The sequence below is a fragment of the Teleopsis dalmanni genome, chromosome 2 (assembly GCF_002237135.1).
Source record: "Teleopsis dalmanni isolate 2A chromosome 2, ASM223713v2, whole genome shotgun sequence".
Classification (NCBI taxonomy): domain Eukaryota; kingdom Metazoa; phylum Arthropoda; class Insecta; order Diptera; family Diopsidae; genus Teleopsis; species Teleopsis dalmanni.
Window position 1 is genome coordinate 216,194,057 of NC_051847.1, and position 72,089 is coordinate 216,266,145.

The following is a 72,089-nucleotide window of genomic DNA, read 5'->3' on the forward strand; positions in this document are numbered from 1 at the left end:
AAGTGGCTCAGTATTTTAGATAGTGGAGATTGCTGTGATATGTGCATTTCTGATCAAGATTTAATAGCAACAGTTTAAGCAATTAAATGTCTTTTAGACTTTCGTGAGATCTCTAATAACAGTTCTTTATAGTTTATTAGGGTTCTCTAAAAAGAATCTCTTTCAAAATTGTAGTTCAGCTCCTTGCTAAAGCTAAGAATAAGAAGGAGCTTGACCGTTAATTTTTCATTTCTTGGCATTGGTTGCACGGATCTTCAGTTATTTGATTAATTTTGAAATGCTACATAGTTCATAAAGCTACAAATACTTCATCTATAGTCCTAAACAAAGATATAGCGATTGATTGATTCCATTGTTTCTTTATCGCGGAGTTTTGGACAACTCCTTCGTCCAAAATATTGACACTTCATCTTTAGTCCTGAACAAAGACAAAAAAGAGCTTGACTGATTCCATTGATCCTTTATCATAGCAAGTTCTCCACAGTTTATTCGCTGGAGTCCACCACCGTTATAGTCTATGTGTAACATGTATATAAAAGAAATTGTGCTATATTAATAAACTTTATCGATTACAACGATTGGAAATGACATCATTAATATTCTTCATTTCAATTCACGTTTTAAAACTTTTATTACTATTGCAAAATTTAAAATAAATAAAAAAGCATCAATTAAAGCATCCTTAAAAATTTTTTAACTAATTTTTTTTAAAAATGTTTAACAAAAATAAAATATTTTTTATTCTCATTTGATTTTCTTATGTCTTCTGCTTCAACTCAAAATAAGCACAACTTCTACTCGTACAGGCTTACAGTTACATGAAAATCTGTTTGGTATACGATATAATCTGCTTAGTTGGCAACACTTGCATGTTGTAATTTAATATTTTACAACTAATCTGCATAACTGAGATACCCACTGCATGCATGTTAATATGCTCGTGTATCTGTATTTGATTACAACTACAAAATTCCATTAAAATTCTTATGAATTTCAACCATGCGTTGTGGCACAAAATTTACATATCCATGCAATTTTAAAATTTGTTACTTAACCTTTAAATTTTATAATTTAGGTTATTGCCATACACACCAAACGCTGGTCGAAATGGCAACATCTTTGCTTATAAATGGAGCATGAAGCTTCTATGCGATTTAGATAAGATACCAGGCTACGAAGCCAACAAGCCAAGCCAAGCCACCAATCCTATTGGTGAGTTTCTCTGTTTGTGTTAATCTGTTTCTGTGTTAGTTTCTGTGCCTGTGTTTGTGTTGGTGTTTATGTTTGTGTTTGTGTTTATGCGGTTTTGTTGGTAACTACACTTGATTTTGTTTTTTGTGGCTTGCCTTTAGTTTCCCTGTGTCTGCTGGTGAAATCCAACATTTTGTAAGGGAAACTATTGTGGATTTAACAAGGAAATCCTTTCATCATATTGTAGTGTACCATAACTTTAATAAAAAAAATCTCGTTTTTGTTATTTTCATGGGTATTATTCTTTCCGAACTGATAGCTGTATTGTAATCGCATTTAAATATTCCATCTATATTTTATGAAATCCATGTATTGCCATATTCCCAATAAACTGATTTTTGGATCAATTCAATTTTAAACTGCAAACTGAAATATTCATTTTTTTTGGAGATAAATGTAAGTAAACATTAACAATTCATGGGAATAGTGAACTTTTCTTTAGTGCACTACTTTCCCTATAGTTTCTATTGAGGTCAAAAAATTGTATGGGCAATTATTAGACAGACAACTATTTTGTAATAATTCATAAAAAAACTGTTGCTATTTTCATTTTCTTATTAGTTGATAACACAACAGACTCATAGATTTCTACGTGGAGTTTCGTCATAGTACCTCACCTATAAACTTCTCAACAAAGAAATCATAAACATATTGCCATTATGAGCAATATTTTCTATAAATTTTTGAACTTAAATTTAGACAAGGTATCCACAATCTGTAAACTCATGTATAGACTACAGAGATATTTGTTAGTAAAAATGTCAAATAGAAACAATGAAATTTTAATGACATAAATTGTTGTAAATTTATACTTTTTTCCGGGAACTTAGACCTACTTATATACACAATATTACTTGTACTAAAATATTAATATATAGAGAATATACTTTTTGATCATAATCCATAAAATATTTTTTCAGAGTTCAATAGCATACAATTATCATATAATACCACAATAATTTTGAGTATCTTGCACAATGTTAAATGTCAATGTAAATAATTCTCATTTGCTTTTAATTGATAGTAAGGTAAATAGTTGTAAATCTTTTACATTTAGTCGTTAACATGTGTTTTTAATATAAAATTCTAATGATTAAAATTTTCCTTCTGTTGCATAGCTATTTAGGTATGGTACTTTTAAAGAATTTCTAATTTGTTTCTTGTTAATTAGCTCTAAAGAATGTACAGTAGATATATGCATCGGGTTACAGAGTATCTCGGTCTGTTATCATAATGTTATCATAATTGTATAAATAATTAATATTAAAAAATTAAAAAAATAAAATTATTATTAAGAGACCAAAGGGGTTGTTGATTACTTCTTTATATTCAGTATTAATGGGTTCGGTTGGTTTATTCTGACTGTCAGTATGATGTCGTTAGCTGCTATGGATCAATTTTTGTAACACTACTTAATATAGCATGATAGCTGTTATTATTTAGTAAAGCGATGGATGTTTGATCTATAGTACTGTTGTTATTATTATTATTTGTTTTATTTTCTTTAGAAACTAAATACTTGTGCTAGTAATTTTCGTAAGAGAGGTAGGAGATTAATTGGCTAAGAAAGTCGCTCTACTTCTAGCTCGAAATGTACTGCAATAGTATTTAAGAGAATGTAGTCCACACTAGAAGCATGCGTGAGAAAAGTCAGTTCTTTTCCTATAAACTACGGTCATGAAGATATTGCCTTGGTTCCAGTCTGGACGTTAGACAAGAGCAGTCGTTTATTCAAAGTCTGTTGATTGTACGATAGAATTCTTCAACTTAGAACTGGCAATATTTGTTCCAATATAATTTTAGTGTATGTTCAGAAGCGGTCAAGTACCTTATCTGGCTAATACGTTGAGACTGTAGTTTCCCATATTTAATATACAAAGAAACCGGAATTTGTGATTTAAGAAACATCGTCTTTCAGTAGCAGATGCTTTTGGTTCTTTTTACATAATCAAGATTTTCCTGCGTATTACAAACGAGATATACGGAAATGGAACATAAGTTTATGTTATATACATTGCGTACAAAAAGTATCCGAAATTTATGATTTGAAAAACGCACTAAAGTATATCTACTCTGACTAATAGATTTATTGTTATTTTTGCATAAATATAGTTTTCCTGGCAATTATAAAAGATATATACAAAACGGGAACTCAACTTCATATGCAGTTTTTATAAAAAATATCTGAAATTAATGATTTATGAGGCGCTTAAAAAAAACCGCAATTTGCAAGATTAATTTTCAAAAAGAACTTAACCAGCGCAAGACTTACCTAGCCCCGTATTCACATGCACTGACATTTTTCAAAAATTAACAAATTTACTAAAGAATTTGAAGGACATATTTAAGTCATCTTTTGAGAAATGTATGGAGGATTGCTTCAAGTGCTGGTATAGTTAAGTGGCACTTAATGAGGCCTATTTAAGAGGCAGAAAAATAAATTTTAATTGATTGATACGTTTTTGTGCGTTTTATTTAATAATTCTGAATATTTTATATACCGCATATATTTCCAGCATTCTTCGTCTTTTCTATATTTTTTTAATCATTAATTATACTCTCAAATGCAAGAAAACTCATCAAATTTTATGAAAATCATTTCATTTACTCTAATTAAGCTTCATTTATTTCAAAAATATTATTTTTAAATGTACTTTGCAGTGTAAAAACACTTAATCTGTTATTTATGCCGTCTTGCATATTTTTGCTTAATCGTTCATAAATATTAAATATGATTCACTCCTCTGTTTTTGAAATTTGAATTTTTCTTTTGCACTCCTCAGTTTCTGTTTCTTATTAATCATAAATTTTTTGCATGCAATTTAATTCAATTTGCACTAAATTATAGAACTTAAGGAAACTTGTTAAGATAGAAAATTTTCTTTGAATTTGAAAATGTATATAATTGAAATATTCCCAGAATACAGAATGTACATTTAGATAAAAGTAAGTAGTTAGTTGGTTGTTGAAGTAGTGAAAGAAGCGCTTCGGTTTTAATTAAAATTATAATAAAGTATTTCCATTTCAAGCTAAAATCTAAATTATTTGTAAATTTTTTGTAGTTTGTGCACTTCATCAAAATCAGCAGTGAACTCAATTTCAATCAACTCCACATTGCACCAAATAATTCCCAACTTAGCAGACGCAGCAATTAAGGACGAACGATTGCTGCAAAGTATTTACTTTGCTATTCATACTAACGATTCACTTAAGTACAGAAATCCAAAATTTCGAATGAAAATTCTAAAATATATCACCACAAGAGATTAGCGCTTTGCAAAACGATTTCAATTTTATAACTGAAATTTTGCCACAATTGAGATTTTATTTCAATTTAAAATGTTTAAATAGTTCAGCTGCAATGCCACCAGATTCAGTTTTCAGTTTTTAAATGATTTCAGCTTTTGTTGCGAACTCAAATATTTGTTTAAGCGAACACTGAACACCGAGCAGAGCTGCATATGTTTATGGAAGGGAAGCGAACAAGCAGACAGCGATTTTATATTTTTTGCATAGCATAGTTTTGAGCGCATTTTAATTAAAAGTTTTTGTTTATCTGTGCGATGATGCGTTATATATCGCAAAAGTAAACATTAAAAACTTTTTTTTAATTTATTAATTTTCTTTTTTATTCATAAAAAATATATTTTGATTTTGAAATAATAAAATGTAGATATTAATGAGTATCAAGTGAATTTTGTAATACATTTCGTTTTTGTTTCTTTCTCTGAATAGAGATTTATAAAATAAGTGGAAAGGAAACTAAATTATTGATTTTGATTTATAATGATTGAGTAAATAATTTTAAACATTAGCACAGAAAAAATTAATTGTTTTCTCAATTTTGGATATTTATATATTACAGTACAATTTCATACGTTTACATTGTATTCAGATTTTACAAATCTTTAAAAAAAATACTTAGATTGTTGACAGTTGCTAGCTAGAAAACATATTTATATATTTTGTCTATACATTACTCTGTCAATAGGTATTGTTTCCCTAATACACTTCCACTACTCACCTCTGGATGCGCTACTAGTTCCTGATACTGTTTCACTTTCTTAGCAATATAGTAACATATCGTACCAGAAAATATATCCTTTGGTAAAGGCTTCGCAGTGTATTGTTTGTCTATATAATAACAAGACGAAACTGTCTCCGAATACCGTCCCCCCCCCTGTGTACACTACTTGGCCTTCATACTGTTTTACTTTATTAGCAGTATAGTTTTTAGAGAATTAGTATTTCTATAAATAAAGCAACAATTTTTTCCAAACTGTTGCAATGGTTATTCTCTTTTGTTAAAATCATTTACTACATCTTTGAACTATGTTAACTTGCTTCTAACACTCTCATCAGTCAGTGTTTGCATTCTTATTGGCTAAAGTGCATTTTCTCTACACTAGAGTGCATTTCATATACGATAGAGTGTCTTTAAACGTTAGTATTCAATGTGATTTATTTTATTCAGCTCATTAATTTTATGATCGAACATATGTTAGTACCGATTTCGATAAGACTAATCGATAAATCGTTCTGGGCCATATATTTTCGAAATTATTTTCCAGTTAAACTGATTCAGTAGTTCACATCTTATATTAATATACAAGAATGAAGTCCACCAGTGAATTATATATTTACTTATTGCAGCCAAGAGTTATATACAATAGTCTGTTTTCACTGCAACAGTCAGTGTTACTTAATGTCTTCCATACATACTGTACTTCACGGAAGTAGTTTTGTATACAGTCTGTTTTTACTTTAATAGCCAGTATTCCTTTTTAGAAAGGAGACTACATTTCACAGGATCTTTTTAGTAGTTAATCTTCTTCTACTTTCATGAGTACTATATCCTAATAAGAGAAAGACTACATATCACAGGCTCATTTCAGTAGAATGTTTTCTTCTATTTGAATAGCCGGTATCCGGAAAGACATCAATGTAAATATAGACTTTTTAGTATATAGTATTTTTATTTTTCATAACAAAATTTTTATTTTGGTTTTCAGTGTTTCTGTATAATACTACATACATATTTTATTTAGTTTGATGCGAGCTATATTTCAAGTTAAAAGATAGAAGTCAATTTTTTGCCTAATTATTCAATATAATTCATTCAAAAATTTGAAAGAAATATTAAATTAGTAGAACGCCTTATAATATCGAATAAACTTAAATAAAATCAAAAGTTGAAATATAAAAAAAACTTTCCCATTTAATATCTCAAATATGCAATACTCCTGTCATATACACAACTATAAATCTGACTTGCAAAATACGAGTATATGCAGTAGGAAATGCTTAAAGCATTTTCAGATATGTTTATTGTAATAAATTTCCATGTAGTGTTTAAAAACCGGAAGCGGATGTGTTTAGCATGTTGTTTGCAGACAGCAATATGTTTCAAAGGCAGACATAAGTAAGAAGGCATGAAGTTGCAACAAACAAAGCCTCTGCTTTAATTTAAATAAAATTTATTAAAACTTTTATTTTATTTATGTGCTCACACTCTGCTTACTTGAAAACCACTTAAAAGTTAAGAAAACTACGACAAAAATTGTTAACACAGATACGAACACATTCACAACTTCCAAATGAAATAAAAAGGACAACCATACGTTTTAATTAAGTTAAAATATTGTCAGCAAACAAGGAACATAAGGATATTTTCATAGACTTTTTAATTAAAAAAAGAATATACTCGTACACTTAATTAAATTTATTATTATTTTAGAAATATTATAAAAATATAAAATATTAATAAAATATCTATAAAATATTATTTCAAAATGATTAAGGATATCAAAAAGATGTCCTTATGCATATTAAAAAAGGATTATAATTGTTGCAATGGAATATTTGGTATTTAAATTATATGAGGGGAACTCTTATTCTTGAGACTAAAATCATTTGCTCTGCTTTATTGTCAGTAGTCGAAATTTAAGTCTGTTATCCTGAGGCCCATTTTTTGTTTATTAGTGGAAAGGTTGTTAAACGCTTCTTTCCTGTCACTGCTGTTGTTGTTGTTTTGTTTTATGTCGAAAAGTTTTTATTTATTTATTTTATTTTAGAGCTTTCTGTTATTTACTCTGTATTTGGTTTTGTTTTTTGTTATTGTATTTTTGTGCTCTTGTGCTTTGGTTTTTTATTGCCTAAAGCGAGGAAGGCTTTAGGGCTTACAAAACAAATTAACACTTCCTTTTATCTTATTTTACATATTATTTTCGTAATGGCACTTGTGTATTTTAATCCTTTTTTGTGTTTGTATTTTGTTTGCGAATGGTTTAACATACACGATTATCTCTTTTGTTTATTTTGTTTATTTTGTTTAGCTGGTTTTGTTTATAATTTTTTTAGGATTCATATTTGATGTTATTATTTCTATTGAGGTTTAAAGATTTTAATGCAGGGCCGACAGTGCGTATGAGTAACAAAAAGCAAACTGATTTTGTTTTTGTTTAATAATATGAAATTAAAATTAAATTAATTAATTATAATAAATAATTAATTTTTATTTAGTTACTTTAAATAAAAAATTTTAATAATTTAATATTTATGCGACTTATATATATTTCATACTATTATAATCCTTAATATTTATTATTACTCATATAGGAATTGTTTTATTTATATGATAAAATATTTGGTTTTGCAATATTTATTGGGTATGACAATTTGACATAAGATATTTTTAACAAACAAATCAATAAAAAATATCTTAAAACATTTCATAATAAAAATTTTTGGAAGCACAGTATATATTCTTCTATCCGGTAACAAATAATAAATATAAGATATTTTTAAATAGCAGTAAAAAAAAATATTTTGTGGTTCTTTTTACTTTGTAACTCCTTCGTGTTTCATTAGTTTTTTTTATTAAACTATCAAACTCCATGAGTCACAGCAGGAAGTAGATAATATAAGAAGCCACCCATTAAAATTACATTTATATTTTTATAGAGTAAAGAGTAGGATATGATGTACAAAATGAATGTAGGAAAACTTATTTATATTAGTTTTTATTTTCTAGCTTTAAAATTAAAACTACACTTTATAAATTTAATTTAAAGATGAAAATTTTTAACTCATATTAGACAAATGTTAGAACTTAAATATCTACGTCGAAATATTCGTGAACTAATTTCGTAATCGTTACCTACGAAACATTAAAAGTGCTTAAATATAGCATATTCTTGTCATTTATTCAAATTTTTTATTAATACAATTTAGAAAAAAAAAACGAACTAGTTTTGTATTCTAGGTATAGGTATGTAATGCTTATTTTTATTCCGAATATTATTTATTTGTTAAATAATACCAATACCAATCGATTTAAGTTTACTATAATATTACTTATATTGCTATTATGGTAACTTTCATTATGTTATTTTTGGGCTGTGATCATCTTCAATAAATTCACTTTCAAACCTTAGTCATATCAAGCCTTTCTCCACGCAGCAGTAAACACGGTATTTGAAGAATTCAAGGATAAAGTATGTGGAAACTTGAGAACTCATAGTAAATAATTACATATAACACCAAATATCTTCCCTTCAACAACTTATTATATAGTAAGCTATTGTAGAGTGGAGTATATATTTATAAAACTATATGTTTTTTAATTTCATTGAAGTATATGGACTATATAGGATTTAAGCCTGATTAGTTGATTTAAATGACAGCAGAGCTTCTTCGGTACAAGCGCAATTGAAAATTTCAAAAGTAGCTTAAACGTTTAATAAAATATACTAATTTTGGAAATTCTGTATTTGAGAAGTCCGTAAAGCTTACTAGATTATAGGTTTTCATAGTAGAAAGTCTTAAGATTTCAAAAAAGCTTACACGTTTGATAAAAAAGATTATTTTTAGAAATTTTGTATTTGGGAAGTCATAGTTTTCATAGAAGAAGATCTTTATCGACTCATCACTGGACATTCGGCATTTATTCAGTAAATTGTACTTCTTTACTTTTCAGATAATCATTCCATTCAAAACTTCGAGAACTCTATTACTTAATGAGTAACTTTAGTTTTCTTTCATCTGATAGTTTTCACATCTATTGATCAAAGTTTAACTTTAGTTTTATTTTTTATCTGACATTTTTCAAATCTATAGCTTTAAATAGTTTAATATATTTTCGATATTCCTAATCTGATATTCTTCTTCTAGTAGAGAGATGTTTGTTACTAGTGAAATGAACCGACAAAATTTTTGTGAGATTGGATTAATTAGGCATTTCCAGACTTGGTCTGTTGGGTTTGGCGATAAGATACTTAGATACATTAGATAGTGGAGCGTGTACTATAAGAGCTTGTATTAGTTAAGGTAATTGGGTGAAATATGTTAAGTAGTGAAAGAGCAGTAGTGAATATAAATTATTTTGAAAGCGTTATATATGAGGAGCAAACGCAGTATTTTTTACTATTACGAATAACTGTTATTTTAAAAGATCATATCAATTTCATGCATATGTTTTATTTCTATAATATAAGATAATAGTGGTATAAGAGATGAAGGAGTAGTTAAGCAGTTTCTAGTCATAATACGTTCATTTTGTTAATACCGAAATATATGTCTTTAAGTTAAGTGATCTGTGTGATCTATTCAGAGATTAACAAAATAAAACTTACCGGTAATTAAATATTGTTAGCACTTTAATTTTTAATTATAATCATTGTATAAGTAGAATTATTATCAAGTGATTATTTAAGCATTTCTCTATTTAAATTTAGTTAATTTAGTCGTAGTGCTTCTTGAAGTAAGGCGTTGAGCTTCCATAATCATCTTCTTTAAGTTTATTTATTTTTTTAGTTTTCTTAAACTCTTTGGTTTTTTAATTTGATTGATTATGTTTAAAATAGAAATTTTCAAAATTATTAAAATCATAGAACTCATACCAAAGAAAGTCTTTGTCCGTATCTTAAGACTTTCATATGAAAATTAAAAATAAATCTTTTTTATTTAATCATATTTTGTACTTAAGTGGCATTTAAATATTCACAAAAATAAATTAATTGGTATTTAAATATGTATTTCTAGATATATTGACATAATCCATCATATTTTTTGTTTTGCAAAACTTTGCTTCCTTATAAGATTTACTGAAATATTTTCTTTTGTATGGTTGCGGGGGAAGTGTATGAGTAGCATATTTCAGTGCGAAAAGTAAACAAAACTGTCACTATTTGTCAATAAAATATATTATGAGTTTATGACACATTAATCTATATGTGAAAAACTTTCAATAACTCAAACGGATACATTTTTCTTACTTAACAACGGCGTAGACATAAATTCTCCTTACATAAGAGTGGCATGTGTTGTTTTGCAGCTCATTAAAAGTGAATCTAATCTCTGAAATGTATACATTTTTATGGATAATTTATTTGTATTTAGTAGATAAATTGAGGTAATCAATAAGCGGACACATCGCTCAATAGGAATCCATAAAAGCAAATTGGCTCAATTTGCAGCTGGTACGTGTTCGTTGGCTATATCCGTGAAAGACAAATCCAATGCCACCTCACAAAAGCGGCCATGTGGCTTTGTGGCCCCTAACGATTATTGATTGCCAAAAGGCATTTAATTAAAAATATTACTTAAGTATTAAAATTTTGAAATATTTGAAATATTGCGTGCTTTGCGTGCTCCACTGCTGTTAAGTTGTAAATTGGCTGTTAATTGTCAAAATTAATAAAAAAAATTATAGGGAATTGTTAAGGAAAAATAAAGAATTTTAAGTTTGCAAATGTCAGGCATAGTATTTGTTATAGTAAAATTATATAAAATTATTTCAATATATAATTTGTAAAAAATTCAAGTGAAAGTACGTAAAATTTTTCCGCCAATTTAGAAAGGACTTCGTTAAGCGTGTAGCTTTCACTTCGGTACCTGACTTCATACTAAGCAAAAATTATTGCAAACAACCTTGTTTTGTACAAAGCAACTATCACACTTGAAATATCGTAAACGTGATTGCCGTTTTATATCGTTTTCGAACTCAAACAACCCCCAGCAGAGTTTCGCAGTAAATGTAGGGGAAACCCGTGAATTATTTATGTATTGCAACTTGGAGGCGCACGTGTTTAGCTTGTATCCTTTTAGACCCTTTCGGCTGGCATTATAAAACATTTTGTAGCAATGACGTTCATATTTGTTTAGCTGAAACGTTATCCTTCACTGACTTGTTATGCAGTTGCATTTGAATGACAATTTATTTTATTCCACCCGTGTTTGCCGAGGAAAATGTGCAAATCGCTTTAATGCTTTTAAGCAACAATTGTTGAAATCAATGGAAAATCAAATTTGTAAGGCTTAGGTAAAGAAAAAATTGGCAAAAATTGTTATAAATAACTTAAGTAGTTGGTACTGAGGCAAACTGCTGACTACAGTATTTTTCCATCTAAGCCATCCAACTATTACTACACACAAGTACATATATATTAACAAATATTTGATTTAAAAAATGCTAAGTATTTTCGTTTAACCATGGCAACAGACACATTGAAATTTCACACTTGAGAGCATAGCTTGAAGAAAGAAAAAATGGGAATTTTGGAATTTTTCTTAGAACTCAACTGCATTTCTACCATTAAATGAAGCATGCGAAAAGAGAACTTCAGTAAAATGCAATGAAACGGAGGATTGAGCTATCCAAAAATGTTCTGCGCCATTTGAAGTTTAATGATTTTAGTGCAATCAGCACAGTCAGAAAAAAAATTGAAAGGTGCAAAACCCAATGTTTACTAACACCTAATATACACGTATGCAAAGGATACTTTAAAATTGAAAGTAGAAAACAGAACGTTTCAAATAAGCAATGATTTTGAAGACATCTACATCTGTAACAACAAGTAGTTCAAGACAATAAAAAATAAATTCTTGAAAAGTTTTCTGCATATTGGAATAGTTTTTACAAACAATATAAACTCCAGTAGCTGAAGATGAAGTTTTGAAACGGATTTTGTTAATATACAGACAGTTACAGTGAAGCTTAAGTTTCACTAGGCACATAATTATATCATTCAGAGGATACTCTTCTTTAAATTAGAGAGCTCGAAGTAGGTAGATGATATATATATGCTAAGCAAGAGATGAACACTAACAGTATTCAGTGGATATCGTATCTGTTATTAGGGGGTTAATCAGATAAAGACACTATAGTATTCAGCAAACACTTAATAATCAACATAGTTCATCTTCACTGATATAATATTTATCATCTTGGTCATGTGATTGTCAAAGTAATTTCCGCCAGGTAACTTGATCAATGACTTGTTGTAGCAAATAGGTAGTTCCAAGTAACATCAGACTGTTCGTCTATCGATACTCTCATCGAGGTTACGGATATCTTTTACTGTCAGCGGTTGTTAGTCAACTCTGTAGTAGGAGCATTTTCATCCATTGCCATCATATGATTGTCATAGTAACTTTCGCCAGGTATCTTGATCAATGACTTGCTTAAGCAAATAGGTAGTTCCGAGTAACATCAGACTATTCGTCTATTCAGTACTGTATTGCTGTGCAATCTATGATGTTATCAATACTGTTAAATAAGAAAATCTGATATCAGTATTTTACAGAGTATATATTTTTATCTGAAACATATTTATTTTTATTATATTAAGCAATAAAAATTTTATTTTTTATGTTTCTTCTACAATTGTTTAAATTTCAAATGGAATATTTAAAGTTTAAATTTACTACTCGTATTTCTTAAATTTCTCTGTTTCATCTCAAAAGTTGCCTGTTGAATTCAATAATTCATTTTAATACTTTTTAAGAAATTCACAATCTCTCTTCTCTAAAATTCTACTATTTTTCGTATAAAAACTTCACAATGGTTTTTTGATGAAGTTGCAACCTAAGCACGTCTGTCAGCAATAAAATCTCCCTCTCAAAAATGCTGCAAAACTTCTATTAAACCCTCATAAAAAGAATATTTGTGTCATTTTGTTCTAGAGAAAAAAAAGGGGAAAGGATGTGCTCGTAATGTAGTTGTGTAGCTTCTATAAGAAAAATATCCAAAAAACAGAAATATGTGCTATGAATATTTTGGCACTTCTCAATCTATTTTTTATTAGAATTATTTATGCAATTAGTGTTCTCATGGTCGTACTCGTATATATACAAAATATTTATTTAAAAGTACTAGAATTTGTATTTGGTTTTGTTTACTTTATTTTGATTCTCATTTTAATTGCGGATATAATATTTTGAGAATATATCCTTAATTAGTATTCAAAAATGTCATATTTTCACTTCGCTATGCATAAGAATTTCAGATAGTTTTAATTAAAATTGTTTTTTAAAGTTAAATAAACTTTATTTACTAATTTTAATGAATCAATATGCCAATCACTGGTCAGTATCACAGCGTTTTATAACTGCAAAAGGCGTTATTTTCCAATTTTCTGACCAATTATATTCCGAAATATAACAAATAACTCCAGCTGTACGCCATTATATTTCTTTGAATCTTATTTTGGTATTACAGACCTCCAGTCACTGGTTGTGCTCAATTGAGCTCAATAGAGCTCTGTCAGTATTGAACGAGTGTTGTGCTTGGATTGTTCGCTCAACCTTTATATCGTTGTAACTTGAGGGTGTTTTGCAATAGACTTCTGAATCCAAATTGTCTCTTAGTTGACAATCCACTAGTTACCTATTCTTTCACATCTTCTTATACCCTTGCAATCAGAAGATGATTCGCAACGGTCTTCCCACACTCGTAGGTCTCTTACCTGACAAGACAGTAAGTTAGTTCCATTAAGCATTAATGGGAGGTACGAGTATAGAAATATGTTTAGGATGTGCTTGTTAAAAGCAGGACCTCATTCGTAGGCTGCCTTCTAAATTTTGAGCCTAACAATAACAATACTGTGGTTAATCAGTGAAAATCGTTTCATTGTTTTGCGTAGTATTTTCCATCATGATCATTTGTACATTCGATTGAACCAATTTTGGAAACGTATTGTCAGTATGAAGTTGGTATCTCAAAAATTAGGAATTTGATGGCTCAACGGCCTCTTCGGGTCTCGAAAAACCTTTGCCATGCATTATTTTCCTAACGGTTGGGAACAAAAAGAAGTCATTGGGTGCCAATTCAAGAACTTTTTTTTTTGATGAGAGTTGTGAGAGTTAACATTATCGTGATGGAGACCGACTTTTCTTCGATAATTGGTTTTGCTCAATTCAGCAAAGACTTCTCGTAAACAAATTGTCATGTACCACTAAGAATTGATCGTTCTACGTTGTTGTATAGTTCTTCTACGTTGTACAGTTGCAACTTGGCCGGTCTTTCTGAAGAAACACATGAAAATTTACTTAGATTTCCTTTGTCCACGGACAACTTTGTCAAAATTTATCTGGCAATACTTGGTGTTACCTAGATGCAAGACTTAAAAGGCAACTTATGTAGCAGAGATTTAAACTAATATTTTGACGAACATTAAGGATTATACTTAATGTATGCAATGGCATGTATACGCTACATAAGATAGATATGATACTAATTGCGACATATAAATGTTATGGCAATTATACTTTTTAAAATTTGATGCACAAAGGATACATCCATTTTTAAATACAAACCTTTAAAGTAAATGTGTTTAATATATTTATTTTGTTTATTATTGAAATTTCATTCTATACATTCATAATTAAAAAATCCATAATCCTCGGTTATTCCATAGTGACATCGCAAGATCTCTTAATGATGACTTAACATTTCGTTAATGAACTTAAGAAATCTAACATTGAATGAAGTTCAATTCACTACAGAATCTTGCCATGCAAACTTAATCTGAATGCATTGCGATATGTAAATTATTGAAATACAATGAAATAACAAATCATCTATTGTTCATGTTTTGTTTCGAATGTTGTGATTTTCCACAATGGCTCAAAGATACCAGTGTCTCAATATTTGATTTGTAAGGAAAAGCATTCTTGGTATTTACCCCATTCCATTTATGTGTTTTCCACTGATTGCACTTGCAAAAGTATCTGCAAATGTGTCGATGTTTTTCCCAGAGTTCCTTATGCAAATGTACTGAAGTACGATTGCGATTGTGTATTGAGCTTGCGATTAGATGAAGATGTTTATTTTAACGCACCAACAGAATGGAATGATAGTTGAAGTATTATTTATGATTTTCTCGCATTGTCACATCACTACTCGTATTCTTAAATATATTTGCAGGATTTACGCTGCTTGAAGGAAAAATAATCCTTTGGAATAAATCTTTAGACGTAAAATAGTATGTGTGGATTTGAATGAGAATGACAAATTCAAAAGAGTTTCTATGTATGTATTTTTATTTTAATTTGTTTGTATTAAAATTAAATATATCAGTATAAAAAATAAAAAATACTTTAAATTTATTTATATGAAAACTTTTATTTGCATGGATCACAGTATGAATGCCATTATTTAATACATTTAAAATGAAATAAACAAAATATGAATAGTGCCAGGATTCTAGTTATAATTTTATATAGATTTGTTTATGCATATTAAAGATATATAAAATACTTGTTTTATATTAGCACTTATGTTATCATTAGACCATTTATTTATAAGAAAATTGTGTTTAAAATTTAGTTTTTCCCTATAATCCAACATATCTATTATTTTATACCATAATGTCTAATAAGGAAGATGAACTTATTCCTTAAAGTAGAATAAATTATTCTACTACAAAATATTCTATTATAAATAAAGGAGTATTTTAAATGGTAGATTATTTTTATAGAATCATGCACAGAGCATATACTGACATCACCTTCAGTAATGATTATAGTAATAGCCAGTCAAATCTCTAGAAACAAATTTAGATAAAAATATAAGAAAATGTCAGATCAATTTACATAAATTTCTTAGTGAAATATTTTTAAGTTAAAAGCTAAATATATATATATATTATATAAATATATAAATATCTAACTAAAATACATTAGATTAATAATAGATTAATAATATAAACTAACTATAATAGATTAGAATACAAATAAACAGGGTACCAGCTCCGGACGAAGTGGATCACCGCATCATAGTTGTTTTTTTGTGCTGCTACAGACCCTAATCGAACAGAAGACATTCCGTTCTTGGAATGAAAACCAAAATGCTAGTCACGGAAAGTAATTTTCGACCTAGTGACCTCCTCCTGGCCCAGTTCAGGGCTGGATAGTTTAATTTAACTAAATATATTATAATTTAGACGATATTTTACAAAGTCCGATTTCATTCGTATTACTCGTATTAGGTTATCAACTAGTATTACTTCCAAAGATTTTCTATTTTAAGTACATCTACAACTATGATGGACAAATCATACGTAAGTATCTCAAAGTGGTTGGACTTATTATAGTGAGTTCAGCAATTAAAGCTGTGAATAAAGCTTCTTTCAAGTAGACCACATGCAAATCATTTAGATGTTTAAAACATTCCGATGGATTGATGAAATGTATTGATATGCTTAATTTAAAATAATATATTGTGTATTCTACAATATCACTACCTAATAGTAATGTGTCTAAAAGTGTTAAACGAGCATCCCTGATTTAAACCGCGTTTAAAAGCACTCATCGTAGATTTTTTTTAATTTTTAGAATTAAAATGTTCAGAGTAGCTGTAAACTTTCAGCTAGCAAACTTCATCTAGTGTGGCCTCAAAACGAATTCAGCCAAATGAGTACATTATATGCAAATAAAAAGTTGTTATTATTATCCAAGATTTGAAGCGAAGTCTTTAAGTTTCATTGATTTAAGAGAAATAATCAAAACATATAAATTTCCTATAATTAAAGAACAAACTGCCATTTATTGTTCCTATTTGTCTTATAACTTATGATGTTTTTCGCCAGGATATTAGTTGGAATCGATATGAAAGAAAAGTTTGTCTGCCTACTTTATTAGCAAATTATGTTATCCCATCTAATCCTTGCGGTGTTACATAATTGATTACAGTTAAGAATTAATTAAAATGATGATAAACAATATTTGTTAGCGAATACAATTAGCATTATGTAACACATTACGATTAAGCAGTTAAATATATTTCTTATAAAAATTAAATCCTTAAATAGGATTTCATATTTGGCTGAAATTGTTGGACAATGACTTCAGAAAAAACAGTCGTCAAACTTTTTTCGGAATTCGTATTATTTATAAATATTAGTGTCATATCTAGAGAAGCCTATTTTTGCTTAATCATTTCTACATAATGGAAAAATAATAGGTATTGATTTTAACGAGTTCAAAGAGAGAAAAAAGAAGAATAGTTATTTTATGTTATATGTTGATAGAATTATATAAAGTTATAATAGGAAATTTTAAACTTCTGTGAAGAGTGATTTTTTAGTAAAATAATAATGTAATTAAGCATATAATCCTTAATATGTACTTCCAAATTGCAGCACAATAAGTAATTGAGTTCCAACTCTGTGCCTTACCAAAGAAAACTGGAATGTGGGAGCTATGACAATTAACTTTGAAGTTACTGTGTACGCAGATGACTTGAAAGTGGAGAGTGGAACGGGAATGAGTATCTACTCGAGAGATATGCAGATAAGGCCATCAATCTGACTTCCCAACACTCAGGTCAAAATATACGCATATCGGAAAAGCAGCCACACTAATAGAAGTTTGTATACTTCATCATTTGGTTATTACTATTTTTGTAGCCAAGTAGCTATAAAAGCAATCAAATATAGAACAGTGATATCAATGATTACAGTAAAATATTGTACCTTACTGATGATAATTGAACATTACAACGTCTGGAATTAATAATATAGAAGACGAGGGAGATAGCAATTTTAAAGACCATGATCTTGAAAGCATATAAGTGGTGTCGAAACCTGAATACGAAAACCACAGTGTAAACTGTTTTGTGGATTGAAAAACTGAGAGCGAAGACTTTGATGTTGGCTTAGAGTAGACAGGACAAAAAAGACGAAAACTCTTTAACGGTTCAGTAAGTTGTGTACTCAGCAGATTGAACAGAAGTTGCCACGATTAACAAGAGATAAAATACTTTAGTTTTTATATCTTTGTTTAATAGAACGCGATTTAAATATTTTTGGAGATTGCTTCTTCACTACCCTGACAGCGATAATAAAAGTGGACTTGTTAGATCTTCTTAGCTTTACTTGGGAGATCTATTGGAATAATAAGGATGACAAATGAATGCAACAATAGTAACTCTAATTCTCCAGTACCTGACCCAACTTAATTCGAATTTACATAATTGAAAAAAATGCAAATCATGATGATGTGAATAAATTTAAAATTATGAATGCGAACGGGACCCTATACTCTACAAGGTTATGAAGGAATTAAGAAGAAGAGGAATGCGAACAGCTATTATCAACTAGCTATTGGTCGTGATGTCTGAAAAAAGGTAGTGGAAGAAATTTTGACATGAAATATTGTAACGTCATAAGTAATTAAAAATTGACGACATTACAAAAAGTGCTCATATAAACTACATTGCTGCTACTCTTTCTCACTTTTTTTCATAACTCCATGGAAAATGAGTATATATTGGTATTGCTTTTTATTGATTATTGGAAAGAAATGTTTGGTTCTATTTTAATATAGCTTTTACTGTGTTGTAAATTTGTATGATATTGATCTGTACTCCAATAAACAATTGTCTGTGAAAATATATTCAATATATATTAAATGCATATTAAATATATATTAAATATAAACAATTACCTTAACTAATGTTATTAAGAAAGTAAATATAATTTTTGCTAAATTTTATTGAAGAAATAATTTCTAACGTCATTTATTAAATACATTATCTCAGACATTGGGAACGACTTTAAGTACTAAAAAAAGTACGAAATTCCATTAAATATAGAATACATTAAAATTAAATAATTAATTAACACAATAATTTATAAATATTTATATGTAAAATTTTACTTACTTTTTTGTTGCCTTTTTCAAAAATGATTTATAAAATTATATAAAGTATATACGAATAAATATATTTACTTACTAATGAATTTGATAATACCTACTTCGTATTACAACATATATACATATAAATATATATACGCATACATACGGGTATGCGTATATCAATATAAATAATAAAAGCAGTAGCGGTATGCAAAAATGCAGAATATAATAAAATATTGTATACTTAAAATATATAAAAGTAAAGTTCTATACCTATGAATATTGGCGGCTGCTACTGTTACTACTATTAACTCTCCTGAACACCGCGAGGAGTTAATAGCTTCTAGAATCTTCCTACATAAGTTTAGCTCTATTGTCAGAACCTTGTCAGATTTGAGTTCTAGTATATGTTACTTGTTTCCGTTGTGTTAACTGATTGGTCACTTCCCGCTTGGGTAACTTAAGGTCTGGAAAGTCTGATTGTGACAAATATAAGAAATACTTTTTATTAAAACTATTCAGTAAAACATTTCTGATATTAAAAGTTTTTATTAAAACTATACAGTGAAAAGTCTGTAAACTATCGTTGATTGCCTTTTTTTGTTGAGATAAGATTAGCAGTTGGATTGTGAATGGCAGAACTTATAAGAGGGGAAACGGTAACTAAAATGAAAACAAGTTTTGTAGACTGAAAGGCATTTTGTGAGACCATCTCCACAAAGCATACCACTACTAAAAACGTTGTGAAAAGAGAGGAGTTGGGTGAAAAATTTATATAGCTCTTTTCAATTCTATCTTCTGCCACCAAAAAAAAGATTGGTTACGAAACTATCGATGATAAACTTAAGTTAATAAATATCATTTTCTATAGGCTGCAATTATGTCTATGTCGGAATTCGGAATATATCGGAAAGCTTGATGAGTTTGACCGTTTAAAAAAGTTTACTACATGCTTGAATTCATCAGTGCAAATAAAGTAATAGATATAATATTATTTCATTATATGTCTAAAACGTATATATCCAATTAAATATAAAAGTTTTTTCTTGATTAAGAAAATTATATCTTAATAAACTTTTAAAAATAGATTTGCTTAATGGCGTTTCATCTAAAAAATTGTATACCACCTTAAGTAAATAAAAGAAATAAATTCTTAGTTTAATTAAAATATATTTATTCGCAATTTTTCAAAAGTTGTCTTCTGTACATTTCTCCCTTAAGAAACACATTTGGCTGCATAAGTCAAGCAACGTTTAGTGCAGCATTCGTCAGCATATCTGCAACGTTCTCCGATTTCGCGACATTCTGCTCTATGTGCGTCATGACCCTCCTGAGGAATAACGGAACCAAATGAAATAGTAGAAATGAGATTTGATTTGCTCTAATCGCGTTTAACCAAAATTATGGCAAATAAAATAAATTATTCAATTTTACCTCCTCCCTTGAAATATGTCGTTCATTTACATCTTCATCATCATCATCGAGATCGTCATCCTCTTCTTCACGTCTACCCTCATCCAAATCATGCACGCTTCTTTCAATGTTATCAATTTCCGGTGACTCTTCGTCTGACTCTTCTGACGCAGTTGGCAAACTCATGCTCATCTATGAAATGAAATTGAATTCAAATTGGTTAGGCAATAAATAGTGAAAACATGGCAATTTGTTGTAGAGCAAAGGTTCTGTATGTGAGTATTTTACCTTAGATAAGCTGCATATTACCACCAAGAGTAGTAGAAAACGAGGCAAAAGTTTTTGCATTTTTCCGCTTACTTAATTTTGTTACAACTTCACACTTTTAACTTAATTGAAGCACAGCCGAATTGGCGCTTTTATAGTGCTAAACTTAATTGCAGCCGAGATAACCTCGAAAGATAGCCTATATATGTTGACACGATTTTTTGTAGATAAAACATTTTGTTTTACTTAAAAATATTTTGTTATTTTTTGTTTATTTTGAAAATGACAATATTGCAAAATTATTTGTTTATTTTTATTTTAAGAAAATTGTGTTACATATTCAAAGTGAATCAATCCGATTTTCTCAGAAGGGTTTCACAGCACATAGGTATGTGGAGAACAGACAAATATAATTAAATAATACGTTATCATTGTAACAATTTAATGAACAACTAATATAGTTTATAGTATAATAACAATTTAGTAATAAGTATGGTTCTTTAACATCAAAAGATACAGACTGTTAAATGAAGAACATATCGAACATATCGGTGCATGATAGAAGGAAAGTACGAAATACTGGGGTTGATATACGATGACAAAATAAAAATATTTCTAAGAAAGTTGCAAGAAAAAGAAAGTTTTACACAAGAAATAAACATTTTCAAAAAATTTAATTTTCAAAAAATCGTAATAATTCCTCAAGCTTTTAAAATGCAGTGTTCTCTATTTACGCTTTCTATTTACCCGATCTTTTTAGACAGATTAAACCAAAAAAAACGATATAATTAGCTTATTGTTCTATTTCAAACATACCATATTTTTTCTTCTTCTACTTATTTTTAATTTCATTTACTTTTAGGGCTGGGCACAACTATCAACTAATTGGAAACTATAGTTTTATTTTGCCCTCGATTTAAGTAAACATAATGAACTTAGAAATATATTATGATTGACTCAAAAGATATTTAATGGAATAAAAATTGGTATATTAATAGAGACTCCTCTAAAATGTTACGGGTTTTTAACTAAAGTTTGTTAATCGAGTTGCGATAATACTTTGTTCGTAGAAAATGAAAAGTTAAATTAAACTAAAAATTGGTTTAAATTATTGGACACGTTACCATTAAAAATCACAATGAAATATTACATGTAATTCGGGAGGAGTATATAATACCTTAAGCTCGATGTATGTATTAAATTATGTTTTCAATGTACGCTTTTCGCTCAGTAGGCTTTCATTTTCTGCACTATATCTCTGTAATTGTTTGACAATGATGACAGGTCTCTGACATATGGTATTATCCGTTTTTTTGAGAAAGGAATTTTTTAAGAAACAACCTGCGTATACAATGCGGTATATAATAGAGTATATATGTATGTTAAATATAGTTAAGATACCCTGGTTTTATTTTGTCACAAATGAAGCAAACATTAAATTCTAGCAGCTTTTTATATATGAAATTAAAAACTATTTAGTTACATAAAATATGGGTATATAGTATTAATAAAATTAACTATTTTGCTATAGAAATGGCTTGTTATTGTATTAGTACATGTTGGCCAGTAGCGGGTAATACCTACAGAGTGCTCAAGTTTTTAAACGGAATTATTTATTTTATGTTACATATTCTGGAGAGGTATATCGTAGCTTATAGCTAATTATACAAAAAGGTTGTAACTTCTATTAAATCACATTTTCCATAATTCATAAAACAATGAATCTGTATGCTCTATGTCATATGGGATTCGAGATCACCTCTGTTGCAGTATTAGTTCATTTCTTTATTTCAATAAATGTGGAATGACATAACACTTACATCACAATTTTTTTTTAATTATTTAAGAATCATTGAAAATTTTTTTTAGATCATTAAAATATTTCAAAGGGTTCTCAATAAGCATGTTACCCTAGAATCGAAATTATTATAAAAAATAAATATGATTTTAACATTTCAAAATAATTGTTTACTGAAAATTTGATAAAATGAAATTTAGTCATTAAATTCGGAGAAGAATTGTAAATATATATAAGAATATAAGACAACTTCAATATGTATTATGTTATCAATATATAAATATATATCGCTTTAAATTATTATAAACAATTTAACGTATTTTCCAGAACATTTGTTTTAAGTGAATTCTGTCAAGCACATCAAAATAATATTTTCATTTAATATTATTAATTGCTTTTTTAATGTCAAATTAACAATGCAATTAATTATTAACAACTTAATTAAGTCATTATGTTAATTATTTTAATTACAAAGTCAAGTCGGAAAAAATTACACGAGACAAGAACAAGAAGATTGTATTTCAAAATTAAGTGGTTGATGTAAATAAAATTAAATCGGTTTAAAAAAAAAAAGTTTAATCAGGCATTGGCCTAGTACCTAAAGGAATCCATCTCTGAACTAGATATATATTTTGTACTTACGACTGCTTTCAGTATACTGCTGAAGCTCTTTGAGTAGAATGATATCTTGAAGAAAACGGACAAAGATGATTTTGTTCTTGGATTAAGTGTTGGTCAGTGAATGTGGGGCCAACAAATTTTAAACATCTATTTATTTGAGAAAAGTGGAATCGATTTCAGATTAGTAAGAAAAGGTAATTTTTATATAAATTATATCACAATAGTATTAAAAAAAATAAAGCATTGCCTGGAAAAAAGTCGGATAGATATTTAACATAATAATACCAATTTTTTTAAAAGGTATATTGAAAGAAATTTTTGATTAAGTATTTGCAATGGGTTCAGGTAATTCAGAAGATGTTTAAGTTTCCTAAGAAACGGAAAGTTGTATTAATGTTTTCAGCAAATCTTAATATAAATCTATGGGTATAGAACTCATCTCTATCGCATATTTGGAAATAAACAATTTAGAATTGTTAATTCTTACACCTCCCAAATATGAGCAAATATAATCGTATACACTTTTTTCTTGTTCTGCAGACCCGCAGCTAAAAAAAGGGCCTTGTGGGATAGATCAAGTATTAGTGTATACCTCTATGATAAGCTGTAACACGGATTATGTAGTGGTTATATTCTTATGATACTTAATGCGTGAGATTATTTGTATTCTTTAATTTATGAAAGTTAAAATTTTTGACTGGATTTCAATGGTAATGTTCTGTGATTTATTTACCTTTGGCAATTCTTTCTTTTGTTTGGCATCATACTTTCGAGATATATTGTTGATTGAATAATTTTTGATTGAAGAATTTTATTCGGTCAGTATTTAATCAACTGGAAGTATTAGATACAACCCTATATCCTGGATTGCAATGGTAATGACTGGATTGCAATGGTAATCTTCCATGATTTATTTCCGTTAAATAGAGGTACCTTTGACAATTCTTTCTTTTGTTTGGCATCATACTTTCGAGATATATTGTTGATTGAATATTGAGATTGAGTATTTATTCAACTGGAAGTACTAGATACAACCCTCCGCTGCTTATGATATAACTTCTGCACATACTAAATTCTAGACCTGCTTTTAGAGAGTTTGCGTTCACTGCGTTTAGGCTGCTACAGAGACTGTGATAATAATAAAGTCTAAATTGGTTTAGTCTTTCAATAGAAAGAGGCAGTACAGGTATATCTAATAAGCTGGGCTTCAATTTGGAATAATCGATGACTAAATGTGTATTTTATTAGACTAACATGGTATGAAGTAGTATCTAAGTATCGACAGAGTAGACAGTTTAAAGAAAGCATTAAGAAAAACAAAGAAAAATTAGTATAGAACCTACTTTACAGAGTTTTATTGCCACTTCCATAAGAATGTACATTCCCAGGTACGTACTCCGTTTGTGCATTAGCACAGGGCATTCTAATAGGACATGTGTGGCCGACTCCTCATTCTCTTTACAGAATCTACAATTAATATCCGTAGGTATACTCAATCTCGTAAATACTATTACATATAACACTTTAAAATTAAATTGTTGCTAAATGAGTAAAAATTTATAAAACTTGCGTTACTTAATAAATGTCAGATGTTCTGCGAATTTTTGCATAATTTGATTACTTTCAATTCGTATCTGCTGAACTTGTAAATTAACGAACCACCATTGAAATGTAAGAGCACTTGGCCTGGGCTATTTAAATATATGCAATCTCATTTCCAACTGGTTTTGTTTACTTCAGTGATGAATCAAGAACCGCAGCGGCATCAACAGTGTGGGATGAATCTGCGCAATTATATTATGGATTTTATCGCATCAAAATAATTTATTTTACGTACTTCGATGAGGCGAATATATATCTGCGGAATGTTGGGTTTATTTTTGTTTTATTTTTCCAATATAAACACCAAATGATGCTATTGAAAGCAGCGTTAATTAGTATGCAGTGGATTCCATATGAATTAATCTGTAATTGTATTTGATGTGTACATATTTTATAGTCTTCGCAGCAATTATACAATAACATGGTATGTAGTCAATAATTTTTTTAATGGGTTTAAAATTTTAATATATGGAATCGTATAAATACTGAGAACAACAGTTTTATTAATTTTAAATGAAAACTTATTTTATTATAAAATCATCTCCTCCTTATTATAAATTGTGGTTTTCACGGCTAAACGACGATTGTATAACCAAAAAATACACAATATTTTATTGTCTTCTTAGTAATTAATTGCAGCAATTAATTGTGCAAATATAAATACAGATATAAATAAATATGTGCGATATTAATAAATAAATTAAAATCTGCCTTATGATATATAAGTGCTCATGCAAGTTCCAAAGTGATTATAGCATTTTTCTTGACCGGCTGCTCCTATGTGACGCACTTGTGCAAATAGTCATGGCAACGTTGAGTGCAGCACTCATCATTTCTGTAGCACTGAAATATATAATAAAATAAATGAGAAATTATATTAAATAAACAAAAATAATAAAAATGAAAAATATACATAAAAATAAATTTTATCTTACCTTTGAGCCAATTTCTTTGCAAGTAGGGCTATACTGTGGACCGATTGGATTTGATGTCATTGCACCTGGATAAGTATTTGATGTAGCCGTTGTGCCTTCATTGGACTTCACAATTCTATAAATAAATGGACTTGTTGTTGATATTGGTGCATATTCCTTTCGTTGATTAAACCGGTTGTCATATTGTAAACCACGACTGTTTTTTTCTTGTGCTTTTGCTTTACCAACTCTCACGTCAATTTGCTCAAAGACATTGTCATTGTCATTGTCAAAATTGGATGCTAGAATTTCATCAAGAGTTGCATATGATGTAGGATTTTGGCTGGGTACTTCGAAGTGTATATAATTATTTTGCTTTGTGTAATTTCTGGTGCAGCGATAAAGATAACTCATACAGCGATTGGAACAGCAATCCCAGTCCACTTGACACTGAACGAATAAACAATTTTATTTACAAAATAAATAAGAAATCGTAATTTATTTTATTATCGCTTAATTTGTTATATTATTTTTAATTACATATTCGGTCAGTTCCGCACAACGCTTCTGTGCATATTTTTGCCCCTGGACAACAACAAATATCAGCAACAACAAACTGAGTATCTGACGGTAGAAACTTGCTCGCAGTAAAAACATCTTTGCAGTTCAAAAATTCAAGATCAACTGTTGAATATAAAAACAACAGAATTTATTTGAGAAGCTACTACAATTGGCAGGGTTGCCTAGCGTCAAAGTGTATATACTATTTTTTGATTATTTTAGTGTTAAAAGGTATTGACTGATAACAAAGTTTGGATGTTGTATTTCTCAGTAGTTGCTTTACCTCCAATTTCTAACAGATAAGAAATATTCAAGAATATGTAATTAGGTTTCTAGAGCATAGATAACTTTAATACTAGTAAATGGCAGCCCAAACATTTAAAAGTAATTGAGTTAAAATAACAAAACTACACTACTTTGTGTCTTTGGTACATCAACATACCTTAACATCACAAAAGAACTTAATAGAGAGAAATGTAAGGAGTAACTATATCTTAGTCCTAGAAAATGACATTCTAAATATTTTTAAAAATAAATTGGGTAGGTTAAAAAAAGTTAGATACTATAAGAAGTACAAAAGGAGTCAAAATATTATACACTTAATCAAGAAACGCTGTGTTCGTTTCCTAACGTTTAGTATGGTTCTAAATCGGTCGATAAATCAGTCGCAACAAGGGTAATTAATTCTTAGTCCTAGAAAATGACACGATTCTAAATATTTTTAAAAAATGATTTTGATAGGTGGAAAAAATTAGACATTATAAAAAGTACAAAACTAGTCAAAATATTATATACTTAGTCAAGAAAAGAAGTAGTCGTTTCCTAACGTTTAGTATGGTTCTAAATCGGTCGATAAATCAGTCGCAAACCGGGCCAATGTGAGTTTGCGGAAGCTTCATTCAGTCATGAAGTAAGATTTTCTTGATCATATGAATATTATTGCATTGAATACTAATTTTCATAAGTAAAGTCTAAATTCGTTTCTTTTGTTTGTTTATGAATTGCTCAGTTGGGAAATCTGTTTCATCAGAGAAGACAACAATCGAGCATACGCAATAGTTCTTCTATATCACGTAGACTAGTTGTTATTTTTAATTTAGTAAATTATTTAAAATTTGTAAAAGGGTTCTTTAGAAGTTCATTTAAATATTCCATTCATAGTTAAGAGATAAATATCATTATGAAGTTATTTTTTGTAAGATTTAATTTAATTTGAAAGATTTTATTTCAGTTCTTTTTTGAGTATTCCTCCCATAGGTGGAAGATATATAATAGAGCAGAACCATTTTTTATTGGAGGATAAGTGTTGTTGTGGGGGTGTTTTTTTTGTAGGAGTTCTTTTCTGGTCATTTTTGAGTATTCACTTGAAGAAGAATACTCTTGCAAGTAAAGTTGGAAGATAAATGGTAATTATCTTTCATATCAGCTTAAATTTTATTTAATTCGCGAATAATACTTCTGCTGCAAAATCAGTTGCTTTTATAACTACTACCATATTATAGTATTTCTCAACACTGTTAGTTTTTTTGTAATGTACTAGGGGTCAAAACATGAATGATATATTCCCATAGACGCGTTCGATGGCACTGGCAAAAGCCTTTTGTGGCTTTTAACTTTTATACAGTGAAATCACACTATAACGTTTAAATTCTATTAAAATTAAAAATGTCACCACTGAACCTAGATGAAAATATTTCCGCTTCTGTAAACAATAAATCAGCTGCCATTATGCAAAATGTAGATGCAGCTTCCCCACCAGTTTGAAAGCTGTACCCGATTAAAATTAGTTACAGTTCAATTGGGACACCCTAAAATTTTATTTTCTTTTTATTTTTATCTAGTTTAAGTATTTTTGTTACTAGTTCTTAATATTGAAAATAATTTTCAAGTTTTTTATATACCTTTCAAATATATTACTGTTAATATTTATATCTGAAAACAAATATTTTTAGATTTTTATTTCCAAAAACAGTATAAACAAATTAAGAAAATTATTTCATTATAAATAAAAACAAAATTTTTTTCCCAATAAAAAATTCACTCAAAATGAAATACATATTAAAGACGTACCCATTAGTCGAACATAATGGGTTTTATTTGTTATTATGATATTCTTCAAATATTGCTGTTACAGGGGAATTTCAATTTAATGTTTCTAAAAACAAACAAATTATTTTTCTTTTGTAAATTCCATATTATTTATATTTAACAATTGATTACTGAAAACTGCACTGAAATTATTTTGGCGAATATTATTTATTATATATTATTTGAATTTGTATTTAATTGTGATCTTAAGTCGAAAGTAGAATAAAAAGATATATCATGCTGACCATTTAGTGCTTTCAACGAATAGTGCTATACTACAGGTCAGAAGAAGAAGAAGAAGAAAGTGTGAGTAATTGATCTCTTACATTAAGACCGAAAAGTTTTCGGAAATTCTCATTTAAAATTCGCGCGCTGTATATTTTTCGATATTTTAAGTTTATGTAGTTTGGCAGCACTGTCCTTAATTACTATGCCAAAAATGAGCGCGATCTGTCAGACAGTTCGTTTACGGCAGCTGTTGAAACCAGTTCACCTCAGTAGGGCGTTGCGAAAAAAACAATGGAAAAAAATATTGAACAAAGAGTTTGCATCAAATTTTGTGTTTCGAACGAAATTTCGTGTGCAGAATCGTTGCGAATGCTACAAAAGGCTTATGGGGAATCAGTTTTATCGAAAACTCAAGTTTATGAGTGGTACAAAGCCTTCCAGGACGGTCGTACGACCGTCGAAGACATTTCGCAACGCACTACTGAGGTGAACTGGTTTCAACAGCTGCCGTAAACGAACTGTCTGACAGATCGAGCTCATTTTTGGCATAGTAATTAAGGACAGTGCTGCCAAACTACATAAACTTAAAATATCGAAAAATATACAGCGCGCGAATTTTAAATGAGAATTTCCGAAAACTTTTCAGTCTTAATGTATTGCACAACATTCACCAACAAATGTTTATCACATCTAAGATCTGCCTCTCTCAAATATATGTTCAATATTATTAACATAGACATTAAAACTATTTACTTTAAAGCGACAAAGTGATTTCGTGGTAAATATTTCATATATATATTTCAATATAGGTTATAAAACGAATATTTTTACTTACGTTCTTTAAAAAAATTAATATATTTTTATAAACAGCTGCATCCAAATGGGCTTTCTTTCCATGCCCAAGAAAGCAGATATTTTTAGGAGGTAGGTTGCTATTGTATAGTCATCTATATAAGTCCTGTCCTACTCTTGAAGAGAATAGGTTAGATTGAAGTGGTAGTCCAAAATTTACTTAAACACAAACAATGTCGATATACCAGATCTAACGAATCACTTTAAAGATAGAAGACCCAAATATCTAGCACATGAATGTCTACTCTTAAGAGTTTGGAGAACACAATTCAAATAAAAGGAAACCAATTTGACAAATCTATAGCTTCAAAAGGTGATAATTTGAATAAATCTGTAATGAAAGGGAGACCAATAGTATTATTTACAAATAGTTCCCTGTTTTCTTTAGAGTTTCTCAATATTGATAAGAACTATGTAGAAATATATATGTAAATTTTAATTGTATTTATTTAATTTATTAGAGACTTGACATGAAATATAATTTTATATTTTTATTCATGGAAACTTTAAGAGATTTCTAATAATACCTGCTATAAAACACATATATAATCTACAACGAAAATCAATAAATTACAACTAATTAAATTTCAATGCGAAATTTTATTATATATTAAAATAATTTTATATATGGTATTAATTTTGTCAATAGTGATTTTATTGTCAATTAGTTTAGACAGATTATATTAAATAAAGAATATCTATTAATACATTTTGGCATTTTCTAATATATTTTTTTCAAATAATTTTATCTTTATTACCGAATATTTAACCAACGCTTGATTGTAGGGTGTTTTGATGTCTAAATTAACCAGTGCCGTTTTTTTTTTGCCTGTCATTTTATTTATTATTATTTATATTTTATCTATGCGTGATTTTATAATTTCATATTCTAAGTACATCATTAACTAATGAGTATCTATTGACTCATTAAAAAAGTGTTTATCATCTTTTATCAAATCAAGCGACGCAAGTGAATAATTCAACAATTTGCAGAAATATATGTATATATATATAGTATGTTTTTTGCTACTTCATTCTCGTAGTAAATAAAAATTAATTACGTATACAATATGTCATAGTTAATTTTTGTTTTTATTTATTTTTAATATTTTAGAAAGTATGTGTCACCGACCTATTATCACTCACTGGGTTTTTCAAAAAAATATATTTTTACAATAAAAATATGAAAATTGCAGAAAATTCAATATTTGCACGCACCCAAAGAAAAAAGTTCGTCTCTTTAATAAAACCAAATTTTGATAGAAAACCCCAATGCGGTTTTTAGATGTTATATATATTACAATTTATGTTGTTATTATCTTGAAATTTAAGAATGGGAAAAATTTCATTATTGTTCTTAAATACAATTATATACTTACATCTAGTGATATGTAATAACTAAGCAAATAAATATAAGATTTGTTCCTATTCATGAAACACAGTTTTGTAAGTAAGTAGTTTTTTGTTCTTAAAACGATTTCACAAAATATATATTTTCCTAAAGAGGAGAACGAGGTCTTAAAACTGATTCAAAGAAGAAATGTCTAGGTGGATATCAAATATGAGATTATATTTTCAGTTACACCTTGACTTAGATTAACACAATATTTTAACAATAAAATCAGACTTTTTGAAATACTCTGCTCCATAAAAGAGGTGCATGGGATCTTTTGATTATGTTGCAAAATTAACCGAATCAATTATGATAATATCTAGTTATATGTATAGTATAGTTATACGTAATGTCACTGAAGACGTAGAGATCTAGGCATTACTCTAAAACTCAGTCAGTTCAATCACACCAAACGCGTGAATGCATCTATTAGCATTCAATATATAAGTAAATCTAAAATTTAGCACAGAGACATATTTTCCCTTTTCCCTTTTATATGGTGCTCTTATGTTTTAAGATGTATACATTTCATCCCAAAATTTTAGACTCTCATTTTAAGTTCCTCTAAGATTAGAAAAAGTGTTATGTTTAAAAAAAAATTAAAATCATATTAATATACAGTATAGTTTGAACTTTATTTAATATTATTATAATCTTTATAAAAATTTTTTTTAAAAACAACAATGAAATATTGAAAGTGAAATGATAAATATATGTACAACAAAAAAGTTATTTATCTATTTAATATATGAGAGACTATAAATGTTTGGTGGTATATCATTCTTATTAAAATAATCTTCTTTTTTCGGTATTGCAATTTGATATGGTATTTAAAATAAAAAAGAGAAAGAAATATCAGAAGCATGCTACATATGCAATAATATATGCAGATATGGACTTAATAGGGTGAGGTTCAACAGAATCGATGTTGTTCAAGAACTCAGTAGTGAAAACAAAACTAAGAGAAAAAGAAAGAAGTTATTTAAAATTAAAATATAAGACATTCTTCAGATTGAACCAGATTCAAACTAGTTAGGACTAAGATGTTACGTAGTAACCCGCGGCTCTTTAGTAAATAATATAGTTAATGGAGTTATAGTCATATTAAAGATTATTTGTGCGTGAGTTCATTCAACACCGTGTTTCATTACCACTAAGTTAGTGTTTCATTACCACTCAATATTTACTTCTCTTACGCATTTAGGAATTGGGATACACTTCTGATTGATTAAGTCCATCAAATTATGACTTTGGATCATGGCAGAACAATTTATTTGTGTCTCTTATAAAGCCAGGCATTCATATAGCACAAGTTTATTTTGTTTCGGGCCTATTGCATTACTAGTAATTATTATCTAATATCAATAATTACAAATATAAATACTCAACAGTTGACTGAGTGAAATGCAAATACACTTATAGAAATTATTTTTAAAACGGAAGATTAAAATTTTTTAAGAAGTTCCCCACACTACAGTTCTGTTGTGGTTTATTTACACTTAGAATTTCAGAATGATATATTTGATACTAAATCATATTCGGAGTGCCTCACATCACTTAAGTTCTAAAAACGGAAAACAAACAATTTATGACGTTTGTTTTTTAAGAATTTAAGAATTAATCCATTTGTGTTCTCACATATTTGTTTTAAAAATATTTCTGTTAATACTCAAACTGTTTTTTTTCCTTTTTTTGGTCGTATTGCTTGCAAAACTCATATCAAAATGTATTTATATTCCAAGTAATCCGCAATGCTTGAGTTGTTGAAGACGGATCCTCTCTGCCTATTTTAAACTGAGAGAGAGTAGAAAATATACCTCTTATCTCCATAGTTTAAGTTTTTAAAAATATTTTTATACCCATTGAGCAGTTTTCAAGTAGCATTGAACCGGAGCGGAAACCTGATTACAAAGCGTGTTTAGAATAATGATTTTAATTAAAATAATTAATTACTTTTTTATAATAATTGCAATAACATTTACTTTTACTTCAACGATTAGTGCAAATACAACAGATGTTGCGATTACAACAGATATTCCGATTACGACAGATATTGCGATAGAGACTGAAGCGCCAGAAACTAGTGAGAATGAACCCGTACGTTCTTCTATTTTCATGATAGCTGAATGGGACGATGATGTCTTTCATTGGGAACGTGTTAAGTTGTCACACAAGGACCGCTCGTGGCGTCTACCAAATTCAACATTTCCACTTTCCTATCATTTGCATATATCAACTGAAATACATCGCCAGATCTTTGAGTACCAGGGCAATTGCACGATTGAAGTATTAGTTCAAAACGATACAGACGAAATTGTGCTGCATACGCAAAATTTAAATATTTTAAATATTTCCATAACAAATTTAGCAACAAATGAGCTTTACGCAAATACCACATTTATTGTTATTCCTGATTTACTGATAATTAGTCAGAATTCAAGTTCAGCGACATTTTTACGTCATCAGCGTTTGAGCATTGAGATACTTTACACTGGCCTTATCAGAAATGGCAATTCTGGCTTTCACAAATTAACATACACCGACGAGAACAACCAAACAATGTGAGTTTGTGTGGTTTCACTATCAGAATTATGTTCCTCATTTCAATAATATTGACCTCATGCAGTGTAGGTGCTTCCACACAACTGGAGCCGATATATGCGCGGACTGTGCTACCTTGTTACGATGAGCCAAGCTTTAAGAGCAACTTCAACATACGTATTACACACGGAAGTAATTATACGGCAATTTCCAATATGCCACAACAAGACTTGATTGTCGACAGGTGCGCAGTCACATTTTTAATGGAAATCCCAAAAATATTATAATAAAAATATTTCTTTTTGCTTTGCAGTTTCAACAATATGACTACCACTGTGTTTATGGAGACCCCACCAATGACCACCTATGTTTTAGCTTTTGTTATTTCAAATTATGTGCATATCTCAAGCACAGAAGGAGGTGTAAAGCAAAATATTTACTTCCCACCAAACTCGAAAGCTGGTGGTTACAAGGGCTTACAAAATGCGGCGAGAGCATTGAAGAGGTTTGGTGAATTTCTGGATATACCTTATGTGCTACCAAAACTCGATCACGCATTGGTGAAAGAGTCATATGGCAAGGCTATGGAAAACTGGGGCCTTATTACATATAGCACAGAAGCATTTATGAAAGATAATGAAACCGATATAGCAAAGAGGTTTACTGCCGATTATACCCAAAATCACGAATTAGTGCATCAATGGTTCGGAAATTTAGTTTCACCACAGTGGTGGGATTCTATTTGGTTAAATGAGGGCTTCGCTTCATACTACGCTTACGTTTTAACTGATATGGTAATTATGTAAATTAATAATTAAATTCTAAACTTCATTATTATTTTAAAATATCGTTAAATTTTTCATTTTAATCATTTGATGACACATTCATTATAATTATTGATTATGTGGTTATAATTAATATTCATTACAAGTTGTATTAAGCCGCTCCGAAGTACGGCAGAAAGCAATAGGATTCTTGTTAAAATCTCAAATTTCAAGAAACTTCTGTTATTTAAATATTATTAATTGTTTCTTATAATCATTTATATAGATATCACCTGAATATGAAGCAATGGATGCTTTCGACATTAATATTTGCAGAGAAGCATTATTTATTTTAATTGATAAGCCGATGTTAAATTATGTTGAGAAACCTTTGGATATTAAACAGGCTTTCAGTGGAGTGGTTTACTATAAAGGTAAGTCTTTCTAAAACCAATTTTCAGCGATTCTACTGGTTTATTTTTAAGTAAAAATCGAAACATTTACATAATATGTTTATATATAATATACTCCTATATAGAACTTTGCTCGGAATATTTAGAATACCTAGAGTTTGTATATATAGACTATAATTAAAATTTAATTTAAAATTCAAATTAAAATTAAAATTATGCAAAAAAAAATTCATATTTATATTATTAAATAGAATATCTAAACTATTAGAAAATATTTTTATAGTAAGTACTTCAGAATTAAATTAAATAGCTATTTTGCCTTAATTATTTAATATATTTACATCATCGTATATTTTATAAGAAAATGGCAAATTTTAAATAGGACATATATAGCCTTCGACACATGTCGTAGACAGAGCTACCTAATTGTAACGATGAAATATGATATATATATTATATGTGTAAAATATATATCATATTTTTTATCGACATATGTCGAAGGCAATATATATTCTGTTCAAAAGAGCCCTTTTTTATAGTATGGATGGTTTAACAATCGTTGAATGTTTTATAGTTATGACAACTTACTATAAAAATATAAGTGGGTTAATTTTCCAAATAATCTTTTTATCCCCTGTATGCTACTGTATGGTACGTATACACTGCAGTCCAAAAGGTTGAAGATGTGATAGGCCCGATGTGATAGATGCGATTTTTGAAAATAAAAAACACAAGCTGTCAATTCTCTTAGCTACAACTATATGATCAGCAATTTTTTTAAAATGATATTGGGGTGTGGATATGAGAGATATATCATTTTAATAGTTTAATATGTAATATAATATATCATATATATATATATATATATATATATATATATTAGAGTTGTGTTGTGGCATGGTGTCGCTAAGTTTCTGAAAATTACTCTAAAAAGATGCAGTATTGTAAGATGTCCCGCAGAGGACATTTAAAAGGTCTAAACAATAAATTAAAATAAAAAGTTGATTAAAATTTTGGTCATAAGAGCATTTTACATACGTTTACTTTTGGTACCATAAAATGGCTAACATTTTTGATAATAGTATATTTATTTATAAAGCAAATGTAATTATAATTAATATATATTTGGAGATAAATGTTTATATTACTAATATTTTGATAAAATATTTTAAATGTGCACTACTATATATAAACATTTTTGAATAGATTGTTATTCTGATCACCATATATTACATTTATATATTTAAAATTAAAGATAGCTTCTTTTTTTCATCCTCACCTGTATTAGAAGTGATTACTTATGTATTTCATAAAATATAATATTATTATTTTTATTTTTTTTATATGCCACCATATCTTTTACAAATATTCATATATACACTTATTATACAAATTTTTTCCTTATTTATTGATATATAATAATTAATTGAAGACATTTCTTTCAGCGCCTTGCATCATACAAATGTTTAATTATGCACTTAAACCAGAAATTTTTACTAAAGGAATATCAGCATATTTAAAAAAATTGTAAGTACCCTATAAGTTCTTCAATAATATATCCCTCAGATATTAAGTGTAACCTAAACTTATTTCACATTCTTATAGCTCATATGGCATAGCAAACGAAGACAACCTATATGATGAACTACAAAATGTGCTCATTGATTATTATCAGGAACAAAATAATATATGGAAATATAGCATACATGAGATCATGAAAACTTGGACACATAGTAAAAGTTATCCTTTTGTAACTGTTACCAGAAATTACACTGACAACACAATAACTATACGCCAAACATCGATTGTACCCAGCCAAAACGAGTACTGGTGGATTCCATTGAATTTTGCAACTGCTTCTCAGCCTAACTTTGAAGATGCTACAGCAGATTTTTTCATGCCACCCGTGCCGGAACTAACAATTAATTTAGATGACCTTAATATAAAATTGGAGGAAACTGATTGGTTCTTGGTAAATAAATTAGGTAAAGGATTTTATATAACTCAATATGATGACGAAAATATGCGTAGACTGGCGCTCGCGCTCTCTGAGAATCACGAAATCATACATAGAAGAAATCGAGCATTACTTGTTAAAGATATTGAGCAGTGGATTACTAGAGGAAAAAGTTTTGATGCTATCATCATATTGCGACTTTTAAAATACTTAGAGAAAGAAACGGATCCATTTGTGTGGTCATCATCAATTGATCTTATGTATCGTCTATCGAAAGAAGGCCAGCAATTATTAGCACCGATTTATAAAACTATTAAACAGCAAAATAAATTAACTATGAATTTGAGCCAATATTTCATGTTAAATGACCTTGATGGATTAGCCTGCTACTTGGAACTAAGAGAATGTTTGTTGGAATCTAAAAGAAAAATACTGAATGCCATTAATGGAACCATTCCTGTAAACGATATAAATGAAAAACTTTGTGATGGTGCAAAAGTACTTGAAGATGATGAATTTGAATTGGTGCTAAGTTATTACATGGCAGAGAATCACAGTTATTATAATTGGAAATACCTGACTTGCACAAAGAATCCTACGCAATTTGAAAGATTGTTGCAGGAAGCCAGTTATATAAAAGCAAACGACAGTCAATGTGAGAACAAATTGCAATTCCTCGGTTCATTGGCTGGTAATCGTTTTCGTAATAGCTTCAAAATGGAGTTGAGCTTTAACTTATTAGATAAACTAATGCCAGAGTTGCTAAAGACAACTGTTTGTAGTCCAGTAGTTCTTTGTGAGACCTTATTTTGTGATGCAAGCACTGTGCCATCTCAGTTTAAGACACAAGTGAGTTTCAGTTAAAGTTTCATTTTATTTTTTTTGTTTTCCTTTTTCTTTTTTTCTTTTTAACTTTTTATTAACTTTCTGTTTACTTCAGTATATTAATTTCTTGGATCAATGTCAAAGAGCAAAAGAAGCTGGAACCTTTGATAGTGAAGAAATCTTTTATATTAATCCCGACGATATTGGTTCGACTGCTAATGAAAATAGTGATAAAGGTGATTTCAAAAGTGAGGATATTGCAAAAGCTTGGGAAGAGGACAACGAAATTATATAAATTATTGCATTACATACTTTCATGTTTATTAGTAATTATAGTACAAAACGAAATGTTCTTATTAAATAATTAATTAGTTTAAGTCTCTAAAAGCCTGGAATATACAGTCACCAAGTTCATTAGATGTATATAAGAAAATATATTATGTTCTGCTTAATGTTAAAATTTATTCTTAACGTGTTTATAATACATTTTAAAAGCAAGTATGATAAATTATAGGTTCTTAAATGTCAACGTTTTGTTCCGATCACTTCTATGTTTTTGTATGCTTTTGCAATAAATTTGGAATGGTTTGCCTTACTAATGTATATTATCAATAGTTCTTCATTATGATTAATCTTTCTTTCTTTGTAACTCAAGATTTGCAATAAAATAAATGCACAACCTTAATACCCGACACTAACAGAGCAGATAAGCAATGCTCTTCACTTTTGCCCTACTCTCACAGTTACGCCTATTTGCAGAGCGCCGAATCAGTCAGAGAGCTTCCCCGAAAAACAGTAAATTGACGACACACTGTCTATTCAGAAATTAAAGTAATTAGTGTATAGTCATGACTAATCTTATCTTATCACTTGGTTAGTTCTTTTCTGCTTCTAAATGGATAATGTAATATTTATAGCTTAGAAAATCCGCTATTCTTACCAATATTATATGTTCTATCCTTTAACTGAAACTAAAAAGATGTGAATGATGTAAATAATATCGATCGTGCAAGTAACCAAAAATTTCTTTATGATCCGAAAATGATTGCAGGTTTATCGGAAAATGAATCCATAATATAAAGCGACAATACGATATGAGGTTAAGTACTGTGACTTTATAAAGGTAAAGCAGTCTTTATTTGAAGGACCTAAATACTTACGGTATTTGTATTTCTACCAAATTGTGAGATGATTAGCAGTAATGTTTGTTCGTAAAATACTTAGATCATAAATAATGCTTCTTATTTGCACAATTGAGAAGCACAATGCTTATAACTTACTTAATTTCTTTGTTGGCCATTACAGAAGCGAGTAATCCTGAATCGCAACTACTAGCCTCCTCATGCTCGCCTGATCATTTTCTTTCTACCGCCAGTTGGAAGGACTGAATTTCTTCATATCGTTGCTTATTTGGTCCTTCCACCGAAGATGGAGGCAATGCGGACGGAATCATATATCTTTCCACCCAGCGGTGTCACTGAAATGTTATGGGCTTATCTATGTCAAAGCTGAGCTATAGTTTATGTGGTTCTTTGTTTCAACTAATTTTATGCCGTGTACCAACGCACAAGGCCCATAGATCTTCCGCAGAAATTTTCTTTCGAATGCTCCTAATAATATCATCATTAATTATTGTCAAAGCTTATGCACCATACAGTAGGACAGGCATGATTAGGGAGTTGCTTAAAATTTAAGTAAAATTATATAGTTCATCTACAATATTTAAAATATATATAAAATTAACCCATTGACTACTACGCATCGTTCTTTAAATTGAAGAACTTAAGTAAAAAACTGGTAATGAAGTACATATTTATTTTTAAAAATGTGTTTTAAAAAAAATCTTATAATTAACCTAATTATTATGGACCCATTATTTTATAACGTAGAGATTGTTGACCTCAATAATAACAAGTGCCATTTAAATGCGAGTAATTGATAATTCGTTATCAAGACGTAACTACTCGTCAAAGTTGTGAAAAATTAAAAGTAAATTGTTTATTTTAAAAAAACAAATATTGTTAAATAAAATCTCAAAAGTTAAAAGAGAACTAAAACAATATTGCCAGAAGAGCATGAAAAAATCTTAACTTGTGAATGAAACAGCGGAGTTGCTCTACCTTTCTTTAATAGTCGCTCTTGACTAAAATGATTCTCAAATTACTCAAATTTATCACATATAATTATATAAATTTCAATTTCATTTGGTTCTTACTACACCTAATACATTCAATGGAATAGATCCCAACCATTCATTATCTTATCAGCGAAATTCACAAGTATCACGTAAATTCTTCTTGGTATTCAAAATGAATCAAGCAGTTGAGTTCTGGAATACCGCAGCAGTCAGTCAGTTGTGACTTAGTACTGTGCGTGAGCGGTTCGCTTATATTTTAAACGTTCTACAGTTAAACGGCATAATCGTCTTTGCAGTAAAAAATTGTTAATAAAACATTTATAAAGCAATGTGTAGTGCGCGTCTAAATTTTCATACTATCGGCAACACAGTCCTTATTCTAATTATTTTTATTGGATTTTCTGCCGGGCTACGTCCAACCAACTTATTGAAAACTACAGACAATACAACTCGACAAACATCAAGACGTTCACTGCGTCTGCCAAACAGCACATTTCCATTACATTACGACTTACATATAAATACAAGCATACATTTAGAGGATTTTGTCTATATCGGAAATGTGACCATTGACATTGAGATTAGAGAGTCCACAAATGAGATTGTCATGCATGCAAAGAATTTGAGTGATTTCGAGATTATCGTCTATGAGTTACCAAGTGGCGATGTGGTTACAGATCTAACACACTCGTACGATCCATTCAGCCACTTCTTGATTATACATCCTATTCAACGTTACGTTGCCTTCGAGGCGGGTCAACTGTACCGTGTGCAAATCCTCTTCAAGGGGCTTTTACATAGCACAACTTATGGCTTCTATTGGTTTTCCTATAACGACCAAAACAATCGAACTGTGTGAGTATATGAAGCGCGCCTAATCGCCCCATAATTAATGCCTTCGCTTTATCGAAGTGAAAATCAAACAAAAGTGCGACCCATTCGTTTCTTTAAATGAGGAAATTCCCTGTCTGTTGTGAAAGTAATTAACGTTCGAGAGAATGTATATACGTATGTGTATATATGTCGTTTCGCATAGAAAAAATCATACCCAAGAAATTTGTTGCTAAAAGTAAAAAGTTCTGATTTTAAAAATTGTAAAAAAAATCACTGATAAGAGACAGAACAAGGCGTTCACTTTGAACCAGACAGATATAGTGGGTCTGGTGGTTGACTGGTGTTTAATGTGTGCGACTCTGTCTGTCCGCCGCTGACGTTTCGAATGCTATCACAAAAGCGGTGGCATCGCATTATCAACCAAAACAAACATTAAATAATAACAACATTAAATGTCAGCATGTTGTCAATAGCCGCGGTAACAGATAGCGCACACCTCGTGCTCTTATCAATGAAAGTTTGGACGTGTACGAATGTGTTCCGAGGCGGGAAAAATATATAATAAACTTACTTAGATTGTTTTATATAAAAATAAAAATTTAATTATAAACGTAAATCAAAATAAAAGATTTTTAGATATTTCATATGACTCTCGGGATACAGTGACGGTGGCATTTAATTAAATATGCAATTGAAAGCAGTTAATTGACGTAAAAACTGCTTTTTAACGATTATTATGGAATTGTGAAAAAAATAGCAACAAAAACTAAATTAATAAATTTGAGATATTAAAAAAAACCACCAATTAAAGTTAGTCGTCTAAATTAAAATATTTAATTGAAATAAAATCAATTATGGTTTCCACAAATCGTGTGATTAGACCCGAGTGCAACGGTTAAAGTGCCAAATATGGAAAAATTAGTTGGAAACTATAAATCTGTTAATTAAATTTAATATTTTTGAAGATCATAGAGGTTAATCTATTTTTAAAAATATATTTTTTTTTTTTTCGTAATTTATTATTTTGTAGTAAATATTTGTATATTTTGTATAACACACAAAATATAAATAATAATATTTGTAATTTTGTTATTCAAGTCCAATTATTAATTTTACTTGTGTATGATTTATATTAACACTACTTTAATATTCGAATCGATTAGCACCTTTGACAGTAGAGTAGAAGAAATGGGGTGAAAGCATTTAAGCCTCACTTATAATGAATAACGAATCCCAACATTTTTAAAATCAAGTTCAATTAGGTCAAATAACAACGACATATACCTCAGTGGTATGATTAAATAGGATCACGGGAGTACCGGGGAGTTTTAGCGCCAATTTTATTTTTAGCCATATAGAAAAAAATATAAATAATAATTTTATAATATTAAAAAAATTTAGTTTTTCGGCGCAGATACTGGTGAGACAGATACTTCTACACTAACTGCCACACAATAAAGTAAGTTTTTGTGTATGTAATAGTCTACCAACATTTACTTGAGGAATCTAGTTTTTCAGCTGGTGACACAGTCACTTCTAGACCAAGTACCACATCACACAGTAAGTTTTTGAGGAATTTTGATGCCTCAGGATACTAAAAGCTAAAATTTAGAAAATTTTAACCAAAAAAATCATCACGTATGTGACGTAGTAAAAGTATAAATATTTCTATAATAATTTCAATAATATAAAAAATAAAAGTATTACTTACAATACTTATTTTATTTAAAATAACTTATAATTACAATAAAAAAAATTTTAATTTTTTAAATAATTAGTTTTTTAAATAATGTATAATTTTTTAAAATTCTTAATTTTTTTTAATATTATTTTTAAAACAAATAACAGTGACGCAATCACTGAAATTAATTAATAATACATATTGTTTGACCACACCTTCACTTTAATTTTTTTATAATAATGAAATGAACCATCCATTAATCCCATCATTTACTCTTTCTTCTACCTATGTTATTCTTCTAATTCTAAGTAGATTCGAAATAGTTGTGGGTTTTTACGTACGTAAGTTTTGGGTTTTTAATGATAAAGTAAACAAATTGCCATTGCTGTGTATTTTCTTAAATATTCATGTGAATTACATGTGTGATTTCCAAAGATCAAATCATTTTTATCTTGGTTTCAAATTGAAAAAGCAACTGACCGCACATGTTTAATTGATACTTCCAGCACACCTTTGTGCGAGATTCCCTTTCACAGATTTTTGCTTTGAGTTTTGCAATAAATTTCTGTAATTTATGTTTTGCAGTTACCAAGCAGCAACACAATGTGAACCGACCAGTGCACGTTTAGCCTTTCCATGCTATGACGAACCAGCATTCAAGTCGAATTTTACAATACACCTCACACACAGCGATATCTACACGTCCATCTCCAATATGCCGGTGCGGCAGTTGATACGACATGAGTATGTGAAGCAATTATCTAAATCTAAAGTCACTCTAAAGTTTTTTAATTGAATTTCAGTGAAAGTAATTTGGTTACAACTAGTTTCTACACAACACCGCCGATGTCCACTTATCTGGTGGCATTTGTCATCTCCAATTTCGAATACATATCGGAAGAATATCGTAATGTAACACAACGCATTTTTACTTCACCCACAATAGAGGATAAAGGACACAATGCACTGAAGAATGCTGTGCGTGTGGTAGCCCAGTTGGAGGACTACTTTGGCATTAAGTATTCATTGACAAAACTGGATCACATTGCATTGAATAAAAACTATGGTGCTGCCATGGAAAATTGGGGTTTAATTACTTATAAAGAGGATACGTTGGTACATCAAAATGATGCTGATGTACATAAAAAACTAAAGGATATTCTAACACAGAACCATGAAATTGTACATCAATGGTTCGGTAATTTAGTTTCGCCCGAATGGTGGACGTACGCTTGGATTAATGAGGGCTTTGCTACGTACTTTGCATACATTTTGACAGATTTGGTGAGTTTTGGCGAACATTTGTTATCTATGTATTGTGTGTTTTGTATTGTAGAGATGACCTACTCCAGGATGAAAGCCTTGCACTTGACAGCTATTTAAGATTTGCATTTTAATTGTGGTAAATCACATGATAAACCGCTTTTAATTAAAAAGGGTTTCATTTTGCGAAAAGAAGTCAAACTCTTATGCGGTGTACATATGTTCAAATATATGTTTGAAATAACATAACAAATACTTCAATAAAACTTAATAAAGAAATTTGCATTCCTAAGCTTCGTTAAAAATTTTAAAACAACAAATTAAAGAATTTTACAGTTTCTCAAAGAGTTTAATAGAACTTACCAAAAAATATGCATTCCAAAACTTTCTCAAAAACATCAGTATAAGATCAGTATATAACATCAGTATATAAGATTTCAATTCTACTTACAGTAGAAGTTTTCAATCCATTAGTTTCTTAAGGATTTCAATGGGACTTTGAATTTGGATTCCTAAATATCCTCAAAAATATCAATTTAACTTACTAAGGAGATTTCCAGTCCCAAACGTCATCAAAAACTTCAATTCTACTTACAGTAGAGTTCACAATTCATGAAGTCTTTAATGACTTCAAAACAGCTTACCAAAAAATTTGTGTTTCGAAACTTCCTCAAAGACTTCTAAACAACTTATTGGAGCAATTTGCAGTCCCATGCTTTCTCAAATACTTTAATAAAATTTACTGATGAAGATCACACTTCCCTAAAGAATTGAACATAATTTACTAAAAAAGTTTGTAGTTCCAGAACTCCTTGTAGGATTCAATACAATTTGCTGTAGAAGTTCGCAGACCATGAGTGACTCAAAGATTTCAAGACAACTTAAATTGGAAGTCTGCAGTGCACGACTTCTTTCAGGACTTCAATAGAACTTACCAAGAGATTTGCATTCCTAAATTTTCTCAAAGACTTCTATACAAAATTTCTTACTAAAGAAGATTGCAGTCCTTAACTTCCTCAATGACTTCAATGCAATTTACTTAAATCGGTTGCAAATGAACTAGATTTTTTTTAGTATAGACAACTTTTCATACAAAAATCAAATTAGTTTTTAAATAATGAGAGATGTATATCTGCCAAAACATAAAGGATATCTTATTCTATAATATTGAAAATATGGTTCTCTTCTAGCTCTATCCTGAATATAAAGTGATGGATTTTTTTTTAACCGACATTGCTGAACGTGCGTATGGTTTCAATTTCATATCTGTTCGTCCCATGACGTACTATGTCGAAACTGAGTCAGAGATAATTTCAATATTTGACATAATCTCCTATCAGCGAGCTGCGTGCGTCATTAAAATGTTTCATCACGCATTCGATCAGAAGACCTTCTTACGTGGCATCAATAGATTTCTGCGTAAATAGTAAGTAACAAAACAAAGAGTACAAAATTAAAGTAAAGAATTGGTAATTTACAATTAATTTGAAAAGGTTTTTACCCTTTAAAGTCAGTACACGGTGGCGAATGAGTTAAAACTTTTTGAGGCTCTACAAGCTGAGATTGCAGAGGATGAACAGTTCGGAGCACAAAGCTGGAGTAAATCCATTAGTGAAATAATGCTTTCTTGGACACATAGTGAATGGATACCGATTGTAACAGTGAAGCGTAATTATGATGACAATACCATAACAATTACCCAACGTTCAAACGATTTACACTCACAGGAATATTGGTGGATACCTATAAATTTTGCCATTCCTAAGGCTTATGACTTTGAACGTACCAGTGTGGATTATTTTATGCCACCAACAGCTAAAGTAACTTTAAGCATAGAAGATTTGAACTTAGATTTAGAGCGTTATGACTGGTTGATTGTGAATAAGCAGCAGACCGGTTTCTATCACGTTCACTATGATACCCGAAATCTACTTAACATAGCCAAGCAGCTGCAAGCCGATCATAATGTTATACATCCATTAAATAGAGCTGCCATATTTCAGGATCTATGCCCACTAATTGAAAACAATGAACTCGAATCAGTAGATGTTATCTTTGAATTGCTCAAGTACTTGGAGCATGAAGAGCATCTCATACCATGGAATTTCGTTGCAGATACTGTGATTTTCTTTGATAAAAATCTTTTTGGCACTGCCGCTCATGCACGCTATAAACAGTTTATACGTCGTATTATAGCACCTATTTTTAAGCAACTTTTTGGTACGCATGTGAAAGCTAATTTAACCAATACCGACTTACAAACCAGACAGAAGGTGTTGGACATGGCTTGCATGGCAGACTTGAAGGAGTGTTTGGACTTTACGCATGGTATTGCGCACAATTATATGTTTGGACACATCAAGTTGATGGCTGATATGGATTACTATGCCATGCATGACTCAATTTTGTGTTTGGGTCTTAAATATTTAGATGATTCTGAGTTTAATCAGATTATGGACTTGTTGGCTAAGACAGATAAAAAGTCACTCTTCTACGACGATTTGATTTACTCACTTCGTTGCACTCAAAACAAAGCTCATTTGCAGCAGTACCTAGATTTGCTTATTGGTGAACACAACTCAAATAGTATAATGAATGATAGCGATTCAATGATGTACTTCTTTTATTTGTACAAAGTTAATATGGCATCTAGATCGGTGGTATGGCGCTTCTTTGAACAGAACTATAAAAAACTTTGCCATTCACAGTACTTTGCTGAGAACTTCAATCGCATAGCAGAATATATACCGCAAAGGCATCGTGATCAAGTAATTTATTGAAATAAATCTCTTTGAATTTAAATTTTTATTAATTTATTTTTGTTTGCAGTTCATGCAATTACGTCAAGATATTATAGATGAACTACAGACTAACAACATTGGGGAAACAGACACTCTTATAAATACCGACTCGAATCGCATAGGAAAAAGAGTGAAACTAAGTGAAGTTTTCGTGGAAAAATTTCATCGTCAAATACATGATTGGCTCAAACGAGAACAAAATCCTTCAGTATATGCAGCCGCTTCCATTTCTGGAGGTAGCCGGAATCATGCCCCACAATTGAAATTCTCTCTGCATATGGTAACAAAAATATTTAAAAGGATTTTGCAACTCAAACTGTAGTAATACAAAAACTCTCAACAAAAAGTGCATTTATACTTAAAATTAGTTTATTAAGTAAATTTATGTTATATAATAATATTATATATGGAATTCTGATGAATATTATATATTTGTATAGTTTAAGATTTTAAATGATATAATATAATTTTTTAAAATAGTTATTAATATTTTATTTTTTTGGGTATATTTAAGCCAATCTTGGGTCTGTTTAAGCAAAAGAAAAGGGATGTTTTACGCATATTAATAACGGGTGATGATTTGTTGCTAAAATAAACTATATGCTTTTTAGAAAGGTTTATTTATTAAATGTAAAATGTAAAAATGTAGTTTGAAAGGCAAGTAAAGAGATTACATCCGCGTATTTGACTTTAACGCTGTTAAGAGAGCCTAAAAAATTGAAAAACTATAGAGAAAATAGTATGTATTTAAGAAGAAATTATGATGAATGACACATAAGGTGTCATGATGAATGACCCCCGCGCATAACAGTATTATCCAACCATGTATGAACCAATAACTTAATATTTTATGTAGAAAACTTTAAATACATATTAAATTATACATCTTAAATACATCTCAAATTTTCAGAGTCAAACTTATACCTTAATTAATTAATTAATGCAACAACAATGCATATGAGGCAAATGTTTAGAGCTTTGGAAAGCTTTACACTTTGCAAGAGCTTTTTCAACTTATAATTTGTACAAAGCTTAAAAATATACTTTTTAATATGTAAAGCTTTTTAATATTATTTCAATTTATTTTTTGGTTGCAATATATACTTCAATTGTATAAATTGAAATAAATACTTAAATAAATTAATAACTTCTCTGTAGTGTTTATGGTAAAAAAAATATTTGAACTACATATTTACATCTTAAACTTTTGTACCCCAAAAGTATGCAACATTCTAAATGAAATGTATCTACAGTTTAAGATAGGCTTGTGTTTTTGTAACAAAACCTTTAGAATTAAATTGATCTATGGTGTATAAATCCCTAAACTTATCTAAAATCTATACAGATTATATTTTTGAAATTAATAAGTAGTATGAATGCATTTTTTTTGTGTGTAATGAGTGACAAATAATAATTTAACAAAAACTTCTGCTTGTTTTGACTTATAATACATTGAGTTATAATTGAACTAACCTAGAAAATATTTGTTAAGCGTTTTTAACATCTTTTAAACCAATTTTCTATAGAAATGTAGACCTTTGCCAAGGGAGAATCTCATTACTTTTTAATAGTTATAAGTTCCTGATTATTATATAGCAACATAATGGATAGCTAGTGGATCCTAGTGGATATTGTAATTAGTATAATAAACTAAAATATGTACTTCTGTTTTCAAATGCCATGAATGCATTATGTATAATATATTTTGACCAAAAGCTTATTAGATATATTAAAAGTACCTAATCAATATATTACTAACATAATGATATTATTAATAAATTTTTAACTTATGTTAAAAATCATACTATAAATTTTAATAGATAACTTGCCAAAAAATCTAAATATAAAACATAGAAATCATATATGTAGTCATTCACTTATGCCAACTATTAATTGGATTTTATCAAAAAGTAACGACGGTTTCAAAATTTGTCGTGTTGCAACTTTTTTATCAATTCAAGTCTTTTATTGTGTATTGGTTGCACTGCAGGTAATTTATGTGTTAAATATAAGTCAACTACGATGCTTAGCTTTTGTGTGTCGAGGAAATAAGGAAGACATATTACGTTAGTGTGTTTAACCATTTTTTTATATGGCAAAATGTCAAATTAAAGTGTTCCTTTGTTATTTAAAAGAATTTAGTTGTAACAAAGTAATATAAATGTTAACGAAGACCTCCATACTATATCACAGTCACAATTTAGCAATGTTTAGCAATCACAGTTTAGCAATGTTATACTACTCATTCCAAGTGAAGTTTCTAACATTCTGGCAGCAATATTTATTTCAAAATTTCGTTGTTAATAAATCATTGATCAATGTAGAGTATGACAATACTATGATAACTGATATACTCTATTTTTCAAACAACACCTGAGGACTCTTAAATTACCTCCAGCTCAAAAATCATTCCATCAAAATGTTTTTAACAAAGTGAAGGAAAAACTACTGACCACGCTCAAGATTATATCTAAATGGACTCTTCAATAGTGTTTCTCAAACTGGAAACTAGGTTAATATAAATGCATAATGAATGATATAAAGGGGAAGGAATACACATAAACAATTATACTTTAAATTTTTAACACATGCCATAATTGAAATATGTATGTAAACTATTAATAAGAATATAAAATATATAAATCAGGTACTTTATGAAGCAAAGTCAACAAATTCAAAAAGACTCTCACAAATATTATAACCAATTTGCTTTCAAGCTTTTATAAAAATTATTTAACTTATTTCATTTTTATGTAATTTCGATTATATAACTGTATGCAAAATTAAAAACAAAGAAAAATCTAAATGACTTTATAAATTGTTGAAGTTTAATTAACTTTTATCTCAGTCTCAATAAATTTTTATATTGCGTATAATAAAAGCATGTTTAATGATAGCAGCTGAATTCAGGTAATTATAAAGTTATAAATACAAATTGTATTTTTATGAAAGATTAAATAATTGCGGATATCACATAAAAATAAATTTAAAACTAAAGACAAAATTAAAAAAAAAAATTAAAATGTAAAAAATGTCAATATCAATAGGCCTGCTATTAATGCCGGTTGGAGATCTATAGCATGAGAACACAGCTAGGACTATTTGGAGATTTAAGGAGTTCTTAAATTATTTGCAAAATATTTTAAATTTATTTTCCAAAAATTTACATAAACGGCATTTTGGTAACATGGTAACAGTCCATTAAATAGAGTTTTCCGTATGTTTGGAATAAAATTATTTGCCCACTTTGGATCAAATAAATTAACAATAAAATTTTATCTTGTTAGATGAACTTAATATAAGTATTATTATTTTGTAGGGAACACTAAACATCACAACTTAGATGGTTTATTTTGTTAACCTCAGTTACCTTAACCGATCTTTAACGTTTTTTTGTTTCAAAGGTTAAATTTTTTATCACAATTTTTTATTACTTGATATAAAATAATAAAAACGAATCTAAGCAACGAACAGAAATTATTTGTGTGGACACTATATTCAGAATATAGTTATCTACTTTAGTACTGAGAAATACCAAAATTTTTTGACCTATAGCTAATGCTCTGTTCTAAACATTGTTCTGCAGTAAGCTGAACAGCTCTATTTAATAACGTAGAGAACTCGGTAAACTAAGTAGTGAAGTCGAATAATGATAACACTTCATTCTCACCAGTTGACAGTTTAATAGATATATTGTTGGTAAGAAATGTTTCTGGGTTATCTTGTTCTATAGAAAGAAAATATTTTTTACAAACTAAACAATATTTTAAATATTTATATAAAAAAAAGAAGATAATTATATAATTTTTACACATTGAAAATGTAATAAAAGTTTTTTCGTTATTCAATTATATTTATATATTTTGTAAAAAAATTTATTTTGAATCAGTTTAACTTTTGAATAAATTTAAGTACAAAGACATACGGGGTCTCAATTAATTAAGAGACTAAAAATGTATACAAATTCATTTGTAGTATTTGAATAAACTGCTTTTATGATATTAGGAATTTTTTGGATAGATGTTTCTTTAATACTCCGTATAACACTAAATATTCAAAATGGTGTGCAGTTATTTTATTATTCTCCAGCACCAAGGAATCGTATGTACCGTTGTTTCATATTTATAAATATTATGTTTATATATTTATTTTTAAATATTTTTAATTCTTACAAAAAACAATCCTATACATATAACTTTCATTGAACTTGAGCACATTACAACCTATTGAATCCTTCGACTTCTATCCTTAAAGCAATATCTCTGTTTCAATTTTTTTCTTCCATCTGAGTACTTTAGAATCTTCCACTGTTTCTTCTGTTTAAGGGTTATTCTCTTTAAAGTGCAATTTATCTTTAATTTTCTAATAAATTTTAGCTTCCATTGACATTGTATTCCTCAGTGTTAAGTGAAGGGTTTTGAAAAGATATTATGAATTAACCATAAATTTTACTTTTTAGTCTTGCTTATAAAATTTGAATTGTTTCTAAAGAATACGTCAAAAACCATATATATATTAAATTTGAATTATATGCTTATCAGGAAGTTATCAATATTTTTCTACATTCTAAGGCCCATAAAAATAATAAATTATACTACAACTTTAATAATCTCTATTACGTGCCTTGAAATACTGAAGAGTTTATTAATTTTCTACACGGTAATTAATATAAACTCACTTATACTTTGGTAATATTCTTTCTTTCTGAGCAGGAAATACATTTAATGGACTTTAAAATAAAAAAATTGATAGGAAATATCACTGGAATCGACTATACTCGGAGCGCGCACATACGAGTATATTTCAATAGAAATTAACAAGTAATTGTGATTAGATTAAAGGCGTTTGTGATTTATTTTATTTTAAAAGTCTGAAAAGCAAAAAAAAATGAATTTATATATAACATTTTTGACAAGATTTATTGTCATAATCACAATACGTAATCAATTATAAAAACTTTACAATCGACGTCTCAAAGATTTTGTCGTGCTTTAATTATTAAAGTATTAAAATTTCAGCAAATATAGCTCCGATATCGCCTATCGATAGACCATAATTATTTTGTATTATTTGCCTTATCTTATGTGCCGTCATTGCTAGGCATGTTCAAAATTATTTTTAACATAGATTAAGACTTGTTTCCTTAAAATTTAAACAATATTAATTAATGTATAAAAAGTTGTTATAAGTTATTATTTATTGTTAATTAAAGTATTTTCAACTTTTATTAATTACTGCACCTCTTAGAAGAAATAGATAATCACTTTGTTTTTATTAGCTGAGTCAATTTTTTTTTATTGATATATAGAATTCTGTTAGTCAAAAAATAATTTATATATATTTTTCTTGATTTTGTATATTGATATATATTGTAGTATTTTATTAGTCATAAATTATTTCAAATTTATTTTTAGTTTAAATAGCAGAAAAATATTTGTGCTATAAATAAAAAGTTCAAAAGTCATATTTCAATAGTCCTGTTTGGTCAAATTTTATTTTCATCGTATGACATTATTGCTAACATCATTACTATATAATAATCATGCCAAAAATATTCTAGATTATTTAAATAAAATTTAGACATCTTGATTAAATGGTGTTATATGGTATTTGATTTTTATTTGAACTTTCTCACTACTTCGCAGTTTAGTAAACTTAAATATAGAGAGTATGAGCTTCCGACTGAACGAAGCACTACGACTATAAACGACCTTTTGAGCTATTAACCGATCCTAGCTTAATAACAGAGAATACGCTTTTTGAATAAATGCTGAAATGTCACTTATCGAAGATTTGCTAATGTCGGGAGGAAACAGAAGGTACCGGCATAGTAATCCTTTCCTGCCAAAGATCAAAGCCGGGAAGTGTCAAAGAATATGATTAGAGATTTTATCTTCATTCAAGCAGTGCCGATATGCTGGATTACAGACAGACTTATCGTGTTGGAATGTTAACGAAAGCATGGCTGATTAGATAACCTGATGTTTAGTCTAGAAGTTATTGAACATAGAAAATTAAATTTTGAATTCATGAGCTTTAAAATTGCTTGTTTTAAAGTTCGATTTGGTTTTATAGTATTTATAATTATAATTATATGATTATAATTATAAAATACTATCAGCTGACATTAAAGACACTGTTAAGTTTAAAAAACAGACCGAATGAAATCCTTTTTGTCTACTGTTACTGGGCTTCTTAACGTTAGCATTAGACCAGAGTTATGTTCTGTCGAGTGGTTGAAATCGTTAATCATAATGAGCCACAAATTAAGCTCATGAATATAGAAATTATTACATATAGTAATATTAAATTAAGTGAAAGTATAATAATGTGCTCATTAAAACTATATTATAGTTTTATATAGCATAAAATATATAAATAAATAATAATATATGTTTTATATAAAGTGAAATAATGTAATAATATTTAAGGTAGCGATTTAAATATTAAATTCTTACCAATGTCACTAATTAAATGAAATAATTAATACTACTATCTATTATCTTAACATCTACTTCATTCAAAACTTATATGGAATTTACGTTAAACGTTTTGGAACACTTTTGGCAGAAACTGAACACTTAAAATTCACGCAACACCACATTAAGTGTGACAATTATCTTATCGGTGAGTATCTTATCTAAGATGTTGAATCTTGCAATCACTATAAACAAAAAGAAATATCTCGTTAGTTGAGCACAGAGAATAGAAACTAGTAAACGCTTGTGAGGTTTAACACAAAGAGCTTTCACACAAAGAACTATGTGTACGCTTATAGATAGGCAAGTATTGCCAATCGGAAAACATGATATAGAGCTACAATGTTGATTGCGCTTAATAAAAACATATATATCAATTTAATTATATCGAATATAATGCTCTCTTCTATTGTGTTCGCAATTAATAGGCGTAAAATTTATTAGCACCATTTGTATAATGAAACAATGAGCTTATCTAGCCATTATGGTCAATTTTATAACCAAGACGACCGTAATTCAAATCAATAGAGATATTATTTAATCGAATTTATTAGATAAACTCATGAGCGACGGCGATTGCTTAAAAGGCAGTTTCAGTGGCCAATAACGAACATTTCGTTTAAGGAATACGACTTAAACGAAACATAGTACAGCGGTTAAATATGCGAATTCTGATATTGTGTGCCGTGGCGATAGTTTTCGTGTTGGGTGTAGCGGAAGCAGGTACTCGCTCCTTGCCACCTCTACTGGGCGAAAACCCGAACGCACGGGCTGAAGATCCTTCCGAGGAGGAACCTAATTATCGTTTACCGAATAACACTGAACCTGTGCACTACGATGTGGATTTGACAACTAGTGTGCATACTGGAGAGAGGCAGTTTAAGGGCACTGTAAAAATCGAATTGAAAGTGTTAGAAGCCTCACGAGATATTGTGTTACATTATCGTCAAATTGAGAATTTCACTGCTAGTATACAAAGCAAGGATAATGCAGCAGCAGCAGCTATTCCTTTAACTTATGTTCTTGACTCAACACGCGAATTTTTAACGCTAACACCAACTAGTGGAGACATAAGTTTCGGTAAAGATACAACTTGGATATTAACAATTTCGTATGAAGGCAATTTGCGTACTGACAATGGTGGTTTCTATCTTTCCACTTACACCGACGAAAGTAATAATACACGGTAAATAAATAGTAAAAGTTAAAGTAGTGATATTTACAGTGAACTTTGCGAAAAATTTAATAGTGTGATACAATACGCAATACAAAAAAAATAACATAGTGCCATAAAATTAATTAGTGATATATATTGTGTATAATAAGTTAATAATATTAATTGCAGTTACTTGGCTACTACACAGTTTGAGAGCACCGACGCTCGTCATGCCTTTCCTTGCTACGATGAACCAGCCAAACGTGCCACATTCACAATTACCATACGCCACGATCCTTCTCTAAAGGCTATTGCTAATATGCCTGTCAACGATGCTCTCTCCACGTAAGTCACATCTAGTTTTTACAAAAAAATTCTTATTATTGTAAATATATAATTCTTACAAATCAGATAATAATTTTTTTTAAAAGTGTTTGAAGAACTAAGGTTTTACTGAAATAAAATAATTACTTAAATAATAGTAAATCAACTTAATTCTATTGGATTGGATTAATTATTAATAATTAATAAAATTTATTAGAAAAAACAATGCATTAAAAAAAATAAAATAAAATATAAAACAATTTAAAATAATGTATAACTATAAATGCCACTATTTCTTTCAAGAGACAAAGGATATTGTGTAAATAAACTTTAAACCTTATTTTCCAATTTATAGATTTATTTAAATATTCTAAAAATTATATACTACAATATTCGTAAATTAATTTTAATTATTATTATTATATCGTATAAAGAGCAATTAATTTCATGAAAAAATTAACAAACCTAATATTTTTTCATTTTTAATCAAAGTTAATCAAGGATTTAGAATCAAGGATTTAGGTCCTTAAACAATTCATTTTATAAAATTTATTAAAAAGATTTTTTACAAACAACCAAAAGTTAATAGCTCAAGTTAGTTTTCCACAGGATTATAATAATATAATCCCTTTATAAAAGAAATTAAATTAATTTTATACATATATGTATACAATAATTTTGATATATTATTTAGCTTCGGAAAGTATTTTATTGGAATTAGATAAAACTAAACTAAATTATATTTTTATTTGGTACATAAGTAATAGCACAGCTCCAATAAAACCTTATCTATAAATTTGTATCTTTATCTTTAAAAAGGGAAACTATAAACAACTTAGGCAGTTAGCCAACAACTAGCAATTAGGTAAATCAAGAAATATAGTCAGTTTTAGTTATTACAACAACTACACATTGTACACTCGATCTCTCAGGCCTTTGTAATAATAAATTAATAGCACACGTCAAAGTTCAAGTGAAAGACTTTTAGTACTTAATAAAAAGAGCTTATGTTATGAGAGTCCATGCTATAATAACTATTGTAAAATCTCCAGACTACAATATAAAGATATTTACAATATAGCCTATGGTGGATTAAATATTTCTTTATAAATATGAACCTTTTGCGAACCTTATAAAAAGCTATATCCAATATTAGAATTATTGTTATTCATTAAATTTAATTATTAATATTTAATAACTTATTATTTTTGTACACTTATTTAGTTCCGGTGTAACCGTCTTTCAAAAAACATCCGTCACTATGCCCACATATTTAATTGCTTTCATAGTCTCTGACTTTGAATGGACTGAAGGAACTCTAAATTCTTTACCTCAACGCATTTATTCACGTCCTGGTACAGAACATGATCAAGAATGGGCTTTAGTTTCTGGCATGCTCTTAGTTCAGCGTTTAGCTGAATATTATGATGTTGCTTTCCCACTACCTAAGTTGGATCAAGTTGCTGTACCAGATTTTGCTGCTGGAGCTATGGAAAATTGGGGTTTAGTTACATATCGTGAAGAATACTTACTATACAATACAGAAACTTCTACTGTCAATACACAAACCAATATTGCTAATATTATTGCACATGAATATACACATCAGTGGTTTGGTAATTTGGTGGCTATCAAATGGTGGACATACTTATGGTTAAAGGAGGGTTTCGCTACTTTGTTCTCATATCAGGCTACTGACGATGTAAGTATAGTTTTAGATATTTATTTTTTATAATTGCACTTAATCGTTAACTTGCGAAGGAAGTCACTTATTTTGTTTAAATTGAAATATGAAACTAATTCATAAAATTATACCATTCTTATTTTTCATTTCTATATTCTTTTGATTCCCACAGTGTCTCTACTTTCAATTTGAGTTCACAAAAATATAATACTTAAAAATTATTAACTTAATTATTCTGTGCTAATTTTTAGGCTTATCCTGAATGGGGTGTTTACCAAATGTTCCATACCGATGATTATCAACGTGCCTTATCAAGTGACTCATCAGCGAATTCAAGACCTATGACTCATTATGTTCAAAAGCGTCAAGAAATTTCTGCACTCTACGATTCCATTTCATACTCTAAAGCTGGATCAGTGTTGCACATGTGGCAACATGCTTTGACCAATAATGTATTCCGTAGAGGTTTACACAATTATTTGACTGCAAAGTAAGTGCTGTGAAACACTTTTCATTCTGTATCAATTAATCAAATAAAAATTCTTAAATAATTATTATTACGCAGTCAATACAGCGCAGCTGAAGAATGGCAATTATTTGATGCAATTGCAACAGCCGCTATTGAAGAAGATTATGCGGTCGTTGATCCAGTTAGAGACATGTTAGTAAGCTGGACTCAACAAGCTGGTTATCCCTTGTTAACAGTAGAACGCAACTACAATGATGGTTCTTTTACTGTGAAGCAGAAAGCTTACTTCACTAACAACTCTATTTCATCAGATAATACCTGGTATGTTCCTATTAATTATGCTGTACAATCGAATCCTGATTTCCGCGATACTGAAGCTACAAGTTATCTACGTAAAACAGCAGAGATTAAAGTGGAGTCCAAAGTTTCTCCAAACGATTGGTTAATCTTGAACAAACAATCGACAGGTTATTATCGGATTAATTACGATGATCGTAACTGGCAACTTATTACTGATGGACTTATCGAAAAACCTTATAAAATTCATCCTCGCAATCGTGCCCAATTGATGCATGATGCGTACAGTTTCATGAGTTCTCGTCGTTTAAAACACTCTACCTTACTTTATCTGTTGACATATTTGCAGAATGAAGATCAATATGCACCTTGGTCAACTGCTAACAGCATTTTAACTACTTTTAATCGCTATCTCAGTGGTGATGGCGATTACAAGGTATTCAAAGATTATGTTGCTGAATTAGTAGGACCAATTTATGACAAATTAGGTGTGAATGATATACCCGGTGAACAACATTACCAAAAGTACGTACGCTCAATTGCTATTAATTTAGCTTGTATGGCCGGTATTTCCAGTTGTCTTGAAGAAACTAATGGAAAATTGAATGCCTCTTTCGATGAAGACTTTCCAATACAAATTGAACCGAATTTACAATCACAGACCTATTGTCAAGGTGTTAAGCAAGCTTCAGATAGTTTATACGATAAAGTCCTTGAGATATTGTTTACATCAGCTGATCAAGCTCGTCGTCGTTCATTAATCTCCTCTTTGGGTTGTGCTACTAAGAGGAGTCAGTTGGATAAATTCATTGAAAGTTCCATTGACCTGGAGAATAGTTTGCGTACACAGGAACGCACAATCATACTAAATCCAGTTTACTCTCGCAGTGAAACAGGTTTATTAGCATGTATTGAGTTTTTAAATGAGAACTGGGAAGCATACGCTGCTTTAACAGTTGGTACCTTCGGAGGTACAAAACCACTTGACTCTGATATTAAGGGAATGTCACAATATGTAGTTACCAAAGATCAGGAAACCAAAGTAAGTTTTTAACATATTGTTTAAATTCTTTTAACAAAAATAAAATTTTTATTTTTTATTTTAAGCTATTGGCGTTGGTTGAAAAAGTAAAAGACAGCGATGCTGTAAACTCTAACTTGGAAACTTCGGTTAAGTCAAACATTAATGCTAACTTCAATTGGTTGGAAAATAATCGCAATAGCATCATTAACTGGATTACTGACTACCGCACTGATGGCGGTGTGTCTATTACCGCTTTCTCTCTGACGATGGTTATGTCCGTTGCTGTATTTATTTCAAGGCTTTTTTAAATAATTAATTTTTTGTAATATTTGAAAATTTAAATATTATATGTATATAAGCATTTTTAAGTTAGAATTATGTATGATAATTTTTCGCTTTAATTTTATGTTGTTTATCATTACTTTATGTTAATGTGATATGAGCATCATTGGATGTTTAGGGTTTCATAAATAAAAATATAAAGAAGTAAAAGAAAAGTTCGTTTTATAATAATATTTTATTTAAAAATTAAATTCAATAATATAGAACAATTTTAATAGAAGTTTATTAGACTGAACTCTAGTTATTTTACAATAAATGTAAAAACTCTCTACCCAGGCCGCTAAGAACGTAATGTACTATTGCTTATATATAATATATATATATATATAAAAGTTATCAAGTTATCAAGTTTCCTTCATCACATATTCAGGACCGAAGTCATTATATATATGAATTTATAACTTTACATTATCATTTATATCTAGTCATTGTACATATGAATTTATATCTTAACATAATAAACACAGATCATATATCGATGAAAAGTATTAACTATGCATTGTAATAATAAGTTGCTAAGCATGCAAATAAATTAATATAGGAATCTAACACATTTAGCAAAAGTTTCACCTCTTTAGTACATTTTTAGGAAATATATATATTTAGAGAGTTGAAAAACTTTTTTTAAATTTGATTAGCTTTTTAAAACCAGACAAAAAAAATCCTACACTTATAAAAAATCAGATAGTATTCTTCCAAATTGAAAATAGTTTTATATATGTATATATATATATATATATATATGTGTGTATTTAAATGGGTCCGCACTAGGTATACACACGTATTAAGATTTTCCTGCACTTAACCTTATTTTTTACAACTGTCCTCCAAATTATGATATATATGTCGTTGCATTATTGTCGATACCATCGACGACTAAGATCGAATCTCAATCAACTAAGAGCAAAAGAACCTCATCTTAACCGTGGGGTTTTTTTGTTACCATCTAAAAAATTCGTTGCAAGTTGTATACTTTTCAAAGGATTGACATAACTTACTCAAATTATGTGCTCAATGGAACCTAATCTTTCAATTTGTATTGTAGTTACAATATCTTTCTTAATTTCGAGCTTCTTAACATATTCTTGCATCTAATATACATCTATATTGCAAATTATATATATTTTTTAAGCACATTTTTTTCGAAGTCATTCAGTTTCTTTTTTTTCACAAACTCTGTCGGCATACGTGAGGAGTGGTTACGACTCGTACCTTAGAAGTCCATATTTTGACTTCTAAGGTACTTAAGATGTGTTGTTTATAATGATTAGCTATTTCGTCGCTATGCTTTTTCAGGTGTAAAAAAGAAAATAGTTTTACACAAGAAATTCAATAATGTATCTACAAACAGAACAGTATCGAAATTTAATAATTAAAAATAAAAATATTATTATTTAATGCAATTATTCTACAGATTATTCTACAGCTAATTAATAAAACTGTAGAAAAATGTGCGAACATAAAAGTCAATTACGACTTTGGATCAGTTGGTTAAGGAGCGCTGACTCTGATCTTGAAATTTGGCAGAACACGAGCTCGAAACAGCTGTATAGTCAGCCAAAAATTCAATTAATTAAAATAATATAAAATGCATTTTTGTTGTTGTAGTCAATACTGTTCGAAAAACCTCTTCAAGAAATTCAATGAAATTATTTTGCACTACATTTGCACAAAAGTATTCATAGCTAAGTCGAAGATAAACAATAATGAATTAAATTGTTTAATAAATAAATTATATGTATTTAGTACAAAAAATAATTTAGAAAAAATGAATCTGAAATTTTATGGTTTCAGATGGTATGAAAAAATTGGATTGATTAGATCATAATATATAAGGTTCGCATATGTTATTGGGGTGTTCTAAAAATAAACTAACTTATAAGGTATGTACTTAAAAGTATAAACCAAAACATTTTAAAGATATTCCACTTGCCGGATTAGCATAAACACATGTTTTGAGTACAAACGGACCTATGCATTCGTTATCAAACCTTATGTTTATATGTAGATTCATATATATTGTCTACCCATACATATATATTGTGTATCTGTTTATAAGCAATGTTATAAATTCCAGACGGTGGCATAGTTTACTAATTATTTATAAGTACGTAAAAAGTGTTGTAAATTGCAGTGTTTTCTATTTAAAAAAATTAGTTTTGTACACTAGTAGAGCACGAGTATCGGTTGCAATTTTATGGTATAAAAATTATTAAAATCGAAATTTATTACCTTTTTATCTCGAAACAAATTAATCGATAAGACGAATAAAGTATGCAGCTCAGTGTTAAACAATTTAGTGATAAAAGTATTGTTTATAAATTTCACTATAAATTAAATCAACTAAAATAACTTTTTTAATTTCACAATATGACAAAATATTTAAATTAAGCCTTGTGGTCATATATATATATAAATTAGTTTACTTGATAAAATTTGAAAAATAAGAGTCAATAAATACAAAAATATATGTTATTATATAGTTCTATTTCACTCGCGCTTAATAAATCAGAAAAAATAATCAACGAACTGTGCGGATAAAAACTAGATATCCTGTGCGGATACCTTTACCTTGCCTTCCTACATGGATCAGAAATGTAAAGCAAAGCAGTATTGAAAGTTAAATATAGGTATGTTCACGTATAGGTCGGAGTAAGCATAAGGTATGAGTAAGAGTAAGAGTAAATAATTAGCACTATATATTCGGTCTATTGTCCATTATAGTTTATATTTTGGCAGTAGAACCTCACAGCAAAAAGTAATCGGGTAGGTTAGCTACTGGTTAATTGGAAAGTCTATATATCATTTTTATCCATCATTATTTTTATCTAGTATTTTAAAAAAAATGATCTTAAATCTTAATTGTATATTACAGATTGAATTTTTTTTATGCATCTTTATTATAATAATGGCTCAATAGATTCTTAGCTCTTTAATACATCCGCCATTGCTCTTAATTATGTTTCCCCGACAAAAAAAAAAAAAAACCAGCATATTTACTATGGATATTAATAAGTTGCTCTTTAGTTATTATTATTATTGTCCCTTCATGGATATAGAGTTATTCTCCAAGTTTAATTTCCTATATAAATAGTATTCAATCCACATTATACATAACGTCTTATTTCTTTATCCGATTGATGAAGAGTGCCCACCTTAGTAGTACATTCGTGTATGGATCAGTATATGGATGGCAAATTCTTAGACCATGTCTTAAGGTCTCATTCTATTTCTTACAAAATCTATATGTTCCAGCAAGTTTTAAGTTGTGTAAGATAAGTTACTTTTGCTAACATTTTGTTACTTTTGTATGACATATATCATTCATTGTTATTAAGTTTCATTATATCTAATTACTCACTTTAACCTTACGTACATAAGTAATTTTATGCTTAATTTTTGTGAATGAATAATATATAACCAAATGCTCACTTGTAATGGAAACAGTCTACCGAGCCTGCTAAATAATCCAAATATAGACTTAAGAAATAATTATTCTTCATCTTACCTTTAAGAAGTCATCACAAACCTATTCCAAATAAGTTAGTAGCGAAACGTTATAAGAGAAAGATTTGTCGCCACTGTATCCAACTAACCAACTAATTTTTTATATATTGCATATTTATGAGTTGTGTGATCTAGAGGTTTGTAACACAGTAATAAGATATTTGAAAATGCTGAGGCATACGTGAACTGATCAATTCAATAAAATTTCAGGGAATAATCAGATGAAATGAAATAATATATATCTGCGCATTTTACTGAAAACTGCAACAAGGGATTGACCTTAAAAAATTTTAATCCGTAGAGTACTGCCTTACAAGTAATATAGTTTATTATTATAGACAATTTCATATTGAGATCTAAATTTGTTGTATTAAACTTTTTTTCAGCAATTAATATTCGAAGTAGTTTTTAATATATAGTATTTGTTAAATTAAAAATAAAAATTTCTAAGTTGATGAAAAAAGCCAGAGAAAAGCAACTAAGAACGGGTTTACAAAGAATAGTTACGGTTAGTAGCGCTTAAATGTTCGATATACACTTAAGTGTGTATTGTAAAATTGGGCTCTAGCATTATTTTTCAGAATCTGCTACTGAACAATTTTCCAAGATTTTAGTTAAGATAAATACAAACGTTAATTAGTCATAAATATTAATATTCAGTTAATTTAGTTAATTAAAATGACTCAAATACTTTAAGTACTCTCAAACTTTAAATTAATCTATTTTTATAGAGGCTTAATCACCTTTTGAAATATTTATTGATTTGATGGCCTTGAAATCAGGTATTTTTTTTATACTTAAACGATTTAAAGTATAGATTATTTCAAAGCTTCGGGAAAACGAATGGATATCACTGCTTACGTTTATTTACTAAAATTATCGGTGATATTTCGACTATACCTATATACTTTGACCCTGAACTTTATGACAGGTTTGATTATTTATATTTTTTTAGTTTTGTATTAAAGTTAAAACATTTTAAAAATTTGAAGATTTGTTCTGTATACTTGTAGCAGCTGTCATGAGCAATCAATATGTATTGATAGGGGTCTATAAAGAAATCTATTTGAGAAGGAATTTTTAAAAGAAATTCAAAGTTTATATGAAAACATTAACTCAAATGATATAGCATTGTGTTTAATGTAATGTAATGTGTTCTTTCATTTTTTTTCTATTGGGTGAAAGGTGTTATTTTAAGATTGCATGTTTTAAGACTTGCACTGCGACGTAGAGATCTATTCTGCTCCGTTCAATGATTTTTAAGGTCAACTATCTAAATAAATTGTTATGGGATTCCTACCTATTTCTGATATCGATAAAATACAAATTTTGTAGGAAATCCTTTCTAAATCCTTTTCAATAAACAAAAACAATACCAACTTAATCCTTCAAAATTTGAGAAATATTAATGATATAAAAAAATGATGTAAGAAATGATATAAGAAACTCAACATAAAAACTTACTCAGTATTCCATGTAACCATTAATACAAGAGTTATGTTAACATGAAATATTTTTAACCATAACTAATAATATGTTATAGGTATAAAGTTCCCAATATATTTTATTCAAAATTTTCTAATATCTATTATAATGTTCAGATTATTGTACTTAGCTTGACAAGATTGCAGCAATATCTGCTATTTTTTATACAAAATTCATATAAGAATATGCTCAAGCACTTCTATAAGTTAAAGTTAAATAAGTGATAGTAACGTCTGTAGTTACACTATCACCTATTGTCAATGTCACTGCTCATCTATAGCAGCCTGTGGAGTGGTTATACGAGCCCTTTGTGAATACACCACTTCAAAAGGTACATCTTCTCTGTTCATATTACGGACATTTTAGGTGCATATATTTAAACAGTATACCTAGTCTCTTTCTGAACAATTCTTTTCGATTTTATTAAATTGTTCTATATGTTGGGTTTCAAGTGCAATACTTAACCTCTTATGCTCTCGAAGGAGGGTTTAGCTATATGCATTAGTTCATTAGGTAAGGATAGCTGTAGCTATTCTGACTGTCAATTTGGTAATTACCTAATAAAATTTAATCACACTTTTTATCTTTCATGCTAATTGGGTCTAGATCTTATGTATATATAAAAAGAAAAAGTATTCTACCCATTTTTATTAAATTTTCGTGGAATACTATTGGGGTGTAAATAGGATTTATTAAACCGAACACACAAAGTAATATTAATATTAATCTTTTGTTTATCTAGAACTAAAATTGCACCCAAAAAGGCGATGGATGATAATGAGAATAACAAATTTGATGAAAGAAATTGAGAATATTTAACTAGAAAAAAAGAGGACCAGTGAAACATAGTGCGGGTATGGAGAATGCCTAATTCAACAGCTGAAGTAGGTGAAATAAGAATCACTTAATACTTACTTCACTATTTCAATTTGAATAAATATTTATTTGGGAGATAATAGAATTAGAATAGAATAATTAAGATTTGGTCAATATATGAAACCATTCAAACCATTCAAGGTGTAGTGAGACGCACAAGGCAATGTTAGAGAGGTAAAAATTTTGATACATATTTTGTTGTATTAATTTGTACTTTTTGGGTGTTTCTTAACTTGTAATCAATAATTTGTTAGTTTGATAGATAATAGATAACACTAAAAAGCTAATCACCGATATGACTAAGCTCTTAACAAATTTAGATTATTGCGGCATGTGATTATTTCAAGTGTATGACATGTTACCGAAAATAGTTTATTTTTTACCTTATCTTAGTTAGATTATGATCGGGGGTAATTTACATTTATCGACAAAGTACATAACAATATTTTTTATGTACGTTTGGGTTAGATTGACAAGTATTTTTGATAGGATATTATAGCATATACCTATATATATGGTATATAGCATATATCCACTTTTATAGATTTCTTCTGAGCGATATTTCTTGGTCTGCGTTGTCGGCAGACAAGCATATCTGTTATCTTAAACAACAATTATATAAATTATATTACAGTTTATGGTGGAGTGAACGGGAGGCTACTTAAGACCTTGGAATCCTTATACAAACTAATGAAATAATGTTATATCTCTCTTTTGCGTTTGGTCTCACCTTTCTTAAGATAGAACACATTTTTGAAAATGTGTTAAAATGTTAGGAATTAAAAGAAAAGACTATTCGGCTCTCCCAACTGTGTTCTGAAGAGCAAATGATAATAAAAATAAAAAAATAATTTTTTTTTATAAAAAACATAAATGGATGAGTATAATTAATTTATTAACAGTCACATTTTGGTACAGATGGTATTTACAGTCCATTTGTCTATTCCGTACAATAGCTAGTAATTTTTTATAAACTATTTTCTATTTATTGTTATTGGTGCTGTTAGCCGTTGAGTGAAGTCTTAACTGTAATGTATATATTTCAAGACGTTTATTTTGTAATCGAATTATTAATTCAGGGGAATTTACAGGTAAAATATATATGCAAAGCTATTTTCTCAATAAATGACTTTAGTTTAAATTGAACGTTTTTTTTATAAATATTTTACTTATAAGAAATGTGTATCGATTATTTGATGGAAAAATTTACATGAAGAATTAGTATATCAAGTATTGTAATTTGGAATTAAATGAATTTACTAAATTTTTAATAAACAAGTTCATTCAAATATTTTTTAATTTTATTTCGCAATCGCTTTATTACTGAGTAGTAATCTCTGTTTTTGTTTTATTATTTATAATGTGCGATTTACGATAAGACAAGAAATTTTTGAAAAAATCCCTATTATTGCCAGTTATAATCAATTAAAATCACGAGCTGCGAACAATAAATATCTTTAACAAATTTAATTATAATTAAAGAGTTCATAAGAAACATAATTATCGTGTCCGCACTATAAAATTTTGCTAATGGCATAAAGTTTTTTTTAGTATCGAATCTAAGACAATACCATTTTTATATAGAAAAACAGTACTTAAAATATTCAAACAGAATTAATGAATATTCAATATTAACCTTTATCAGTTGTAATGATACAAGAACAAAACCGATAATAAGCAGGCAAGATTATAACTATGTACTTGTGCTGTACAGAAAACAACCCGTATCTGAATAGGTTTATTAGCCTCTTTTAGCCAACTCATATGCATCCATATGTTGTCTTATCGAAGCTGTAATCTAGCAATAAAATAATCCAACAACAATACTTCAAGTTATCATAAATACGAACAAATACGTCTATTATAATAGACTATTATGACATAAACTGACATTATCAGGCAGTTAAGGCAACCAGATAAACTTATTATAGTAAATTTATAAATAAAGCTTAACGTATATTATAGTCCTCAGTAGGCCAAGAGATTTTGGTCATATTGGTAAACGATTTGACAATCGCGAGAGTGCGAAAGTAAAGTGAAGCGGTCTACAGGGATATCAATTATAGGTGTGTCTCTATAATAGAAATACTATTTATCGTCAGGATAATGGATTCTCTTTGAAGAGATGTTGAACTACATTTGTGGAATTCATTTTATTAGTAATTGTACCAAAGTGCAGATTTCAAAGATGTTAACTAAAAAAAGTTTAAAATTAAATTATTCAAATAAATTAATAAAAATAAAATTATAATTTACTAATTGAATAGAAAATTATGAAAATTGAAAGAATTTCAAATAACAAAAAAAACAACAATTAAAATATCAGCACTAAATGCATTTAGTGTGTAAATCGCGTACATTTTAAAATTAATACTCAATAAAAAAATAATTTTTTAATAATATATAGTTTTTGCCGCAAAAAAATAAAATTATTAATAACAAATATAATAAATTTTTTATATATTCGCTCCCAATCCATACGCATCACTAATCTCCTGTGAAAAATGTATAACACTAAAAAGGATTCAGTACTCCAGCACTCAGTTACTAACCTTGTTTAATTTAAAGATAATAAATTTAATTTAAGTTTTAGAATAAATTTGATAAAGAAAAATTTGTGACTACCGCAAATTTCACAAGAATAAGAAGTGTTCACGTTTTTTTCAGTAAATTTTTGAACAAAACTTTTCTTTTCCGAAAACTAATGTTATTAACGTTACAGAACGGTACAGAACTTCTCCGGTTTATATTGGCGAAACACTTTGTCAAATGATTTTCAGTAGCTCTTCGATTGGCCATTTTTTACCAATAATAGAGTTTTTGAGAAATCGAAACAAATAGTAGTCAGACAAATGTAGAAGGTCCGGGCTCAATTCGTTAGAGATGTGCGTATCCTGGCTTGTCATAATGAAAAACAATTCTTTTCTGTTAGCCAATTTTTATTGCTTTTACTTACTTAATTGATTAAAACGGTCGAGTTGTGGGTAGTAGAGAACAGAAATACCCGTTGCAGCATGCTGGAACCGCTCATAGTACACAGTTATAACCTAGACCGTAATATAACCTTGCTTGCTTCTTTGACTATGATCGCTTGTATTAGATATATTCGTATTAAATCAATTTTTGATATGGTTCTAGTTCATTACGTTTCAACAATATCACATTTCACTGATGACAATTCGGTCATTCAAATTTCTTTGCGTGAATTCATGTGTGGCTTTCCCTAGCCACCTCAATTTAAAGAATTCCAAACGGTACATAGTTTATGTTAAGTACCTCTGCTATCTCTTGATAACTTCCACGTTGGTTTTTATCTATCAGTTGGGAAACTTTATAGGCTTTCTTATTGACTAGACGACCAGGGTGAAGAACATTTTGGCATCGATATTTTCGAAACCGAATTGAGCAAACCACTCCTAGGGCCAGAGTTTTTGTAGTCATAAAGCATCGCATAAGGTATTCAGATATTTGAGGAGAGACAGCCTTAACAAAAAAATGTCACCCATCAAACACGTTTTCGTGATTTTCTCAGATTAGTGTTGCCAGGTATCAACATCATCTAGTGATAAAAAAAACTGCGGATACTTACCAATGTCACCATATTCATTTTAACTACTACACTTAAAATAATTTAATACATACTTGAATATTGCAACTGTACTTCAATCCTTTTTATACAAAACAATGAATACTATATATAATTTATTTTTAGAATGAAATTACTAAGTACAGCTGTCGTTTTGGCAGCATGCTTATGCTTAGCGCTCAGTGCACCTGCGAATGACTTGGACGTGCCAACACCTTTTGCAGAGGGTGACACAAATTATCGTCTCTCTGAGGACATCTCACCAGTACAGTATAATATTTCAATACGACCATATCTTTTGGAAAGTGATGGAGATAAACGTTTCAAATTCGATGGCGAAGTCTATATTGAGATTTTGACGAATAAAGCAACTACAACTATAGAATTACACACCAAAAATTTAACAATTTCAGAAAAGCAGTATTGGATGAAAGGAGCTACAACTCAGACAAATTTGCCAAATGGTGTACTTAACGATGCAACCGATATAATCAAATACACATTAACCACAACATTGCCAGCAAAAAGTACTGTCATTTTGCACTTTAAATATACCGGATTAATGCAAGAAGATATGTACGGTTTCTATCGCAGTTCCTATAATGACAGCAGCAATACCGTAAAGTTCGTATTAAATAAAACTGTTTAAAACATTAATAAAATGTACTTATACATACTTGTATATTAATTCTAGATGGATTGGCTCAACACAATTCCAAACGAATCATGCTAGACGCGCTTTTCCATCATTCGATGAACCAAAATTTAAAGCCACTTTCAATGTGAATATCACACGTCACAAAAGCTATAAATCTGCCAGTAACACAGAAGCAACTAATTATGTAGTTAATGGGTAATGTCTTTCTTTGGAGTTCATATTAATAGATTTTTAATTTATTTCATGCAATTTACAATATTACAGCGATTACGTCACAGATATTTACAGCACTACTCCAAACATGTCTACTTATCTGTTGGCTTTTCTAGTATCCGATTTTGCTGAACGTACTGATGGTCAGTTTGGTGTGCTCGCTCGTCCAGATTATTACGCACAAACTGAGTATAGCTTTAATGTTGGCCGAAAAATATTGAAAGAATTAGACACATACTTAGCCTATCCTTACTACAGCATGGGCAATGCCAAAATGCAGATGGTAGCCGTACCCGATTTTTCGGCTGGTGCTATGGAAAATTGGGGTTTACTAACTTATAGAGAACGTTCTTTATTAGTGCAGAATGGCTCAACTCCACTGAGTTCACAGCAAGCTATTGCAGCAGTTATAGCACATGAACAAGCACATATGTGGTTCGGAGATCTCGTTACATGTAATTGGTGGAGTTGGACTTGGTTAAATGAAGGCTTTGCACGTTACTTCCAATACTTTGGCACAGCAATGGTAAGTATTTCAAGTGTAATGCAATCATAGATATTCTATTGAAACCATTTTCAAAAAAGGTTGAGACTGAATTAGAATTGGAGAAACAATTCATTGTTGATCAAATTCAAGCTGTTATGCAAATGGACTCCACATATAATACCAATCCAATGAGTGATCTCAATACCAATACACCTTCTGATCTTAGTCGGATGTTTAACAGTATTTCGTACAATAAAGGCGCATCATTCATTCGTATGGTCAAGCACGTCATGGGCGAAGCCAAATTCCAAAAATCATTGCAAGAATACCTTAAGAAATAGTAAGTTCCTTAATACATATAGATACCTTTACAGTTGTTTATATACATGTATTCCTTTTTTAAATTTTCAGCCAGTTTCTAACTACTGTTCCTGACAATCTGTTTGATTTCTGGAAAGCTAATTTTAACACAAACTTCCTTACTTACGCTGATGGCCTATTTTCCAATTTCACTACTCAAGTGGGTTATCCACTAGTGTACGTTGATGTTGCGAATGATGGTTCTAGTTTTGTATTATCACAGAAACGCTTTCTTTTAAAGGATAATGATGGCTCAGATAAAGACCTGCAATACACCGTACCAATATCTTACACCACCAGCAACGAGAAAAATTTTACCGACACCGATCCAAAATTTTTCATTGTGCCAAAAGAAAATAAAACGCAGTCTCTAGGTAAAGCTTCTTCTTGGATCATATTGAATGTACAGCAAACGGGTTATTACCGTGTTAATTATTCCACAAATGCCTGGAAGAATTTAGGCACAGCGCTTAAAAAAAGTAACTTTGATGGCATACATGAAATGAATCGTGCGCAAATAGTAGACGATTTGTTTAACTTGGCACGTGCCGGCATTCAGAACTATGAATTAACTTTGGAAATTATGGATTACTTAGCTTCCGAAACACACTACTTGCCATGGACAGCAGCTTTCAATGGTTACAATTACTTATCAATACGTCTTGGAACCGATACAAAAGATTTCAGCATTTATTTACGAAATTTAATGGAAAAGGCATACAATAAATTGGGCTTTTCTGATGGTTCTAATGATACTGCACTTGATATCTACACTCGTACCAAAATACTTTCTTGGTCTTGTAGATACGGTAACGATGACTGCACATCAAAAGCCGAAGGGTATTTTAAAAACATGCTTTTTAATGGAAGATCAGTACCAGCTAACATTCGTAGTGTGGTTTACTGCTCCGCTGTGCGCGAAGATAGCGAGAGTTATTATTCTTTCTTATACAAAATGTATAGAACTGCAACTGTTGCCACTGAGGAAACACTTATTCTAAATGCCTTGGGTTGTGTTAAGAGTGAAAAATTCCGGAAAACACATTTCAATAACATCTTAACGGATGAAGTGCGTCGTCAAGACAAATCCAGTGCATTATCTAGCTTGTACACCGAAAATAATGAGAATGTAGAACCTATGTTCGATTTAGTGACCGCTAATTATGAGGAAGTACAAAAAGCGTAAGTTTGATTGGTATAAATATCCAAATAAATTTTATATATTAATGATTGTTTCGTTTTAGTATGGGTGGATATTCGGCATGCGCTACTGTTATCGCCAACATAGCATCACGTTTCACCACAGAGGCACAAAAGAAGAAACTGGAGGAGTTCAACAAAAACCATGGTGCAAAATTCGGCGCAGCGGTTTCCACGCTTAATAATGCAGAAAAAACCGTTGCTGAGAACTTGGAATGGTCCGCAAGTAAATTAGCTATATTCAAGGAACACCTTTCGAAGCGTGTTGGAGACGGTGCTGCCCAACAAAACGTTTACACAGTATTCACTTTAGTTTTAATAGCTGTCGTGGCAATTTTGTTCCATTAAGAAAACTGTAGTCACATACTCATTGTTCTGATATAAGCAAAGTGTTGGGTTTTTGTACTTATGTATTAACACGAGTATGAGAGCAAGTATTTATGAAACCATAATATTTAATATAAATAAAACCAAATAAAATTAAATTTAAAATCTTACACCTTTTATTAACAGAAATTATAAGAATGTTTTTATTCCACTATAAAATAATTTACTGACCTAATGAGTGCCCTAACAATCTAATTAGCAAAATGGTCTTACAAAAATTGGACTACAGAAAAAAGAAGATTTCCACAGCATTGTGAAAACTTCATCCCAGTTATCAGGGTAGATAGGAGAAAAAATAGACTTAGTACTTAGCGAACTAGATTTATCGAAGCCAGAAAGCAAGAGCGTACATTAGGGAAATTGGGTTATACAGAAGGGGTTAGGGTTAGAGCAGAAGAGCGCGGACGAGGTTAGCACTATTAAAATATCTCTAACCGCTTTATAGTTTTGATACAAAATGTGAGACCTTTATTAGATTATTTTTATACTTATACATTACATCAAAAAATATAGTAGTCTTTCTCCAGAGATATATGCATGTCCAGCTAAAACTTTAATATCAATATTTTCTCAAAGATTATAATTTTGATTTAAAGTACATTTTAAAAACTTTTCTTTTTGAAATATAAGGATAATACCACAAAACCATTTATATATAATAAATATTAGCAATCTTTTTTTGTAATTAGAGAGCGAGATCACATTTCAACTAATAGGAAACCACACTAGAATTTAATAACTGAGTAGATAAATATTTTCGACTTTCAAAATGTATAACTAATACTTAATCTTATCGAGAACATGATTTTTCAAATTTATGTAGCCTACACACTTTTGGGTAAACTCATTTCAGTCTTTCTCCGATTACTTAGCCATGCGGACGCGAACGATACTGCATATTGCGTTGCTATTGTTGATAATCTGCATCTGTCATAGATTAGCCCAAGCGCAAATAAATTATCGTTTAAGTAATGATATTATACCAGAGGCGTATAATATTACAATAAAACCGTATCTGTTGGTCGAAGACGAAGAAAACTTATTTAAATATGAAGGTGAAATACAAATAAAATTGCATGCGATCGTGTCTGAAGTGCGGGAAATCACATTGCATAAAGGCATTGGAGTTATTTTAACGGCTGCTGCTTTTTACGACAGTACCAATAAAAAAATCTATTTAAATATAGAAAGTTTCGTTTTTGATCAAGTAACCGATAAATTGACAATTAGACTTGATAATGCTCTAACCGTAAATGCTGCAGTAACGCTTCATTTTGAATTCAATGGTAAAATCAGAACCAATCTGACGGGATTATATCGCACGAAATATATAGATGAGAATGAAAATCTGAAGTGAGTGTTCTAGTAACTAAATCTGACTATATATTTGCTGTATGCAAAATGTTTTCAATCGCATATATATGATTCATAT

At 29.3% G+C, this 72,089-nt stretch overlaps 6 protein-coding genes across 7 annotated transcripts in view; 4 read left to right on the forward strand and 2 right to left on the reverse strand.

Moving 5' to 3' along the window:
• Positions 1–20,324: 20,324 nt before the first annotated feature.
• Positions 20,325–20,983, reverse strand: LOC119685553 (apoptotic chromatin condensation inducer in the nucleus-like). The gene is made up of 3 exons (XM_038099862.1): positions 20,872–20,983; positions 20,605–20,775; positions 20,325–20,500 (listed from the first exon to the last, which is right to left on the reverse strand). The coding sequence occupies exons 1-3, from the start codon at positions 20,929–20,931 to the stop codon at positions 20,387–20,389; spliced, it is 345 nt and encodes a 114-aa protein (XP_037955790.1). The 5' UTR covers positions 20,932–20,983; the 3' UTR covers positions 20,325–20,386.
• Positions 20,984–25,634: 4,651 nt separating this feature from the next.
• LOC119681299 lies at positions 25,635–26,458 on the reverse strand. The gene is made up of 3 exons (XM_038094452.1): positions 26,326–26,458; positions 25,807–26,235; positions 25,635–25,714 (listed from the first exon to the last, which is right to left on the reverse strand). The coding sequence occupies exons 1-3, from the start codon at positions 26,440–26,442 to the stop codon at positions 25,649–25,651; spliced, it is 612 nt and encodes a 203-aa protein (XP_037950380.1). The 5' UTR covers positions 26,443–26,458; the 3' UTR covers positions 25,635–25,648.
• A 6,215-nt stretch (positions 26,459–32,673) lies between these two features.
• On the forward strand, positions 32,674–46,528 carry LOC119676726. The gene is made up of 13 exons (XM_038087981.1): positions 32,674–33,468; positions 33,534–33,692; positions 33,762–34,242; positions 34,499–34,646; positions 36,071–36,152; positions 36,231–37,431; positions 37,523–37,697; positions 39,871–40,399; positions 42,645–42,803; positions 42,863–43,343; positions 44,513–44,748; positions 44,833–46,090; positions 46,152–46,528. The coding sequence occupies exons 1-13, from the start codon at positions 32,834–32,836 to the stop codon at positions 46,443–46,445; spliced, it is 5,838 nt and encodes a 1,945-aa protein (XP_037943909.1). The 5' UTR covers positions 32,674–32,833; the 3' UTR covers positions 46,446–46,528.
• A 6,320-nt stretch (positions 46,529–52,848) lies between these two features.
• LOC119683549 (aminopeptidase N-like) lies at positions 52,849–58,011 on the forward strand. The gene is made up of 6 exons (XM_038097264.1): positions 52,849–53,788; positions 53,948–54,103; positions 55,307–55,784; positions 56,018–56,256; positions 56,332–57,574; positions 57,640–58,011. The coding sequence occupies exons 1-6, from the start codon at positions 53,265–53,267 to the stop codon at positions 57,862–57,864; spliced, it is 2,865 nt and encodes a 954-aa protein (XP_037953192.1). The 5' UTR covers positions 52,849–53,264; the 3' UTR covers positions 57,865–58,011.
• A 7,734-nt stretch (positions 58,012–65,745) lies between these two features.
• On the forward strand, positions 65,746–70,769 carry LOC119677753 (membrane alanyl aminopeptidase). Of its 2 annotated transcripts, XM_038089236.1 has the most exons (7): positions 65,746–65,832; positions 67,479–67,976; positions 68,047–68,205; positions 68,275–68,749; positions 68,809–69,050; positions 69,122–70,252; positions 70,315–70,618. In XM_038089236.1, exons 2-7 carry the CDS (start codon positions 67,480–67,482, stop codon positions 70,616–70,618), a joined length of 2,808 nt encoding a protein of 935 aa, XP_037945164.1. In that variant the 5' UTR covers positions 65,746–65,832; position 67,479. The 2 variants fall into 2 exon arrangements, with proteins under 2 accessions (XP_037945164.1, XP_037945165.1); XM_038089237.1 differs by lacking the exon at positions 65,746–65,832 and having other exon boundaries at positions 67,480–67,976; positions 70,315–70,769.
• A 757-nt stretch (positions 70,770–71,526) lies between these two features.
• LOC119676727 (membrane alanyl aminopeptidase-like) overlaps positions 71,527–72,089 on the forward strand; it is a 4,819-nt gene continuing 4,256 nt past the window's right edge. The window contains exon 1 of the mRNA XM_038087982.1: positions 71,527–72,010. Coding sequence (XP_037943910.1) covers positions 71,532–72,010 — 479 coding nt within the window. The 5' untranslated portion in view covers positions 71,527–71,531. The remainder of the gene's footprint in view (positions 72,011–72,089) is intronic.

What these genes read in the sequence shown, in the direction of transcription:
- LOC119685553 (XM_038099862.1), bottom strand. Translation starts at nt 20,931, where the DNA reads ATGCAAAAACTTTTGCCTCGTTTTCTACTACTCTTGGTGGTAATATGC. An exon ending in TAATATGCAGCTTATCTAAG is followed by an intron (nt 20,776 to 20,871) that starts GTAAAATACTCA and finishes TTCATTTCATAG; the next exon opens with ATGAGCATGAGTTTGCCAAC. An exon ending in GACATATTTCAAGGGAGGAG is followed by an intron (nt 20,501 to 20,604) that starts GTAAAATTGAAT and finishes GTTATTCCTCAG; the next exon opens with GAGGGTCATGACGCACATAG.
- LOC119681299 (XM_038094452.1), bottom strand. Translation starts at nt 26,442, where the DNA reads ATGTTTTTACTGCGAGCAAGTTTCTACCGTCAGATACTCAGTTTGTTG. An exon ending in GTGCGGAACTGACCGAATAT is followed by an intron (nt 26,236 to 26,325) that starts GTAATTAAAAAT and finishes TTATTCGTTCAG; the next exon opens with TGTCAAGTGGACTGGGATTG. An exon ending in GCAAAGAAATTGGCTCAAAG is followed by an intron (nt 25,715 to 25,806) that starts GTAAGATAAAAT and finishes TATATATTTCAG; the next exon opens with TGCTACAGAAATGATGAGTG.
- LOC119676726 (XM_038087981.1), top strand. Translation starts at nt 32,834, where the DNA reads ATGATTTTAATTAAAATAATTAATTACTTTTTTATAATAATTGCAATA. An exon ending in GACGAGAACAACCAAACAAT is followed by an intron (nt 33,469 to 33,533) that starts GTGAGTTTGTGT and finishes GACCTCATGCAG; the next exon opens with TGTAGGTGCTTCCACACAAC. An exon ending in CATACATTTTGACAGATTTG is followed by an intron (nt 43,344 to 44,512) that starts GTGAGTTTTGGC and finishes GTTCTCTTCTAG; the next exon opens with CTCTATCCTGAATATAAAGT.
- LOC119683549 (XM_038097264.1), top strand. Translation starts at nt 53,265, where the DNA reads ATGCGAATTCTGATATTGTGTGCCGTGGCGATAGTTTTCGTGTTGGGT. An exon ending in GTCAACGATGCTCTCTCCAC is followed by an intron (nt 54,104 to 55,306) that starts GTAAGTCACATC and finishes ACACTTATTTAG; the next exon opens with TTCCGGTGTAACCGTCTTTC. An exon ending in CCAAAGATCAGGAAACCAAA is followed by an intron (nt 57,575 to 57,639) that starts GTAAGTTTTTAA and finishes TTTTATTTTAAG; the next exon opens with CTATTGGCGTTGGTTGAAAA.
- LOC119677753 (XM_038089236.1), top strand. Translation starts at nt 67,480, where the DNA reads ATGAAATTACTAAGTACAGCTGTCGTTTTGGCAGCATGCTTATGCTTA. An exon ending in GACAGCAGCAATACCGTAAA is followed by an intron (nt 67,977 to 68,046) that starts GTTCGTATTAAA and finishes TATTAATTCTAG; the next exon opens with ATGGATTGGCTCAACACAAT. An exon ending in ACTAATTATGTAGTTAATGG is followed by an intron (nt 68,206 to 68,274) that starts GTAATGTCTTTC and finishes ACAATATTACAG; the next exon opens with CGATTACGTCACAGATATTT.